The following is a 72,089-nucleotide window of genomic DNA, read 5'->3' on the forward strand; positions in this document are numbered from 1 at the left end:
ATTACCTATGGTTTTTTTAACATAGCCAGTTGAATTTTAAGTTTATATAATTTAATTTTAATAACAGCTATATTTAACAACTGGGGCTACATTTCCTGTTAATCAGTTCTCATCAGCCAGTAAAAACTGGCCCTAACAGACCCCTAGAAAAAGGGCCTTTTCACAATTTTTGATATGTTAACTTAAAAAACACACACAATATCTAGAAATGTGGAAAGGAGAGAAAATTTCATTTCTTATAAAGGATTACAGCCTGCAAGGTGGCCATCCTTCAGGCTGGGAAGCTTGCCTCTTGCAAAGACCAGAGACAGGCACTTCAAAGGAGGAGGGGTTGGGGTAACAGCTTTATCCTGAACAGGCTGGCTAAACATACATATTCAACAGGTTGTAGGAGGAGCTATGAATATTCATAAAGGTAGTTCGGATGCGTAGGTATTAAACAAACATGCATGTTAACATATGACCCCATGTTCACTTTGGGGTGATTTAACATTTGAATGTATTACATCCTATACATCAAAATGTCTTTTGAGGAAATGAAGCATGTAAGTATATAACCTCTGTCAACTGGCCAGAAACAGTCCATGGTGGTGGTCTTCTTATCAGGAGAAAATTACTGAAATTGATCTCTTGTCCAATCAAAGCTGTAGTTAGGGCTGGTGTCGCATGGGGTCAGTCAGAGTCTGTGAGCTGGATAAGCTGTAATTGTTTCAATATTACTTATTTCCGGCCAGTGCTTGTTTAGCTGCTAGAGAGAAAGAAAAACTTCATAGCAAGATTAGAACATAGTTTCTTCTTTAAATGTATAGGTGTATGACTTAACCATTGCCTGGCATTGCCTTAGGTCCTGTTTATAATTTGGTGTTACTGCCATGAAAAGTCTGTTCTGTCAATCTTCTTTTTTTTTTTTTTTTTGAGACAGAGCCTCGCTCTGTCACTCAGGCTGTAGTGCAATGGTGCCATCTCGGTTCATGGCACTCTCCACCTTCTGGGTTCAAGAAATTCTCCCTGCCTCCACCGCCCAAGTATCTGGGATTACAGGCACCCGCCACCACACCCACTAATTTTTGTAATTTTAGTAGAGACGGTGTTTCGCCAGGTTGGCCAGGTTGGTCTCGAACTCCTGACCTAAGGTGATCCACCTGCCTTGGCCTCCCAAAGTGCTGGGATTACAGATGTGAGCCACCGCCTGTTCTGTCAATCTTCTGGTCTCTATTTTAACATTAATGCTGATCAGTTGTTATGTCTAAACCAAGAGGCATGTCTGACCTCTCATTCCGTCATAACCAGGAACTTGGTTTTTAAGTTTTTCTGGGGTCCCCTTGGCTCAGAGGGGGTCTGTTCTGTTATGGTGGGCTTAGGATTTTATTTTAGTTTACACACTGTAGTCCTAGGATGCTGCAGCCTACACCTGCACAACACACTTGGGTACCACCTACTCGTTCTCAGCAAATCTCGGTTCACGGAGAGCCTTAAAAGAAAAACAAAACAAAAAAATTGTATGCAGTATTTTACCCTTACAGTTCTACAAACATCCATTTTGAACTTGCTGAAGAACATTTTATTGGTGTTCTTTGTGTTGGAATATCCTAATTGAGAATTTCCCCCAGTTTCCAGTTGGGGCGTTACATGTGACTTATGACACCCATGAGTTAATACTGTCAGAGCTGTTCCCCCAACACCATTTTAGCTTTGTTTCAACTCTTCATTCAATAAATCTTCAATGTTTCTTGCTCCATAATTATAATACTTTGAGTTGAGTTTCATTTCCTCATCTTTCCTCTTCCTCAATTTTAGTAAAAGGAAAATTGACAGCAACATCCAGTAACAGTGAAATAAGTTGAAATGTTGTAAGTAATCAGCTTCCTATCACAGAGCTTAGCATTAGTTTCCTTGGAAGGACCCAGAATTTTACACCTCCAAGAATCCTCAGTTGTACTTTCCTGGTATTATGGAGACACAGAGAAACTGAGTCAGGCCACCTAGTTCCTCATTCTGCCTTCATTAACTAGCTTCCCGTTGACTTTGGGAAAGTCACTCAATTTCTCTGAACCTAAAAAAAGAGTTGATAGGAGACCTCTAAGATTACTTTTAGTTCCTGTTTTCTTTTTAAAAAAAAATAAAAATAAAAATTAAGATTAAAAGAAAATATCCAGAAAAGACAAACTTGTTGCTCATTTGAGCAGTCTTCCTGGTCTGCCTTTTTTGACAGATAACACCTTCTTGATTTAATTCTCTGTTCGAATTATGCATAGCCAGCCATGCTCTTTCCATACAGCCTAACGGCTCATAAAAAGCACCTGCCATTAAAATGATTTGCGTGACCCATTTGGTGACTGCTGAGCTGTTTATGGTCCTAACTATATCTGCTTTTCTTCATCGTGTGGGTTTCCATTTGTACGACCGTCTTTCTGAGGTCGCCTTGTGCCACTGCCTTGTGGTGCTGTCCGCCACGCCTCCACTCTGTCCTCCGGCCCTCAAGAGAGACTGGACACCTGCCTCGCATTCCACACGATCGCCTTCTACACAGTTCAGACAGTAGCTAAAAACAAGGGTGTGGTCCAGGCACCAGGGGTAGGGGCATGTCACACACACCGTGTTTTACAAAGAGGAAAAATAAGAGGTTCCCGCAAGATGCTTGCGACTCTGGTACTTTTCAAAGTAACGCAGCCAGGCAGCGGGCCTTCCCTTGGCCCCTCGCTCTGGTAGGGCTGCTATTTGCATCCTAGCTGTGATTTAGACGCCTCCAACCTTCTAGTTTTCAGTTACCAGAGTCCCATCGCCGCCCAGGTCCCAGGTCTGCATGACGTAATTTATTGTGGCAACCATTCCTGGCAACTGCCCAGAAACCCAGTGCGTCCTGCCCGGGGTTTAAGCGCGGCAAGTGGGAGAGGCGCGTGGCGCCCGAGCGCAGGGGCAGGGGCGCAGGGCGCGGGAGCGCGGGACCACCTGCGCCTGAGCGCGGCAGGGAACGCCCGCGGGGGCGCACAGCAGCCAAGCCCGTGGAGGAGGAGCGCGCGCGCGCGCAGCATGGGCTGCGGACCTTCCCAGCCTACTGAAGACCGGAGACGTGTCCCCGCGCCCAAGAAGGTTTGGAAAGAGGGAGTTAAGGTAATAAATAAATAAATAAACAAACAGACAGACAGACATAAAGCCTTTTGGCTGGGAGGTCTCGCGATTCCCACGCTTCGGGGCGACAAGAGTTGGCTGGAGTAGGGTGGGTCGAGGTCCACAGCTAGCCTAGTTAACAGGTGGGAGCAACTTTATTCTGCCGGTGTTTAACTGTTGTCTTAACCAGGACTAGACAGATAGATGGATAAATATCAAAATATATCTATCTATAGCGATAGAAAGTATAGATACAGATAGATGGCTATAGGATCAATTTTGAGAGCCTTTGGAGTTTAAAGAGATTGTGAAGGCGGTCACACCCCAGGGTAGAGGCACGGAATAACGGGATGAGCAGTGTGTTCTGCACAGAGCGAGGGTTGACCGTGATTCTCGAGAGAAGGTTGGAGTCCCTAGGAGCTGCCATATATTATTGGCTTCTGGAAAATAGGCCCTTTGGTCGTTTCTTAAAGCTGGGAGAGATCTCAGAACCTATCTGGCTGCGCCCTCTCGATTCATAGATGAGGATCATGAGACCCAGAGAGACAGGCGACTTGCCCAAGGCTGCACAGCTAATTTGGGGGCACAGCAAAGGTAGAATTTAGTTTTCAAGAGTTTCGTTCCAATACTCTTTTCCCTAATTCCTCAAAGTTGCATGCCCTGTAATTCTGGAGACATTATGGGGAATTTTTTCCAGAGCAAGACCTAAAGGGATGAGTTGGTTGAGGCAGAAATGAGGTCCATGATTTCTTTGCATCTTTACCACCCTCCACATTCCACAGACAGCACTAGCAACCCTCAAGGGTCTACTTCGGAGGGGTTACACCCAAAGATAAGGCTACCATATAATTTGTCATCAAAATTATGCTTTTAAGAGTGAAAGGGAACCCTATTAATACATTTTCCCAAAGACTCTGGCTGAAGCCCAGGAAACTGGGACTTATAGCTACCTTTCCGAAGGGTCATTTTTGGAGCTACTGTTCAAAGAGCACACACTTGGTCTCAGCAGCCACTGTGCAAGACACTATTAAGTGCCAGTTACAGCACCTGCTTCATGTAGGGCACATCTGTTGGGCTCTTGGAGTACATTTTGAAACAAGCAAACCAGAATCTAGTGAAGGCTGACTCCAGACTTAGTACCTGGTGCCCTGGGGAAAGCCTGTGCCCAAATGGCCACCCATCTTAACACTGTTTTCTGCTTTCCATCCTGAAACTGCTACTGTGTATAGGGACCCATTACTTTTTTATTTATTTATTTATTTATTTTGAGACAGAGTCTTGCTCTGTCACCCAGGCTGGAGTGCAATGGGGCGATGTCAGCTCACTGCAACCTCTGCCTCCCAGGTTCAAGCAATTCTCTTGCCTCAGCCTCCTGAGTAGCTGGGATGACAGATGTGCGCCACCATGCCCAGCTAATTTTTGTATTTTTTATTACAGAGTTTCTCCATGTTGGTTAGGCTGGTCTTGAACTCCTGAGTTCGTGATCCACCCACCTCGGCCTCCCAAAGTGCTGAGGTTACACCTGTAACCCACTACACCCTGCTGAGACCCATTACCTTTTATGGGGTCTTTCTGCCTCTCCTGCCAGGATCCTAACAAGTTTCTCCTCCACACTGCCACCTATCTTGCCAAGGGAAAATTTTCCCTTCGTGTGCAAAACCCTTTAGTTTATAATCTATCCTATCCCTCTAATGTCATCCTCTTCTCTTCTCTTCTCTTCTGCCAGTGCCTGTCACTCATGGGCTCTTGGGTCTGCTAAACCAAATGACTCTCAGGGCTCAGTGCTTCCAGGCTTCTCACACCTCCATGCCTTTACCTGTGCCATTCCCTCTTCCTGGGATGCCCTCCCTGTTATCCTCTCCTATTGGCCTGGTGAACTCATGATCACTTTGGACTAATATGTAGAAATACTTTTTTCTCCAATTTTCTACAAATACATTAATGTCACTTAAAAGTGCTAATCCATTGTTCTTGTCCCCTTTTTCATACAAAAATCTTTCTTTTAGTTTTTATTTATTTTTCTGGCCTTATTATGCCTTAAACATACAGTACAACAACTATTTACATAGCATTAACATTGTTTTAGGTATTTATGAATAATCTACAGGTGATTTAAAGTATACGGAAGGATGTGCATGGATTATATGCAAATACTACACCATTTTCTATAAAGGACTTGAACATCCATGGGTTTTGGTATCCGAGGGAGGTCCTGGAACCAATCCCCCACTAATGCTGGGGATGATGGTACTTATTTTGTAGAGTTGTTGTGAGCGTTAAATAAACTCAGTGTGCATAAAGTGCTCATACTAATGCTGACTCGGAATAAGTGCATGATATAAGTTGTTTCAATTATTATTATAAAATAAAATCCTGGTCAGATGCGGTGGCTCACGCTTGTAATCCCAGCACTTTGGGAGGCCGAGGCGGGTGGATCACCTGAGGTCAGGAGTTCGAGACCAGCCTGACCAACATGGAGAAATCCCATCTCTACTAAAAATACAAAATTAGCCAGGCATGGTGGCACATGCCTGTAATCCCACCTATTCGGGGGGCTGAGGCAGGAGAATAGCTTGAACCGGGGAGGCGGAGATTGCAGGGTGAGCTGAGATCATGGCACTGCACTCCAGCCTGGGCAACAAGAGCAAAACTCCATCTCAAAAGATAAATAAAATAAAATAAATTAAATTAAATTAAATTAAATTAAATTAAATAAACCTAAATCCTTACTTAGCATGCTGTCTTGGCCCATCCTGGAGCTGACTTCTGCTAACTCCTCCAGTCTTGTCTCTCCCCACACTCACACCATAGACAAACCTTAGGACTTGTTCCCCAGGCCCATTCTGTCCCTAGCTCCATGACTTTGCACCTACTGTTTCCTCTCCTTCCAGACTTTTCCTTCTCCCTCTCCTGGGTCACATGATAAATGTGTACCCATTTTACAAGACACTCAAGGTCACTCCTCCTGAAGCTCTTCACGACCTCCCACCCCCAACCTCTGCCACCATGCTGGTAGGGTTGATCTTATACCTTCTACTATCATATTTCAAAGCATTTTATTATATTTATTTGCTTCTATATTTGCCTTTCATCCTGTGCAGTTACCTCCTTGAGGACAGGCACTGTTTTTTAATCGTTGTATCTCCAATTCTTACTACATTGCCTGATACTGATCAGGCACTAATGAATCTTTCTTGAGCGAATGCGTGTCCCTCCTGGTTCCAAGATTCCTTAATGTCTTCTTGTCTCCTAGTAGCATAACTAGACTAATGACAGTCTGCAAGGAGGAAATGCAATTTTAAAATAATCTGAAAATAGAATGAGAGTCGTTTCATGCATATACCTTCTTTCCTAGCCCCAAGCGCTTGACTTCGGAAATCTGATCTGGGAAAGGTATGATTATCATTAATTAAACACTCTATAGCTATTGGAATGATAATAATTTCTTTCACAGTTTTCATAAATGCATAAGGCTTAGGGTTCAGTAGTTCAGCAGTATCTTTAAAATGAAATGAACATGTTTGCTTGCATGAAATATTTATGTTTCTTAGTAACACCACTTTAAAATATTCTAAGTCAAATTTCTTGAAACCTATATATAGACTTCCCCTTCACTTTTACTTTAGTCTAAAGTGGTGAGAAGATACAGTAATAAAATAATGCATAATAATAAGAAAAAGCATGGAAAACTTCCTAGTTGGAGAAATGTTATTCATCTATAGGAATAACCCCAAATTCCTTGCCTGTTATAAGAGAGGAGAGGCTGGATTGGAAGAGATGGTCTCCAAGGACCCTGCACAGTTTTTTCCAAATACATGATAAGAAAATTCTAGTTGATTGTCAGTAAAGGGGAGTAAATTACTTCTTAAAATACAACTTTTTAAGCAATCATATTTTTGAATGTTCTTTGTATAGTTGCTATTTATAATTACATTTATTAGAGGTAAACTAGAAAAAAATCAAATTTTGAAGAAATTCTTCCTATATGTCTATAGACAAATATATTCACAAAATGCATCTGCCAACAATTTGACTTAAGAAGGTTTTAACTCCAGGGTGCCTTGACAAATTATTCCCTTCAAGCTGTTTGGTAAATATGTTTCCCAAAAGCTATAGAATAAATATAGTACATCCATACCAAAAAACAAATAAATAAAAACACACAACAAACAAACAAACAAAAAACACCTGTCCATAGTTAAAGCAGTACCTTATTTGGAATGCTGATGATTTCTGTGCATAGCTGTTAGCTTATAATTCACAACTTTTTAATTCTACCTAAAATTGATTACAAAAAATGTTATCCCCAAGACACTGAGGTATAAAATAAAGTTCATAAAATGTAGAAACACACTGAATCTGTACCCCCAAGGAAAAAATAGAGCATTTCACTCACCATCCCATCCCCTCCCCAAGTATCATTACCTGTATAATAATGCAGATACACTTCTTTTCTTTTTCTTCCTTCTTCCTTCTTTCTTCTTCTTCTGAGACAGGGTCTCACTGTGTCACCCAAGTTGAAGTGCAGTGGTGCAATCACGGCTCTCTGCAGCCTCAGTCTCCCCTGGCTCAAGAGATCCTCTCAGCTCAGACTGCTGAGTAGCTGGGAATACAAGCATGAGCCACCACACCTGGCTAATTTTTGATGTTTTGTAGAGATGAGTTTCGCCATGTTGCCAAGGCTTAATGTAGGTATACTTCTTATTGGTGTGAAAATATAAATTCTTCATGTATGTGTAGAATATGAACACTGCTATATCCCTGAGAGACATAGATCTAATTAACTTATAAATATGTCTGGTCTTTAAACTATGTCTGTTCTCAAGTCTACACTCATTATGAAATTGGGTTAAAATTTCCAGAATGTGTTACACATGGGTAAGATATTTGAAAGACATTCTGAGTTTTCAAAAGAGAAGAACCTTAAATTTCTGCTCTGGAAACTGAAGACTGGTTTATGTTGTTTCATGATAAAAGACTGTGTTTTGTCTGCTACAATTTAGGTTTTGGTCACCAGCAGAGCTCAAAGGCAGACTGTCTCTAAATAAGAACAGATGGGTAGAGATCCTTGCTAAGGCCTGGATTCCAAATCCAAGTAGTTATAGTAGCTTTGATAACACAATTGTGAGGTCACTGAGGTTGTGGTATTTAAATCTATGCCAAGTTGTAATGTACAGAAAGTCTTTGTGAAAAGCCATCGTTTAGACTGAATCTGAATATTCAGATTCGCTCTCAATTCCAATGTGGGCATTTTGCTATTGTTGTTGTTGTTGTTACTATTGTTAAATCATTAAATTTTTCCATTTGGAAAAAGTCCAAGAGTCTTCCAAGAGTCTCCACTTGGAAATGTTAAATGACAAAACTAGACCCTGTTTGTAACTCAGTGCTTCTCTAGGATCAAAAAATGATGGATCTGCAAACCAAAATAAACTTGTGAAAATACTTGTCTTACTGTCACCGCAGATACTGGCTTTTAGTAGTTTGCTTGGAAAGAAGGAAAACAGTGTTCAACATGACTTACATGATGTGCATCTTTACCTTTAGCATGAACTGTGAGCATCAGATAGGGTCTCCTTTCTTTTCTTTTCTTTTCTTTTTTTAATTTTTCTCGAGATGGAGATGGAGTCTCGCTGTGGCCCAGACTGGAGTGTAGTGGTGCAGTCTCAGCTCACCACAAACTCTGCCTCTCGAGTTCAAGTGATTCTCCTGCCTCAGCTTCTTGAGTGGCTGGGATTACAGGTGCCTACAGTCACACTCAGCTAACTTTTGTGTTTTTATTGGAGATGGGGTTTTGCCACGTTGGTCAGGCTAGTCTCGAACTCCTGACTTCAGGTGATCTGCCTGCCTCGGGCTCCCCATCTCCTTTTCGTTATATGTTTTATATACATATATAACACACATATATATAACATATGCACATATGTTACATGTAATATGTTGTATGTAAAGGCTCCTTTCTTGGTTCTGCTTACTCTACAGGGACAGGATGGGCAGTAACTGTCCACGAAGAAGGACAGATAGACGGAGACAGAGAAAAGCACATCATTGCTTTTAGGCTTTCTCCTTGTGCCAATTCCAATCTCATGTCCACTGAGTTTTCGATTACTTTCTTGTTTGTTTGGTTGGTTGGTTTTTCATTATTTCCTATGTAGCCCTGAGACACAGAAATAATTAACCCTCAACACAAGGAACTGATATTGGTTTAGCTGTGTAAACACAGTGATAAGGAGCTATGTTAAGTCCTGCTACAAGCATGCAAGAATCCCTAACTGAATGATGAAAACCTGATCGTGACAGACACCACCATAACCTAGCCACGGCGATTTCTACTTAGCCTCTGAGGAACTTCAAACGTTAGAGTAATTCCAGAAACTGGTTAAACATGCTTGTATATATTTTTAAAATTTGTATGACTTTTACTGTGAAAGTACCAAAAGTTTCATGACAAGGCCTTATTTTTAATTCATTTTTCTTTTTTTTTTTTTTTTTTTTTTTGAGATGGAGTCTTGCTCTGTCGCCCAGGCTGGAGTGCAGTGGCGCAATCTTGGCTTGCTGCAGGCTCCACCTCCCAGGTTTACGCCATTCTCCTGCCTCAGCCTCCTGAGTAGCTGGGACTACAGGCACCTGCCACCTCGTCCGGCTAGGTGTTTTTTGTATTTTTTAGTAGAGACGGGGTTTCACCATGTTAGCCAGGATGGTCTCTATCTCCTGACCTCATGATTCGCCCATCTCAGCCTCCCAAAGTGCTGGGATTACAGGCTTGAGCCACTGCGCCTGGCCTTAATTCATTTTTCTTAAAGAAAATGTTTCCTGCCCATAGTCATAATTTTAGAGCCAGAGGACCTCCCATCTTCAAACTGAAGCTCTGAGCGGTTGCTTCTCACAGTGCACTTTCTAATATTTCTGGACCCACTTCTTTCCCCCATTTTCGTTGTTGCCATCTTTGTTCATGTTTAATCACTTCTCACCTTGACAACCGCAATAATTGCAACTGATCGCCCTGTTCTGTTCCTTCCATCCACTCCTGTCACTTGCATGAACCCAAGAGTGATTTTTTACTAGAAAACCCTCCTGATGATTTTCATTTATTTCCATGGATAAAAATCCTACACAGGATTCCTGTTGCATTCAAAATAGAATCAATCTCCTTTGCTTGTCACAAAATACTTCACTTTTTCACCTCAGCACCTTCCACTGTCTACCCCAATCTGTTTCTGCTACACTGGAGGAATTCATATTCCTGGACACACAAGATGGTTTCATTTCCCTGTCTTGTGTATGCTTTTCCCTCTGCCTAGAATGTCCTTTTCTCCTTGTCCACTGGAAGCTCATTTAGCTCATTTATCAAGAACCAATTCAGGCATTTTCTCTTCTTTCATACCTTTTACTCCCTCCAACAAGATACAAACTTTTATCACAGTACAGCAAGGCTTTGCTGCAGAGATTGGGAGGTTGGGCATAGCGTCAGGTGCCTATAGTCTTAGCTACTGGAGAGACTAAGGCCGGAGGATTGCTTGAAGCCATGCCCTTTGATTGTGCCTGTGAATAGCCACTGCACCCCAGCCTGGGCAACATATGCAGACCCTGTCTCTAAAAAAAAGAGTAGGAAGTGGAGGGCAGAGTCCTGAGGTCCTTCAAAGACTGGGCAGGAAAGAAAAGTGCCCCTTGGGCCAAAAGGTAAAATCAATAGACATTAAATGAGTCCAGTCACGGTGGCTCATGCCTGTAATCCCAGCACTTTGGGAGGCCAAGGTGGGTGGATCACGAGGTCAGGAATTCAAGACCAGCCTGACCAGCATGGTGAAACCCTGTCTCTAGTAAAAATACAAAAATTACCCGGGCGTGGTGGTGCACGCCTGTAATCCCAGTTACTCGGAAGGCTGAAGCAGGAGAATCACTTGAACCCAAGAGGCAGAGGTTGCAGTGAGCCGAGATCACACCACTGCACTCAAGTCTGGGTGACAGAACAAGACGCTGTCTCAAAAAAAAAAAAAAGAAAAAGAAAAAAAAAGAAATTAAAAGAATCCTGGGAAGACATTACCGAGTGGAAGATGCACGTGTTCTTTGTGTTCTTATCGCTTCTAGAGACACTGAGGAGACTTCCTCTGGTATGTGTGTCTTAGATGGAGAAGACGTTGATAACATCCATTGAAATGAGAAGTGGGAAACTTGCAATGAAAGAGGGCCAGCACCTGGAGAGAGAAGACATGGTAGTCAAGGGAGATACGATAAAAGTCTTTCTGAACACATTGACATTTAAAATTTACTTACTCTAAAAATAAATGACAGTTCTTTAAATTGAATTAATTCAGCTTTGTGAAAAACTCATTACATTGTTCTTATTTTGCTGTGGAACTGTGAAAAATATAACATGGACCAGCATTTTGTCATCAATGATTTTTACGAAATCACCAAGAGACCATTTTTATGCTTTGTTTTGACCTATTTACAAGCAATGGAACTGTGGTTTGAAGAAGCAGACACCCTTGAAAGGAGAAGGTAGGATTATAAATTAGTGCAGTATTTATGGAGAACCTTCTGGAAACACATATTAATATAAAATGTACATATCCTTAGACCCAACATATCCACATCCAGGAATTTATTCTCATGGAATGATTGGATGGGTTCATGGGTTCACAGTGATGTATATTCACATATATTATTCCAACACAGTTTATATTATTGAAAAGTTAGAAACACCTACATGTCCTTCAGTAGGACTTGGCTAAATACATTGTGGCATAGTTACATAATGAGCTCCAATGCCATCGTCAGATAAGTAGCTACTCCTTATCACTAAATAGAATGAGGTAGGCCTATGTATGTTGATATAGGTAAATGTTTCTTATATATTGTTGAGCAGGTTACAGAAATATAATATCGTTTAATATATAATTCTTTTCATTTTATTTTTAAAACAGCTTTATTAAAATGTAATTCACATGATTCACCTCCTCTCTTAGCCTGTTTGTGCTGCTATAACAGAATACCATGGACTAGGTAAATTATAAAAAACAGAAATTTCTTTTTATAGGAAGTCCAAGATCAAGGCAATGGAAGGTTTGATTGTCTGGTGAGGGCTGCCCTTCTGTGTCTTCACATGGCAGAAAAGCAGAGCAAGTTAACTAAATCTGTGTGAAGCTTCTCTTTATAACACCTTAATCCCCTTAATGAGGGAGGATCCCACATGGCCTAATCAGCTCTTGAAGGTCCCACCTCTTAATATTATCACATTGGTAACACCTGAATTTGAAAGGGACACATTCAAACCATAGCATCCATTTAAAATGTACAATTAACAGCCATTACCACAATCTAATTTTAGAACATTTTGCCCTCCGCAAAGAAATGACTACCCATTAATAGTCAATCCTCATTCCCCCCCCCAGGCAATCAATAAATCTATTTTCTGTTTCTATAAATTTGCCTATTCTCAATATGAATGGCCTTTGTGATTGGCTTTTTTCACTTAGCATAATATTTCCAAGTATCATCTATGTTGAAACATATGTCAGCGTTTAATTTCTTTTTCTTGCCAAATCATATTCCTTTGGATGACTGTACCGCATTTTATTTATACATTCATCAGCTGATGGATACTTGGGTTGTTTCCACTTTTGGGGTATTATAAATAATAATTGTGAATATTTGTGTGCAAGTTTTTGCAAGAACAGATGTTTTTATTTTGCTTGGGTACATACTTGGGGTGAAATTTCTGGGTCACATGGTAACTCTATGTTTCACTTTTTGAAGAGCTCTCAAAGTGTTTTCTAAAGTGCTGCACCATTTCACATTTGCCCAGCAATATATGAGGGTTCCAATTTCTCCACATCCTCACCAACACTTGTTGTTATGTGTCATTTTCATTATAGTTATCCAAGGGGATATGAAGGGGTATCTCACTGTGGTTTTGATTTGCATTCCCCTACTGATTAATAATGTTGAACATCTTCTCGTGTGCTTATTGGCCAGTTCCAATGTATTTTTAAAGGTTATGTGAGCAAATACATCCGGGCAATGATATACTAAAATGTTAGTAGTGCTTCTCTCTAGAAGATATTATTTCTTACTTTCTACTGTGTTTCTCTATCAATCAAGGTTCTACCAGAGGGAAAGAACCAGTAGGATAGACAGATAGATAGACAGGTAGATAGGTAAATTGTAAGGAACTAGCTGATACAGTCATGAAGGCTGGCTAGTAAAATCGAAATCCATAGGATAGGGCAGGCAGTCGAAAAGAACAGGCTGGAGTTGAAGCTACATTTCACAGGCAGATTTCCTCTTCCTCAGGAAGACCTCAGTTCTACTCTTGAAGCCTTTCAATTGACTGGATGAGACCTACCCAGATTATCAAGGGTAATCTCCTTTACTTAAAGTCAATTGATTACATATATTAACCACATCTACAAACTACATTTACAGTACCACTAAGATTTGTGTTTGACAGAATAACTGGCTACTATAGCCTAGCCCATTTGACACATAAAACTAACCATTGCAATTCTCTTTTATATTATTTAATTATTTTTTACAATAAATCTAAGCATCACTTTTTTTTTTTTTTTTTTGAGATGGGGTTTCCCCATCTCACCCAGGCTGGTCTCGAACTCCTGGGCTCCAGTGATCCTCCCTCCCCCACCTCCCAAAGTGCTGGGGTTACAGGCATGAGCCACCACATCCAGTCTGTATTACTTTTTTAATCAGCAAAAACAATATAGCTTCATTATTATAAATTGTTTTAATACCGTAGTACCTCTACTCTCACACTCAAGGCTGAACTTGTCTATCTTGGTATCCTCCAGAATGCTCCGCATAGTAGCTTTTACCTGGTAGATGCCTATGAGATACTATATTCGTTTTCTATTGCTGCTATAGCCAATTCACACAAGTTTAGTGGCTTAAAACAGTAGTTGCCAACCTTTTTGACACCAGGGACCAGTTTTGTGGAAGACAGTTTTTCCATGGACTAGGGTTGGGGGGATGGTTTCAGGATGACTCAACGGCATTACATCTATTGTATACTTTATTTCTATTATTATTACATTGTAATATATAATGAAATAATTATACAACTCACCATAATGTAGAATTAGTGGGAGCCTTGAGCTTGTCTTCCTGCAACTAGACAGTCCCATCTGGGGGTAATGGAAAACAGTGACAGACTACAAGGCATTAGACTCTTTTTTTTTTTTTTTTCTTTGAGACAGAGTTCACTCTTGTGGCCCAAATTGGAGTGCAGTGGTGCGATCTCGGCTCACTGCAACCTCCGCCTCCTGGGTTCAAGCAATTCTCCTTCCTAAGCCTCCCTAGTAGCTCAGATTACAGGTGCCCGCCACCATCCCTGGCTAATTTTTTGTATTTTTAGTAGAGACAGGATTTCACCATGTTGGGCAGGCTGGTCTCAAACTGCTGACCTCAGGTGATCCGCCCGCCTCGGCCTCGCAAAGTGCTGGGATAACAAGCGTGAACCACTGCGCCCGGCCGCATTCCATTCTTAAAAGGAGTACGCAACCTAGATCCCTCGCAGTTGTGCAGTTCACAACAGGGTTTGTGCTCCTAATGAGAATCTAATGCCACTGCTGATCTGACAGGAGGCAGAGCTCTGGGGGTAATGTGAGTGATGAGGAGCAGCTGTAAATAAAGATGAAGCTTCGCTGGCTAGCCCGCTCCTCACCTCCTGCTCTGCAGCCCGGTTCCTAACAGGCCACGGACCAGTACTGGTATGTGGCCCGGGGGGCTGGGGACCCCTGAACTATGGCTTTCTGGGTACTATACAGCCCACCACAGATACTAGCTGGCTAAATACTCACAAAGCAGACCCTGCAACATTGTTTTTATTTACCGAGAAATCTTGATTCTAACAAAGCTGTTCCCTTTTCACAGGCTGATGTCGGTGTGCCTCATAGTGGGGAAAACTGCAGCCCCCAGATGGAAGCTGCTCTGACCAAGAATATTGTGGACACTGCAGAAGGCCTGGAACAAGTCCAGATGGGAAGCTTACCTGGAACCATTTCAGAAAATTCTCCATCTCCTAGTGAAAGAAACAGACGAGGAAATTCAGGTAACCTCCCTCTGCCCCCATTCACATAGACCTTCACAAAATACTGTTTCTCTAAATATGTCTACAAGGTTTACTTGGTGGTCCTTTAATCATTGCTTTCTGGGCCATGACGTATGTTAAATGGCAATGTTTTTATCTCTGAAACATTAGAATTTAGCCTTAGGCCTTCATTACGTGAGTCAATAATGCTAAGCATTAATCTTGTCGATGAAGTAATTAAGACCATCTTTTAAAAATAAATAAATAAATAAACTAAGAGGCTTTATTGGGAGTTAAGGCCAGACTTTAGGAATGGGACTTGCACAGTTCCAAGGAATTTAAACTCCCACGATGATAATATCTTTCCAAGGGAAAGTTCTACGTTTACACAAATAAATAAAACCTACAATAAACTGTTTTCCCTGTCTTTCCCCATCCAAAGTATCAGCAAATATACAACAAAAGAATCTTTCAGAAATGTGAAAGAGGTAGTTATGACTGACTTGTGCTATTTAGAAACTATTTGTGGGTTTTCCTATGGTGTGTTCTCCCTCAGCTTGAATTACTGCCTGGTGTCGATTTAAGTCATCTTATTTATATTCCGTCAGCCTTTGAAACATATTGAACTTCACAGCCCTCAAGGAAAAGTACTCTTTTTATTTCAGGGGGGAGGACTTTTGCTCCCCACCACTGTTGTTTCTTCTCTAGGTACAAGTTGGGATTGGAAAACAGATGGGTTCATACATGCGATTCTATTTCTTGAACTTTCCTGGCACACTCAGGTTATCACAGATTTTCTATTCGCCCTCCCCTTGCTGTTCTGATGTCATCAGCGTGACCTCTTAGAATGACTAGGAGGTTGAGGAATGCAGCACAGGAATGGCCTCTCCCTCCCTTCTATGTGTTAGGTTGACAAATACATCTTTTTTCTTTCCAATAATTTTGTTGATGCAACTTCCCTCTAGACAGCAACATGAATGCTAAATATCAATGTGGGTCACAGACTGCAGAGTGTCAGGCACACAGGGACCTGGTGACCCAGGACAGTCAGTGCTGCCAGGTATATGTACAGTGTTAAAGAGGGTGACAGGTAAGCAGAAAGGTGTTGAGAGAGAACAGCTAGGGAGGAAATCAGTCACCAAAGCAGATGTTTCTAAAATGCAGCATCAAGGAGTCCTCAGGAAGCATCTTACCACAGTGTGAGTAGGACCTAATACCCTGAACTTCCTATTTGTCCTCTGCGCAGTTTCCTCTCTCTGTCTCAGCCCTTGGCATCCTCCTTTTTGTGTCTCTGCTCTTCAAATCTGCAGAGTATACTTCTCTTTTTGAGACAGAGTCTTGCTCTGTCACCCGGGCTGGAGTGCAGTGGTGCAATCTCAGCTCACTGAACCTTCTACCTCCCAGGTTCAAGCAGTACTCCTGCCTCAGCCTTCTGAGTAGCTGGGATTACAGGCATAAGCCATCACGCCTAGCTAATTTTTGTACTTTTAGTAGAGACGGAGTTTCACCATGTTGGCCAGGCTGGTCTCAAACTCCTGACCTCAAGTGATACACACGCCCCTCAGCCTCCCAAAGTGTTGGGATTACAGGCATGAGCCACTGCACCTGGCCCTGCAGAGTATATTTCTTAAGACCATCAAGTTTAACACTAACATTCCCCAAGTGTTTCCTTTTTTAAAATATTTATTTCGTATATTTTCAGAGTCAAGAAAAGGTGCAAAAAACAAAGAACACCTATATTCTTTCACTCAGATTCCCCAAATGTTAACCTTCTGCCACACTGCATTATCATATCCCCCCTTATACAAGTAGATTTTTTTCTGTTAATAAGTTAGACATAATGGCACTTTGCTTTCACATACTCCACTGTGTATTTCCTAAAAACCAGGACACTCTTTGCATAATCTCTGTACAAGGATCAAAATTGGAAAATTACCCTTCTTTTTTTTTTTTTTTTTTTTTTTTTTTAAGAGACAGAGTTTTGCTCTTGTTGCCCAGGCTGGAGTGCAATGACGCGATCTCAGCTCACTGCAACCTCCACCTCCCAGATTCAAGCGATTCTCCTGCCTCAGCCTCCCGAGTGGCTGAGATTACAGGCGCCCGCCACCATGCCTGGCTAATTTTTGTATTTTTAGTAGAGGCGAGGTTTCATCAGATTGGTCAGTCTGGTCTCAAACTCCTGACCTCAGGTGATCTGCCTGCTTCGGCCTCTCCGAGTGCTGGGATTACAGGCATGAGCCACCACGCTGGGCCAGGAAATTACCTTTGATGTAGTACTGTTATCTCACCTATAGATCATATTCAAATTTGGTCAATTGTCTCACAACTATTCTTTATAAATGAATTTCTGATGCAGGATCTATCTAATCCAGGATCACATTTTTAATTTAGTCATCTATGGTCTTTAGTCTTCTTTAATCTGAACAACTCCTCAGTTTTTCTTAGTCTTTTATGAACTTGATATGTTTGAAAAGTATAAAACATTTATTTTGCAGAATGTTTATCAATTTGGGTTTGTTTGAGCTTTCCTGCTGATTGGATTTGGGTTACGCATTTTTTTTTTTTTTTTTTTTTTTTTTTGGAGACAGAGTCTCGTTCTGTCACCCAGGCTGGAGTGCAGTGGCACAATCTCAGCTCACTGCAACCTCCGCCTCCCAGATTCAAGCAATTCTGTCTGCCTCAGCCTGTCGACTAGCTGGGATTACAGGTGCCTGCCACCACACTCAGGTTTTTTGTTTGTTTGTTTGTTTTTAGTAGAGACGGGGTTTCACCATGTTAGCCAGGCTCATCTTGAATTCCTAACCTCAAGTGATCCACCTGCCTTGGCCTCCCAAAGTGCTAGGATTACAGGCATGAGCCAGGGTTACACAATTTTAGCAAGAATACCAAAAATGATATTGTGTCTTTCTTAATACTTAAAATTAGGAGGTACATTATATCTATACTCAACTCATTATGTTTATGGGGAGTTTTGTTTTGCAAAAGTCATTTTTAATCTAGTAACATTTATAAATGTTTAAAATTCAATTTGGATTTTGAGTCACAGTTAGAAAGCCTTTCCCTACACCAAGGTTAAAGATGAATTCACCCGTGTTTTCTTGTATAATTTCACTTTTTACACTTATGCTTATGAAGAGTTTCCAGTGACATCAGAAAATGCTCATATAAATATTAGCTAGATAAGAAATGAAACTGTATGTTCAGTATGATGTCGAACTTATAAAAATAAAATTTTGTATATTAACAATGGTAATCTCTGGGTAGTGAAAGCATAGGCATTTTTTTAATCTTTTACTAGTTTCTGTATTTTCTAAGTTTACTACAGTAACTATTACTTTTATAATCAAAAGAAGCACAACATGGTTTTTAAACAATCTCCAATATTCTCCAATGTCCCAAGAAAGCATGAAAATTGTTGAAATGACTGACATATTCCGGGAATCTCTGTATAAGTTAGCTGCTGTAAATATCAAGCCAAATACTTTAGAGTACTCCAAAAAGAACGGATCGCAATGGTTACAATGATTTTATTATGTTAGCGACAGATGTCAAACATGACATTCCTTTTAGAAACATCCTGGGAGAGAAATGAACCACTGACAGTGGAGCTGCTTACACGACGTATTTGGGAGAACAGTGGGACAGTTGAGAGCATGAGTGTTGGAGCCAAGCAGACTTAGATTTAGCCCCGCGTAACACACATGGCACCTGTGTCACCGTGCTAAGTTAATTAGCTTCTCTCACATCAGTGTTTATTTCTAAAATAGGGATAATAATAGCACTCTGAGTTGATGTTTGCATTTGATGTCATACAGTGTGTCAAGTACTTAGTGTAGTGCAGGTGCCTAAGTGCACAGTAAATGATCATTATTATTATTTTGACCCTTCCAAACAAGGCCACCTTCTAACCAAAAAAATCATTCCAATTCCTTGAAGGGGATTCACTTCTGACCTTTTCATTGAAATCTTCTCCATTGTTTCAAGTTTCTAGTTGACCTCCCCGCCTGACATGTTTTACTACCCCGTGCCAAAATCTGTACAGAGCACTTTAAAATCAAAAGTGGCTCTATTTCAAACACTTGCAGGAGTAGAAAAAACAGCACTAGACAGATACTGATAGGAGGAAAACTGTTGGAGTTACTTGCAGTGGCCAATCCTAGAAATCTCTTATACCGGAGAGGTTAATATGCTGAAGTGAGAGATATCTGATTAGTGTGTGTGAGTGTGTGTGAGTGTGTGTGTGTGTTTTCTATCTTCCCAGCACAAATTCATGAAAGGTCTCACTGCTAACCAGTGAGATTAGAAATTTTCACCGGGCAAGGTGGCTCATGCCTATAATCCCAGCTCTTCAGGTGGCTAAGGTGGGCAGACCACCTGAGGTCAGGAGTTTGAAACTAGCCTGTCCAACATGGTGAAATCCCATCTCTACTAAAAATACAAAAATAGGCATGGTGGCACACACCTGTAGTCCCAGCTACTTGGGAGGCTGAGGCAAGAGAATCGCTTGAACCCAGGAGGAGGAGGTTGCAGTGAGCTGAGATCTCGCCATTGCACTCCAGCCTGAGTGACAAGAGTGAAACTTAATCTCAAAAAAAAAAAAAAAAGAAAGAATTTTTTATGGGAAGATGCCATCCACTAAATGGAATGGACTTGGTTACATCAGGACTTCCTGATGATGACAGCATAGAAGATAGCTCACTTCTCAGGACTTCCTATTGCACTGTTACAGACAGGAAAAGCAAAACTGTCTTTGCCCCAACAGGCCAGCGCCGTTTGTTTTATAATGTGATGGCATAACCGTGGCTGCTTATTTGCTTATTTATGTAATTGGATGATTTGTGATGGGGGAGCCTCTCTCATTAGTGCAGCTTATAAAGACTCCCCCATAAACTGTTTCAGTGCTTATATTTAGAATCATGAATAAAAATTTAGCTGATATCACTCTAACTCCAATTCTGATTTGGTTCAAAGACTCTTTTCAAAAAGGCACACTTTTACTTATGTAGACTTAGCAGATGGCGTAATTATAAACTTAGGGTTGCAGAACTAGAAGTCTCTTGGCAACATCACGCTGTTTATCCTTTGTATACAAAGCATGGAAACCAAACCACAACTCAAAGAATCACCAAAAGAATATCTGATTCTTAGCTGTGGTTTAGCTTCATAATTACTCGAGCAAACCAACGTCGTCGTACCCAAGTGTGTGAGTGTTGTTACCACAAAAAGGCAGTCCACAGCAGCACACAGAAAGGCTTTTTGTTATCTTAATATGTGATCTGCTAAGTAAACAGTATATTATGTTGATGTGTATCCTCTGTAAGAACATGAAGAATTTGAACTTCGAAGGATTACAAAGACTTATAACAGAAATATATTAAGTGTTGAAGGTAAGATCTAATTAAGTAGCATGGTTTGTAAGGCATCCATTTAGCATTTGATTGAAAAAATCTTGGTTCTTAAATTTTGCTTTCTTTTTTCTTTTCCTCTTTTTTGGAAGATGTAGTGACCAATGGATTAATCAATAAACCCCAACCCCTAGACAGTCGAGAGCGACAGAAGTCATCAGATATCCTGGAGGAACTAATTGTTCAAAGAATTATACAAAGCCACAGCAAAGTATTTAGAAATGGAGAATCATATGATGTCACGGCAAGTAATTTTGTAATTAACATTAGCTTATAGTTAAAATTAGCAATAGAATATGATGGATCATGAGTCATTATTTCCAGCATATGCAAGTTACAATACAGATAACAGCACATATTTAAGTCCCTTAAATTCCCCCCACACCTCCACACACCATCTCATATGGTTTGGTTCTGTGCTCCCACTCAAATCTCACCTTGAATTGTAATCCTCAGGTGTCAAGGGTGGAACCAGGTGGAGGTAATTGAATCATGCAGGTGGTTTCCCCTATGCTGTTCTCATGATAGTGAGTGAGTCTCACGAAATCTGATGGTTTTATAAGTGTCTGGCATTTCCCCTGCTTGCACTCATTCTCTCTCCTACCGCCTTGTGAAAAGGTTCCTTCCACCATGATTGTAAGTTTCCTGAGGCCTTCCCAGCCATGTAAAACTGTGAATCAATTAAACCTCTTTTCTTTATAAAGTTATTATAAATAAACGTAATTTGTAAAGAAAAATACCCAGTCTCAGGTATTTACTTATAGCAATGTGAGAACAGACTAATACACCATCCTACTTTGTGGAGTCAGGAATTGCTCCAATTATTAACGATTAATTGATCCAGTAAAACGTATATTGGGTTTTACTAAATTTGAGAAACAATAGGCCCCACTGAATAACATACTTTCATTCTTTCAACAGTTTTTCTTGAGCACTACCTATGTAATAGGCATTGTACAGGGCATTAGAAATGTAAAACGGAATCTGATTATTCAGTAAGAAAATAGGCCCGACAAGTGTTTGAGGTGATGGATATGCTAATTACCCTGACTTCATCATTACACATGTATCAAAACATCATACTGTACCCTATAAATATATACAATTCCATGTCCATTAAAAATAAAGTAAAACTTTAAAAGAGAAAATAAATAGGCCTAAATGCCAAAGCTAAAACAAATATGGCTATACATTTATCCATATGCACACCCCAAAATCAAACATGAAGAATTAAATAGAGTTCTAGAAATTGCTGTACTATTATTTTTCTTTGTTAATTTATCCTGATTAATCTGTCATAGTTTTTCCTCAGCATGAATAATATTTTTACTCTGATTTTAACTAGCTTGGCTAAAGTCTAGAGTTCTAAATTTTTTTTTTTTTTTTTTTGAGATGGAGTCTTGCTTTGTCACCCAGGCTAGAGTACAGTGTGCAATCTTGGCTCACTGCAACCTCTGCCTACTGGGTTCAAGCGATTCTTCTTCCTCAGCCTCCCCGGAAGCTGGGATTATAAGTGCCCACCACCATGCCTGACTAATTTTTGTATTTTTAGTAGAGATGGGGTTTCGCCATCTTGGCCAGGCTGGTCTTGAACTCCTGACATCGTGATTCACCCACTTTGGCCTCCCAAAGTGCTGGGATTACAGGTGTGAGCCATTGCGCCCTGCCCTGACTGAGTTCTAAATTTTTAAATAAATTCTGTGGAAACCTGTGAAGAAGATAGCAGACTTAGTTGTTGCTGTTATTTTGTTTTGTTTTCTTGTTTGTTTGGGTTTTTTTTTTAAGCCAATGCTCCCAGGCACTCCCAGTAGTCCTTAAAGTACAGGCAGAAGAGAGAAAGTGAGAAAAAAAAAAAAGAAATAACAGTGAAAAGAAGCCAGAGGAAAAAAAGAAAAGAAAAGAAAAGAAGCCAGAGAAAAAAATGAATGAAAAAGAAAAGAAAGAAAAGGAAATGGTGGAAATAGAGACCAGAAATTACCCAAAGGCTACTTAATGGTTGTCTATCCCTGTGTTGTAGGGAAAACAGTCCATTAGGAATTAAAAACTCATTATTTAAATCAAATTTGCCACCTAGACTGAGTTACCTAGTGTTTGAATAAAGTTAATTTCCTTCTTTGTGTGTGGGGAATGTTGAGAACTCATGAATAAAAGCCAAAGTGGCATTTTCTTTTGAAAAAGGAAAATAAATCCTGCAGAAAGTATTTGGGAGAAAGGAAAGGAGATTGCCAAACCTTGTGAATAACATTATCAGGCTGCCAATAATAAGAGGATGTCGGGGGGTGGGGGGAGGGCAGAAAGGAAGGTAAAAATGGATTATATAATGGAAAAGATAATGCCAATGTAATGACAGTTTACATTTGCACAATGCTATCATGATACAAGGCATTTTCCTTATCTTATTTGAAAGTAGTAGAAGAAGGATGGGTTTTTAATATTAAAGGGGAGAGGAAAGATTTTTTTCTAGCTGTAGGTCAGTCTGTAGGGGTCAGAAAAAAAGAAGGTGTGTCAAAAGAAAAAGGAAAGCAAGTTTGAGAGGAGGCAGATAGGTTGTGGAAACATTCAATAGCTAAACAATGTCTTCTTAAGGAAAATGCTATAGACACTTCGATGTCTATGTGCATACGCCAGTAGGAATCACATTAAAACGTTCTCTGTGATTCAATTGCCAGAGATGAATGAGTTCTGACTTAGACTTCGCAAGGGAGCCTGCAAGGTTAATTAATATAAACTACCTTGTGAAAGAGATGCACCTTTAAAAAAATAATAACTATGGGCTGGACTTTTAATAGCATCATTAAGTGAACCAAAGATGAAGACTATTTTTCATATTATATACACATAGAATGGTTGTTGGGAATGTTCTCAAAAGGATTTAAATGTGACAGCCTTCAGGAATGGCACAATTTTGTTTTTTTTGGCTTTGGTATTAGGCCAAGATATCCCAGCATAAGCCAGGCTTGCAACAGACCAGGCAGTAACACACAACTCTCTTGTTTCATCACCTAATCCAGTGGTCCTTAACCTGCCAGTACATTGGAGTCACCTGAGGATATTTCAGACATCCCAGTGTCTAGGTACCACTTCCGACCACACAGCCTGGGCGTGTGGCCCTGCTTTCACACTTCTGAAAGCGCCCAGGCGATTCCCATGGGCAGCCCAGGTTGAGAACTACTGCCCTGAAGTTTCACCAAAACTCTACACAATGCTCCCAAATTCATTACCAAAGCTGGGAAGGGTTAAAGCATTTGAAATCATTCTTGATTCCCTATTCATTGTGAAAGAGAATTCTGAAATATTCCTGAAAATATACCATTTTAGGAATAGGAACTAAGATTATACTCAGGAAGCCTAAGGAAATAAAAGAGATGCAGTTTCTGTGTCACAGATAAAACTTCTTTCAATTCAGGGGTAACTGAGAACATATGTGTGTCAGACACCAGGTGTCTTGCATATTTTGGGAAGAGTTATGAGGCCAATGTAAAAAGATGAGAATGAATATTGAAGGACTGAGAGGGGAACCGTATTAAGAATGGAAATATTATTAGATAATATTAATCATTAATAATATTAATACTTTGAATATCTAATATTTAATAAGTTTTTCAAACCCAGACTGATAAAACTGGCTAAAAACAAAACAAGAAGTCAAGGGAAACAAAAAAGGGATAGTCAATAAAAAGATATTATGTCAGCAGTTACTATAATGTGGTGAATCTTAACAGACATGTAAATATTATTTCTTCATTGCTCTAGGGGAAAACATTCCTTTAAATAAAATATTATGGGAAAAATGGAATAAATGTGAAAATACTTTGAGTCTCATGCTCTACCAACTGAACTAGCCAAGCAGCCAAGGAGAATAATTTAAAAATAAGACTTCTTATGTGGAACAATAGTGTATTTAAATACGAGGGCATTTCAGACTTAGATCTGGCTGCTTCTTAGCCAGGTCATTATCTTTCATTGAGTTATTTAGAGTGAAATTGAATACAGGATGTTGAAAATTGAGGGTTCACCTTCATGAAGGTCCGTCTTCCGAAGTAGGGGCATCCCCCATAAGCTAGTCTCTCCCTTAGAGGTAAGGAGAGGATCTGTGTCCACCACAGAGCCCCCTTTGTCTTTTTTCTTAATTTTCTTTGTAAGCTTGCTAGTGAACACCACAGTAATTTCATAGTACTCTCTGGATAACCATCTTTCAAGAATGTTTATGCTAGAATATTTTATGTTTACTTAAGAATTAAAATCAGGCTGAGCTAGGTGGCTCATGCCTGTAATCCCAGCACTTTGGGAGACCAAGACAGGCAGATGGCTTGAGCCCAGGAGTTTGAGATCACATGGGCAACATGGTAAAAACCCATCTCTTAAAAAAAAAAAAAAAAAAAAAAAAAATTAGCTGGGCACGGTGGCGGTGTGCACCTGTAGTTCCAGCTACTTAGGAGGCTGAGGCTGGAGGATCACTTGAGCCTAGAAGGTCAAGTCTGCAATGAGCCTTGATTGTACCACTGCACTCCACCCTGGGTGAAAGAGTGAGACCCTGTCAAACAAAAAACCCAATTAAAAAAAAAAAAAAGAGTTAAATGTGCTAGGCTCACATTTGTAATCCTAGTGCTTTAGGAGGCTAAGCTGGGAGCGTCCCTTGAGTCCAGGTGTTCAAGACCAGCCTGGGCAACATGGTAAGATGCCATTTCTAAAAAAAAAAAAAAATTAAGGGTTAAAATGATATGTAAGAAATATAAGACTAAGAAGCTAAGTATCAGATTGTTGAGTGAATCTTTCAGTGTATTTTTAAACATTCTAATGAGACTTAAGCGACTATATTATAAACAAACATTGGTTTTATGTACACGTGTCAATATGTGTATGGATTGGTATAGACCTCTTTAGAGAAATGTGATTGGCTCTCATTTATCCACATAGGTATTATTGACTTCGTCTTTTATCCCAAATTCATTTCTCCCTGCCACTTAGCACATCATGGGTCTCCCTACCTGAGGCCCTGTGAATTCACTACTGACCTCTGTGTCTGGTCAACGTTTATTCCCTTCTCTGTGCAACTTCTGTACTTGGGAACCTGAAGTGTAGTTGGAGGGTTTGTTCACATTGCATAAGAGTCTCTAACATTATTTGTTGAACCTCACGGTGAGTTTTTAAGGAGGAGGAAGTTGACTGAGTTAGGACTCAGTAACGCCAGCTAATGATCAGAGTGACCTTCCCCAGGAGGCCTAACAGTGACAAAACAAGAATGAAGGATCTTTTTCAGGACTGGCCTGTTCTATCCACAAGACTCCCTTAAGGGAACAAAATGAAGACAGGTTCATCCGTAGGTCAATAGTTAATTAAGAAAGCTCTGAGGAATGCACAGTGTATGTAAGAAGTAAAATATACAAGTTAGTAGCTAGAAACAGGACTCTAATCTAATTGTAGCATTTTGAACTTGGCAGTCCTCTAAAAGTATTCTTTAAGAAAATAATTGAACTGGTAACTTCTGTAGGTTGATTTTGTTGTGGCCAATTTGTTGTTGTTTCCACTGGTAACATCTCTCTAAGCATAAGGTGATCATTGTTATTATTATTTTTTTTTTAAAGAGACAGGGTCTGACTACATTGCTCAGGCTGGTCTTGAATTCCTGAACTCAAGCAATCTGCCTGCCTCAGCCTCCTAAAGTGCTGGGATTATAGCGTGAGCCACTGCGCCCGGCCCATTGTTAACATTTTTAAGTGCCAACATTTGATAAATTCTGACTTCATAAAATTCAGTTGTAAAGGATACAGATATCTTTCTAGATGATTTTTATTTTTTTACCTAAAATGTGGAACTCAAGAAAGAACATGGCTTGCACAGGTAGAATTAATTTCCTCTATGGGGAGGATCATTGTAGGATTAAGCCACGGGAAGAGGTGACCAAAACAGAAAAATTCAAGTTCTCTCAGAACTCCTGATCTCAGAATTTTAGTCAAGGTTCGGGCTCCTATGTATAGCCTAATCTGGCATTTCTTTAGTCGATCTTGGATTAGTACTTAATTTTCTTTTAGCCTTCTACGCATGAACATCCCTAAAAAATCATTTTCTTGCTAATTTCACAGTATCTCTAGTTGAGCTACCAAAGCAAGTATTCCCCTCTTTTCAGCGGGTGGTTTTTGCCAGCAGGAAACTCAAGAGCCAATTGTCATAAAAATAATACAAAATGATGATGGCAGAGGGAACTTGGTTTGACAAACATTCCATGGTTTTCAAGTAGTGAAAAACTTTGCACCACATAAACCGTCCGATGGGTCTAAAGGAGCCAAAACGTCAATACATGTTTTTTCTTTAGAAGACTTTCTAAGAATCATAGATTTTAGAGCTGAAAGAAAGCTTAATAGGCCTCCACCCCTTTGCTGCTTCACAGTTGAGAAAATTGAGTCCAAAGAGAAGAGCTGCCTGGGTCTCCACTACGCGCTGGGCGTTCCTGCCGCCTGATGGTCCCCCCCAGCTGCAGGCTCTGCTTCCTCCCCTCTGTGCTTCGACCCCGTTCCGCTTTGTCCTGGTTATGAGTTTGTGTTCTGTCTTTGGAAAAAGTCACTGCTTTGACTGAATGAAAAGTAGCTATCATTTGCAGAGTGGCTACTTTATCCTTTTCTTTCTTTTTTAAAACCAATCCCAAAATATGTATTAGTAAACTTATTTTACAAATGAGGAAACCATAGATTGCAGAGTTTATGGAACCATAGAGAATCAGTGCACACGCTGGGCGTAGTGGCTCACGCCTGTAATCCCAGCACTTTGGGTGGCTGAGGCAGGTGGAACATCTGAGGTCAGGAGTTCAAGACCAGCCTGGCCAACATGGTGAAACCCAGTCTCTACTAAAAATACAAAAATTAACTAGGCATGGTGGCACACACCTGTAACCCCAGCTACTTGGGAGGCTAAGGCAGGAGAATCGCTTGAACCTCGGAGGCGGAGGTTGCAGTGAGCCAAGATCGTGTCAGTGTACTCCAGCCTGGGTGACAGGGTGAGACTCGGTCTCAAAAAAAAACAACAACAACAAAAAATTCATTCGATAGTCCAGCCAGGATTCAAACCCAGGGCTGACTAAGTCTCAGTCTGGTACCTTGTTTTACTCTGCGCTAAATTGCCTCTCTTTGTTTTATTTTGTCGGTACCTACAGCATTATAGTCTGGAAAAACAGTCTTTTAGAAATTACAATGAATATTAATAGCTCCTTTGTCTTTTAAAAAAAAGTCTTTAGAGAAATTATCTAGAACAATATTCAGTTTGTTTTGTAATGCAGCCTTGGAGTTAACCACCCCCCACCCAGTTGTAATAAATCTATATTTATATAGAAAGATGTCCGCATTAAGTTAATTGAAGAAAGTGAATTGCAGAGTAGTGTGTATAGTATAACTCCATTTAGGTTTTGTTTAACATTACAGATATCCTTAACATATATATATGTGTATATATATGTGTGCAGAGCAGATATCTGGGAAGACACACACTAAACTCTTTACAAAGATTCGTGCTAAGGACTGGGACTGGGGGCCAGGTGGTTAAATAGAGGATAAGGAGATGATTTATGTATCAGTTATATTTTTTATAATCCATCTATATTATCTTAAAACCAATTTTTAAAACAAAAACATATACATTGAAACTTTTTCATAGTTTATGACAATTTTACTTATTTTGGAACTAGAAATTATAATTAGAAAGTCATTATTACCACTTTGCACTGTTAAAAGGGTAGTTGATCATATGAAGTGAGATTTTTTTCCCCTGCTGTCATGAAAATGTTTGTCAAGTTCCTCCAGCAAAGCCCAGCACAGAGCTGTTGTTCAGTAACATTAATTATCTCTTTCTGCCACAAAACCAGAAGCAATGAGAACTAATCTCTACCCCAGATGAAAGTAACTTGTAGTTTGTGGAATATTATAAAATCATCAGGTTGAGCTCTTCACCTTGAACTACAAATTCACCCCCATTCTCCACTGCTTTTCATCTTATATTCATTCTCAAGATTTTTTCCTTCTAAGGGGTCATCTTCTGTGCAGTCTAAGAACACCTGCATTCGTAGGGCCTTTTTGTAATAGCCTGGTGCTTTTAAGGCATCGAATAGATCTTATCATTATAATTCTGTTGTTACCAACTTTCACATTGTTGTTTTTTAAATCTGCCCCTGAAAAGTTAGATTTTTAGAATCGACTTTATTTATTTATTTATTTATTTATTTTGAGACAGGGTGTCACTCTGTTGCCAAGCCTGGAGTGCAGTGGCGTGATCTTGGCTCACTGCAACCTCCAGCTCCTGGGCTCAAGCAATCCTCCACCCTCAGCCTCCCAAGTAGCTGGGACTGCAGGCACACACCACCACACCTGGCTAATTTTTTGTAGTTTTGTAGAGACAAGGTTTCACTATGTTGCCCAGGCTGGCCTGGAACTCCTGGGCTCAAGCAGACTTCCCACCTCAGCCTCCCAAAGTGCTGGGATTACAGGCATGAGCCACTGCACCCAGCCTAGAATGTACATTTTATATTGTTTATTCTTTTTTGCCGTTCTCCTCTGCCAGTGAATATGATTGTTTCTTCATGTAAAAACAAAATGTTTTTATTCCAGTTGACCACGACTGAGAAGCCATTGAGAAAGCCACCTGCCAGACTGAAAAAACTCACGATCAGAAAGCAAGTGAAGGATTTCACAATGAAGGACATCAAGGAGAAGACGGAGGCCGCCGAGGAGCGCAGGAAGGTACTGAGCTCTCAGATGCTCTAGGCTTGAGGAGTTCGCTGTCTGCTAAAATGATCTCATGCCAGACCTTTCCCATCAACAGTTTTAAGACAAATTGCATGGATCTATAATCAGTTTTTTTTAATTATTATTTTAGTAATTTTTTTAAGAGGCAAAGTCTCACTATGTTTCCCAGGCTGCCATGCTTGGAGCTCACTGCAACCTTGAACTTTTCGGCTCAAGTGGTCCCCGTGTCTCAGCCTCCTGAGTAGCTAGGACTACAGGCCCATACCACTACATGAGGCTGATTTAAAAAAAAAAAATTTTTTTTGTTTAGAGATGGGGTCTTGTTATGTAGCCCAGGCTGGTCTTACACTCCTGGCCTCAAATGATCCTCCTGCCTTGGTCTCCCAAAGTGTTGGGATTACAGACATGAGCCACTATGTCTGGTCTTTAGCTAGGATTTTAATGATCTTTATGCTTTTTGTTATATGTTATATGTTTAGTGGTTTTTTCTTAAAAATTTGCTTTCTGTTGTAAAGGAATAAATCAGGTTGGGTGAAAATTGCAGTTGCATCCATAGAGCCTAAGTAAGCAACATCCAATTCTTGGAATTAAATGAAGTATGGAGCATTCTTCATATGGAAAAAGAGAAACTTCAATAGAGGCTGGGGGCAGCAGGAGAAGCAGGGTTGGGGTGTGGTGTTAAACTGAGAGAAACCGCTGCAGAGCATCAGGCTGCATTACTCCTACTGCATTTTCACCAAGGGCCCCCATAGCCCTCCACGTGCCCTTGACCAGACCCAGCCTTCACAGCTGGGTCCGACAGCCTTTGTTTCCCAGCTCTCTAATTAGCCTATCAGAGAGCAAGGACCAGACTCCAAGCTCCATGAGGGCAGGCCCCATGTCTGCCTTCTTCAACAAGAGTTTCTCAACAAATGTTTGTTATATGACTGAATAATGACATAGAGAAACCATGAATATTCAATACAAGCAACATTAATCCCAACTTGTAGAAAGTTATTCAGGCTCTTTTTCATTCTTTAATACTGCATTTCAGACTAAAGAAGAACAAATAAGAAAAAGGTTACAGAGTGACCGACTTTTGCCTTCAGCCAATCATTCAGATTCAGCTGAACTAGGTGGGGCTGAGGTTGCATTTGCCAAAGGACTTCAAAGGGTGAGATCTGCTGGATTTGAACCATCTGACCTGCAGGGAGGAAAACCATTGAAGAGGAAGAAGAGTAAAAGTGATGCAACCTTGATTGATAGAAACGAAAGTGATGAAAGTTTTGGGGTCGTGGAGTCAGACATGTCCTACAACCAAGAAGATGACATAGTCTACTAAGCCATTTTTTGTGAATTTCATAAGAAAGCATCCATTCTCCCCATTTGTGACATTTGTAGTATATCTCATATTATTTGACTGATTGACCTCATTCCACTGGGATTTCTGCCTTGGGTTTAAGGATGATTGTGTGGGTTGCACAGGCTGAAGATTAGTTGAGTAAATTAAGTAGCTATGCTAGCTTTAAAAAAATGAGTGAGGGGGAGACTTGACCAGCATAGATATTTGGCACTCTCCTTTGTGTGGCTTCAAACATTATGGAGATGTGTTTAATTTATAAGTGCCTTCAGCTTACATGAATAAGTTTGTGCCAAATGAAATCCTTCCTGTTTACTCCTGCCTTGTGGCGGAGTCCATCTTCTGCTGGTCCTTTAAGACAAATTGCATGGATTTGTATTAAGTATTTTAATGGTTTGTATGTTTTTTATGCTGTATGTCTATGGTTTTATAAATTTTTTTCTGTGTGTTGTAAAGGAATAAAGCAATGTCTTGAAGTTGGTTGAATTATAGTTTTGTCCATATAGTTTAAGTTAGCAATATCTAATTCTCAGAATTTTATAAAGAATGGAGTTTTCTTCTTGTGCAAACAGAAGAACTTCAGTTGAGGCTAGGGGTGGAAGGAAGGAAGTTGTGAGGCTGGGGATAGACTGGGAGTCAGCCTGCTACCAGTGTCTGTCTTTCCTGCAGACATGCTGAGCTGAGAAGCTGCTGGTGCTCATCTTATTGGAATTATACCTTGGTTCTTCCCTCCCTTACCACTCATATCCAATCAATTATCAGGTCTTATGATTCTAGATGCCCCCCCCCCCTTTTTTTTTTTTTTTTGGAGATAGGATCTCACTTTGTCACCCAGGCTGGAGTACAGTGACATGATCTTGGCTCACTGCAGCCTTGACCTCCTGAAGCTCAAGCAATCCTCAATCCTCAGACCTCCAAATAGCTAGGACTACAGGCACACATCACCACACCTGGCTAAGTTTTTGTAGAGACAGGGTTTCATCATGTTGCCCAGGCTGGTCTCAAACTGCTGAGCTCAAATGATCCACCCACCTCACTTGCTTGCAAACACATATCAAAAGTCAGTGAGTGGCAAGTGACAATGAAGTTGCATCTGGTGGCAAGCTATAGAGTGGCAAGTGAGTCAATGTACTTCAGTTGTACAGCTGCATCTGGTGGCCTTAAAAGTATGTTTGAGGCAATGTCAAATCTCCGTATGTTCTGAATTAAAGTCCACATGGAATATCCTGACATTGCCACAAAAGCACTGAAAAACCTGCTTCCATTTCCAGCATCCTATCTTTGTGCAGCAGGGTTTTCCGCAGTGACAGCAAACAAAATGAGATTATGGAGTAGACTGGACATAAGCAACACATTTCAGATGTCACTGTCTCCCATCACCCCAGATGGGACCATCTAGTTGCAGGGAAACAAGCTCAGGCTCCCGCTGATTCTACATTACGGTGAGTTGTATAATTATCTCATTACATATGACAATGTAATAAGAATAGAAATAAAGTGCACAATAAATGTAACACACTTGAATCATCTTGAAACTATCCACACCCCCTCCCCCACGTTCATGGGAAACTTGTCTTCCACGAAACCAGTCCCTGGTGCCAAAAGGTTGGGGACCTCTGTTGTATATGTTCCTATAGCCTGTAGGACTTCAGACACCTACAGCCAGTGAGGTATGATGGTGGTGGTAGAAGGGGGTAGAGGGGCTTCTTCAAAACTCATTGCAGAGCCAAAAGCTTTAGAGTCAGTCTACTTCTTACAATGTGACCCTGAGGCATTCAGGCTCTCTGTATCTCGATTACCTTACATGTTAATTTGGGATAGCCACAGTCAGAGTTGAATCAAATGAAATAATGTGTTTAAAGATACTGTGTACCTGCTTGCCTGGTCCAGCAGACTGAGTTGTCTCACCCCTTCTATGCAGATATCTTGATTCAGGGGTGCCCTGTCCACTCCATGCCCAGACAGCTCTCCAGGCATTCGTAGCACCCACTCACCCGGAACAGCAGCCTGAATCACCCCACCCTTCCTGTGCAGAGATCTTGGTGCAGAGGGGCCCTCTCTACTCTACTCCAGGCAGATCTTCAGGCATCTGGAGCACCTAATCTGCATTAGGAATTTGAGCCAACTCCCAACCCTGTGCAGAAAACTTGGGACTGAAGAGGTTTCCCAGCTCCACACCTAGGCACAACTCTGGATGCTTGGTGGCCACCCACTAGATTATCCCGCAGAGCTTGTGCTTATGTCTGCTACTGGGGAATGTGCAGGCAAACCTGCCTGGTCTGGCCCCATCCATCATGGCCCCTGCCCCTGCCCCCTCCAGGGTTGCATAGGGGAGCTCAGACCACTGCAAATTCCACAAATCACCCCATTGCCTAAGGCAAGAGAGAGCTTCTGCAACAAAGATCAAGTATATACACAGCCATATTGGCCACAGCTGGCTCCTACCTACAAGCGCCATCTAAGGGCTTGTAGGTCAAACTGCACAGCCCAATATAAAACCTGCTGAAAGAAATGCATAGGGCTATAGAAGCAAAGCCAAAAGACCCTACACCGTTGGGGTACAGTACAGTACCCCAGTAACAGGAACTGTACGGGGAGAAGGGGGAAAGGAAATGGAAAGAAAAAATATGTATATATATATATATAGTAGGAAAAGAAAGAAAAAGAAAAAACCCTATCTTCAGGAAAATAATAACAAAAATTAGAAGTGCCAGTATCTCCAGATGAGAAGGAACCAGCACAAGGATTCTGCACCATGAAAAATCTGAATATAGTGACAAACAAAAGGATTGCACTAGCTCTCCAGCAATGGTTTCTAACTAAAATGGAACCTCATAAATGACAGATAAAGAATTCAAAGCATGGATTGCAAGGAAGCTCAATGAGATACAGGACAAGATCGAAAAACAGTACAAAAAAACTTCTAAAGCAATCCAGAAAATAAAGGAAGTGATAAACATCTTAAATCAATCAGAGCTTCTGAAATTGAAAAACTCAAGGAATTTCAAATACAACTGAAAGCTTTATCAATAAACTGAATAAAGCAGAAGAAAGAATTTCAGAGCTTAAAGGTTGGTCTTTCAAATCAACCCAGTCAGACTAAAATAAAGAAAAAATAATTTTTAAAAATGAACAAAGTCTTTGAGAAATATGGGATTATGTAAAATGGCAAAATCTATTAATTACTGGTATTCCTGAGAAAAAAAAAGAAAAAAACAATCCTGGAAAACATATTTGAGAGAATAATTCAAGAAATTTTCTCTAATCTTGCTAGATAGGTAAACATCCTGATACAAGAAATCCAGAGAACACCTGCCTGATACTATACAAAATGATCAACAAGGCATATAGTCACCAGATTGTCAACATTAAAAAACAAAAAAAAAAAAAAACAAAAAAAAAAACTTAAAGGCAGCTAGAGAAAAATCCCAGATCATGTACAAAGGGAACTTCATGAGGCTAATAGCAGACTTCTCAACAGAAATATTACAAGCCAGGAGAAATTGGGGTCCTATTTTCAGAATTCTGAAAGAAAAGAAAATCCAAACAAGAATTCCATATCCTGCCAAACTAAGCTTCGTAAGCATAGGAGAAATAAAATATTTTCCAGATGAGCAAGCACTAAGGGAACCTGTTACCACTAGACCAGCCTTACAAGAGATTTGTACTGGAATTCTAAACATGGAAATAAAAGAACAATACCTGCTACCACAAAAAGGCACTTAAGTTGACACAGACCTTATAACTACACAATAGAAACTGGAAAGCAACCAGCTAACAACTTTATGGTAGAATCCAAACCTCACATATCAATATTAACCTTAAATGTAAGTGGTTTAAATGCTCCATTTAAAAGGCACAGAGAAGCAAACTGGATAAAATAACAAGACACAAGACCTGTCTATCTGCTATCTCAAGAGACCCATCTCACACATAATGACACCCACAGGCTAAAAGTAAAGAGTTGGAGAAAGATCTACCACAAAAACAGAAAATTAAAAAAAGAGCAGGGATCACTATTCTTACATCAGATAAAATAGACTTTAAACCAACAATAGTAAAAAAGGACATAGAAGGACATTACATAATGACATAGGGTTTTATACCATAAGAAGACTTAACTATCCTAAATGCATATGCACCCAACATTGGAGCATCCAGATTTATAAAGCAAGTACTTCTAGACCTATGAAAAGAGTTAGACAGCCATACAATAATAGTAGGGGATTTCAACACCCCACTGACAGCATTAGACACATTATTGAGGCAAAACACTAACAAAGAAATTCTGGACTTACATTCAACGCTTAATCAATTGGACCTAATAGATATCTACAGAATGAACACATCACCCATCAACCACAGAATAGACATTCTTCTCATCTGCACATAGAGCATATTCCACGATTGACCACATGATCAACAATAAAGTAAGTCTCAATACGTTAAAAAAAAATTGAAATTATACCAACCATACTCTTGGACTACAGTGGAATGAAAATAGAAATTGATATCAAGAATATCTCTCAAAATCACACAATTACATGGAATTAAACAACTTGCTCCTGAATTGCTTTTGGGTAAACAACAAAATTAATGCAGAAATCAAGAAATTATTTGAAATGAAACAGAGACACAACGTACCAAAATCTGTGGGATTGCAGCAAAAACAGTGTTAAGAGGAATATTTAAAGCATTAAATGCCTACCTCAAAAAGTTAGAAATATCTCAAAAATGATCTCATGTCATACCTAGTGGAACTAGAGAAACGAGAACCAACTAACCCCAAAGCTAGCAGAAGAAAAGAAATAACTAAAATCAGAATGGAACTGAACAAAATTGAGACCCAAAAATTCATACAAAGAATCAATGCAACCAAAAGTTAATATTCTGAAAGAATAAGCAAGATCAGTATATGGATAGCTACATTAACAAAGAAGAAAAGATCCAAATAAGCAAACTCAGAAACAACGAAGGCAACATTACAACTGATCCCACAGAAATACAAAAGATCCCCAGAGACTATTATGAACAACTCTATGCCCACAAACTAGAAAATCTAGAGGAAATGCATAAATTCCTAGAAACACACAATCTCCCAAAATTGAATCAGGAAGAAATTGAAACCTTGAACAGACCAATATCTAGTTCCAAAATTGAATCAATAATAATAATAGAAAAAAACCAAATAGAGCCCCGGACTCGATGGATTCACAGTGGAATTCTCTAGATGTACAAAGAAGAGCTGGTACCAATTCCACTGAAACTATTCCAAAACATTAGGAGGAGGGACTCCTTCCTAACTCATTCTACAAAGCCAGCAAAAATCTAACTCATTCTACAAAGCCAACAATTAAAAAAGAAAACTACAGGCCAATATTCCTGATGAACATAGACACGAAAATCCTCAACAAAATACTAGAAAACCAAATCCAATAGCACATCAAAAAGTTAACTCATCATGATCAAGTAGATTTCATTCCTAGGATGCAAGGTTGGTTCAACATATGCAAATCAATAACTGTTATTCACCACGTTAATAGAATTAAAAACAAAAACTATATGATCATCTCAACAGACATGGACAAAGTTTTTCATAAAATCTAACATCTCTTCATAATAAAAACCCTCAAGAAAATAAGCATCAAAGGAACATGCCTCAAATTAATAAGAGACATCCATGACAAACCCACAGTGAACATCATGCTGAATGGGCAACAACTGGAAGCATTTCCCCCTGAGAACCGGAACAAGACAAGGATGCCCACTCTCACCACTCCTATCCAATATAGTACTGAAACTGTGAGCCAGAGCAAGCAGGCAAGAGAAGGAAATAAAAGGCATCTAAATAGAAAAAAGAAAAAAAAGAAAAAAAAGTCAAACCATCTCTCTTCACAGATGATAAGATTCTACACTTAGAAAAGCCTAAAAAGATTCCACCAAGAGGCTACTGGAACTAATAAATGACTTCAGTAAGGTTTCAGGATGCAAAATCAATGTATAAAAATCAGTGGCATTTCTATACACCAACAACATTCATACAGAGAGCCACATTAAGAACACAATCCCATTTACAATTGCCACACAAAAACAAAATACCTTTTTGTTTCCACAAGGAGAACTATAAAACACTGCTGAAAGAAATTATAGATGACACAAACAAAAGGAAAAACATTCCATGCTCATGGATTGGAAGAATCAATATTGTTAAAAGAGCCATACTGCCCAAAGCAATTTACAGATTCAACCCTATTCCTATCACAACTACCAACTAGAAAAAAGTGTCCTAAAATCCATAAAACTAGAAACAAACTATTCTAAAATTCATATGAAATCAAAAAAGAGCCTGAATAGCCAAAGCAATCCCAAGTAAGAAGAACAAAGCAGGAGGCATCACATTACCCGACTTCAAACTATACTAAGAGGCTACAATAAACAGAACAGCATAGTACTGGTAGAAAAACAGAGACATAGACCAATAGAACAGAATACAGAACCCAGAAATAAAGCTGCAGACTTACAACCATCTGATCTTTGACAAAGTTGACAAAAAAAACAAATGAGGAAAAGGACTCCCTATTTAATAAATAGTGTTGGGATAGCTGGCTATTCATACGCAGAATGAAACTGGACTCCTACCTTTCACCATCGACAAAAATTAACTCAAGATGGATCAAAGAGTTAAAGATAAGACTTCAAACTATAAGAATCCTAGAAGAAAACCTAGGAAACACGTTAGACATCAGCCTTGGGAAAAAATTTATGACAAAATCCTCAAAAGCAATAAAGTGGGAGCTAATTAAAGTAAAGAACTTCTACACAGAAAAATAACTATCATCAAAGTAAACAGACAACTTACAAATTGAGAGAAAATATTTGCAAACTATGCATCTGACAAAAGTCTAATCTCCAGAACCTATAAGGAATTTAAACAATAGAACAAGCAAAAAACAAATAACCCCATTAAAAATGGGCAAAATACATGAGCAGACACTTCTCAAATGAAGACACACAAGTGGTTAACATGAAAAAAAATGCTCCACATCACTGATCATCTGAGAAATGCAAATCCTAACCACAATGAGATACCATCTCACACTCGGCAGAATAGCTACTATCAAAAAGTCAAAAAATGACAGATGCTGGCAAGGTTTGTGCAGATAAGGGAATGTTTATACACTTGGTGGAATGCAAATTAGTTCAGCCACTAGGGAAAACAGTTTGGAGATTCTTCAAAGAACTGAAAACAGAACTACCATTTGACCCAGCAATCTCATCACTGAGTGTATGTCCAAAAGAAACAAATCTTTCTACCAAAATGACACATGGCCTCGTATGTTCATTGCAGCACTCTTCACAACAGAAAAGACATAGAGTCAACCCAGGTGCCCATCAATGGTGGACTGGATAAAGAAAATATGGTACATATATACCATGGAATACTATGTAGCCATAAAAAAGAATGAAATCATGTCCTTTGCAGCAACATGGAGGGAACTGGAGGTCATTATCCTAAGTGAGTTAACACAGGAGCAGAACACCAAATACCACATGGTCTCACTTATAAGTGGGAGCTAAACACTGGGTACTCATGGACATAAAGATGGCGATAGAAACTAAGGACTACTAGATGGGGGAAGAAGGGAAGGAAGCAAGGGTTGAAAAACTAACTATTGGGTACTGTGCTCAGTACCTGGGTGATGCAATCACTCATAGCCCAAACCTCAGCGTCATACAATATACCCTTGTAACAAACCTGTGCATGTGCTCCTAAATCCAAAATAAAAGTTGAAAAAAATAAGTAAAATTTAAAACAAATCTATCTCAGATTTAAAACACAAATAAATAATAAAATGCACCATGTAAACTAGAATATGCCACTATTTTACAGCATATAAGTTATCTAAAATTCTGTGTAAGCAACATGATGTTTTCCACCCATCCTGAGACTTTTCTATGGAAGTGTTCATATGGTGGCATGTGTCAATCTTATAAAATATTAGAGTAGCTAAAATGATTGTCCAAGGACAATTTTAAAAAGATTTGGGTATCATTCGTATCTCTGCAAATAATAAAATTTAAATGACCACAAAATATGTTCAACCCAAATTTATAGTACTTCCAAATTAAATTCCCAAATTTGACAAATACTGAAATAATATTTTCTTTCATAATCTTATGCTCTTGCCTGTTATTTATAATGGCTCAGATGACATGTTCATTGCATTAAAATCTGTATGGTAGGCCAGGCGCAGTGGCTCACACCTGTAATTCCAGCACTTTGGGAGGCCAAGGCAGGCGGATCATGATGTCAGGAGATCAAGACCATCCCGGCTAACACAGTGAAACCCCATCTCTACTAAAGATACAAAAAATTAGCCAGGCGTGGTGGCACACACCTGTAGTCCCAGCTACTTGGGAGGCTGAGGCAGGAGAATCGCTTGAACCTGGGAGGTGGAGGTTGCAGCGAGTCAAGATTAGGCCGCTGCACTCCAGCCTGGGCGATAGAGCAAGACTCTGGCAAAAAAAAAAAAAAAAAAAACACCTATATGGTATAAATGTGAACATTATCATTATCATTGCTATCCTGACTTGAAAACCTCTCTACATATATAGAGTTACATATGCAAAAGACAAACACATCCTAAATGATATTTAAGGTAATATATTTAAAATAATATTTGAGGTGTATTTTTAAATATTTCACATATATTTGAAATAACTCACATTGTGAGATACTTGGTTTGCAAAAGTAATTTTGTAATCACAGGGATAAAATCAGATTTATCACAGTGTTGCTATAGTGACTACCAGAAATGTATGGCTGTGCCTATTTCTGTGTTCATTATTTCATTATCAGGAAATAGCTAGTATTTGAAGAACTGATACCGTAAGTACTACATTCTAAAGATGTGTAATGCTCAATTGTGTCAGTGTATACATCACTTTTGCATCCACATAATCTGTATAAACAAAACCTTCATGTAGGGCAGAGTGGAGCTTATATCTCAGACAGCTCCATAAGGGCATTATTGTAAAATAAACTGTGAAAGATGATAGTTACATTCTGTTTGTGTCACTTGTATCTGCTCTTTAAAAATAACAGCTACCTCTTTGTTTTGGTTTTGTTTTCTCGAGACAGAGTCTCACTCTGTCGCCAGGCTGGAGTGCAGTGGCGCAATCTCGGCTCACTGCAAGATCCGCCTCCCGGGTTCAAGGGATTCTCCTGCTTCAACCTCCGGAGTAGCAGACTACAGGCAAGCACCACCATGCCCGGCTGATTTTTTGTATTTTTAGTAGGGACGGGGTTTCACCATGTTGAACAGGATGGTCTCGATCTCCTGACCTCGTGATCCGCCAGCCTTGGTCTCCCAAAGTGCTGGGATTACAAGCATGAGCCACCATGCCCTGCCAGTTTTTTAAAAATTGCATGAGTAATATGTAATAGGAAATATTAAAAACTATAAGAAGAAAACAACACCAAGAATCAACGCTTTCCCCTCCCCTTAAAATAACTGCAGCAACATTTTTTTATTTCAATAGTTTTTGGGGAACAGGTGGTATTTGGTTGCATGGATAAGCTCTTTAGTGGCAATTTCTTAGGTTTTGGTGCACCCACCACCCAAGCAGTGTACACTGCACCCAATATGTACTCTTTCATTCTTCACCCCCACCTCCCACCCTTTCCCCTGAGTCCCAAAGTCCATTGTGTCATTCTTATACCTTTGTGTCCTCATGACTTAGCTCCTACTTGTGAGTGAGAACATATGATGTTTAGTTATCCATTCCTGAGTTACTTCACTTAGAATAATGGTCTCCAACACCACCCACGTGGCTGCAAATACCATTGTTTTGTTCCTTTTTATGGCTGAGTGTGTATATATATATATATATATATATATATATCTCACATTTTCTTTATCCATTTATTGATTGATGGACATTTGGGCTGATTCCATATTTTTGCAATTGTGAATTGCTATAAACTCAAGTATTGTTTTTGTATAATGACTTCTTTTCCTCTGGGTAGATACCTAGTAGTGGGATTGCTGGATCCAATGGTAGATCTACTTTTAGTTCTTTTTTTTTTTTTTTTTTTTTTTTGGCAGAGTCTCGCTCTATCACCCAGGCTGGAGTGCAGTGTCATGATCTCGGCTCACTGCAAGCTCCACCTCCTGGGTTCATGCCATTCTCCTGCCTCAGCCTCCCGAGTAACTGAGACTACAGGCGCCTGCCACCATGCCTGGCTAATTTTTTGTATTTTTAGTAGAGATGGGGTTTCACCATGTTAGTCAGGATGGTCTCGATCTCCTGACCTTGTGATCCACCCGCCTCAGCCTCCCAAAGTGCTAGGATTACAGGCGTGAGCTACTGCGCCCAGCCTACTTTTAGTTCTTTAGGGAATCTCCACATTGTTTTCCGTAATGGTTTGACTAGTTTACAGTCCCACCAGCAGTCTAAAAGTGTCCCCTTTTTGCCACATCCACACCAACATCTATTATTTTTACATTTTTTGATTATGTCTGTTCTTGCAAGAGTAAGGTGGTGTCACATTGTGTTTTTGATTTGCATTTCCATGATAATTAGTGATATTGAACATTTTTTCATATGTTGTTTGACCATTTGTATATCTTCTTTTGAGAATTGTCTATCTATTCATGTCCTTAGCCCACTTTTTTTTTTGCTAAGATGGAGTCTCACCCTGTCACCCAGGCTGGAGTGCAATGGCGTGATCTTGGCTCACTGCAACCTCCACCTCCCCTGTTCAAGTGATTCTCCTGCCTCAACTTCCTGAGTAGCTCGGATTTTAGGCACGCACCACCACACCTGGCTAATTTTTTGTGTCTTTAGTAGATGTGGGGTTTCACCATGTTGGCCAGGCTGGTCTCCAACTCCTGACCTTGTGATCCACCTGCCTTGACCTCCCAAAATGCTGGGATTACAGGCATGAGCCACCACACCTGACCCTTAGCCCACTTTTCGATGAGATTGTTTGGTTTTTTCCTTGCTGATTTGTTTCAGTTCCTTGTAGATTCCGGATATCAGTTTTTCATTGGATGCATACTTTGCAAAGATTATCTCCTACTCTGTGGGTTTTCTGTTTACTCTGTGGATTATTTCTTTTGCTGTGCAGAAGCTTTTTAGTTTAATTAAGTCTCACCTATTTATCTTTGTTTTTGTTGCATTTGCTTTTAGGTTCTTGGTCATGAAGTCTTTGCCTAAGCCAATGTCCAGGAGGGTTTTTCTGATGTTATCTTCTAGAACTGTTGTGGTTTCAGGTCTTAGATTTAAGTCTTTGATCCATCTTGAGTTGATTTTTGTATAAGGTGAGAGATGAGGATCCAGTTTCATTCTTCTTCATTCCTGTTGGACTAGTCCTTTTATCATATAATGATAAGGGGCATTATCATATAATGTCCCTCTGTCTTTTTTAATGTTGCTTTAAAGTCTGTTTTGTCTGAAATAAAAATAACTACTCCTGCTCCCTCTTTGGTGTCCATTTGCATGGAATATCTTTTTCCTCCCCTTTACCTTAAGTTTATGTGAGTTCTTATGTGTTAGGTGAGTCTCTTGAAGACAACAGATATTTGGTTGGTGAATTCTTGTCCATTCCGCTACTGTGTTTTTTAAGCAGAGCATTTAGGCCATTTCCATTCAACATTAATATTGAGATGTGAGGTATTATTCTATTCATCATTCTAGTTGTTGTCTGAATATCTTGGTTTGGTTTTTTTTTTTTTTTCATTGTGTTACTGTATTATAGGTACTGCGAGATTTATGCTTTAAGGAGGTTCTATTTTGGTATATTTCAAGGATTTGTTTCAAGATTTAGAGCTCTTTTTAACAGATCTTGTAGTGCTGGCTAGGTAGTGGCAAATTCTCTCAGCATTTGTTTGTCTGAAAAAGACTTTATCTTTCCTTCATTTGTGAAGCTTAGTTTCACTGGATAAAAAATTGTTGGCTGATAATTATTTGGTTTAAGGAGGCTAAAGATTGGACCCCCATCCCTTCTGACTTGTAGGGTTTCTGCTGAGAAATCTGCCATTAATCTGATAGGTTTTCCTTTACAAGTTACCTGATGATTTTGCCTCATAGCTCTTAAGATTCTTTCCTTGATCTTGACTTTAGAAAACCTGATGACTATGTATCAAGGCGATGATCTTTTTGCAATTAATTTCTCAGGTGTCCTTTGAGCTTCTTGTATTTGGATGTCTAAATCTCTAGCAAGGCCAGGGAAATTTTCATTGATTATTCCTTCAAATATGTTTTCCAAACTTTTAGATTTCTCTTCCTCAGGAACACCAATTATTCTTAGATTTGGTCATCTAACATAATCCCAACCTTCTTGGAGGCTTTCTTCTTTTTTTTATTGTATTTTCTTTGTCTTCATTAGATTGGGTTAATTTGCAAACCTTGTCTTCAGGCTCTGAAATTCTGTCTTCTGTTTGTTTGATTCTGTTCTTGAGACTTTCTAGTGTATTTTACATTTCTTTAAGTGTGTCCTTCATTTCTAGAAGTTGTGATTGTTTATTATTTATGCTATCTATTTCTCTAGAAATTTGTTCATCCATATCCTCCAACTTGTTTAAAATTTCTTTAAGTCTGTATTCACCTTTCTCTGGTGCCTCCTTGAATAGCTTAATAATCGACCTTCTGAATTCTTTTTCTGGCAATTCAGAGATTTCTTCTTGGTTTGGATCCATTGCTGATGAGCTAGTGTGATCTTTGGGGATGTTAAAGAATCTCGTTTTGTCATATTACCAGAATTGTTTCTCTGGTTCCTTCTCATTTAGGTAGACTATGTCAGAGGGAAGATCTAGGCCTCAAGGATTGTTGTTCAGATTCTTTTGTCCCACAGGCTGCTCCCTTAATGTGATGTTTTCCCTCCTTCCTCTAGGGATGGGGCTTCCTGAGAGCCAAACTGCAGTGATTGTTATTTCTCTTCGGGGTCTAGCTACCCAGCCAAGCTACCAGGCTCCAGGCTGTTATTAGGGAGCATCTGTAAAGAGTCCTGTATTGTGATCTGTCTTTAGGTCTCAGCCGTGAGTACCAGCACCTGCTCCAGTGGAAGTAGCATGGAAGTAAAGTGGATTCTGTGAGAGTCCTTGGTTGTAGTTTTGTTTAGTATGCTGGCTTAGTGTTGGTCGACCTCCAGTCAAGAGGTGGCACTTTTAAGAGAGCATCAGTTGCAGTAGTGTAGGGAGGATAAAGCTTGCCCTAAAGTTGCCTGGATACGTATTGGGATTTCTCAGGTGGTGGGTGGGGCCACAGAGCCCCCAAGAGATTATGACCTCTGTCTTCGGCTACCAGGGTGGGTAGAGAAAGACCATCAGATTGGGGCAGGGCTAGGCATGTCTGAGCTCAGATGCTTCTTGGGCTGCTATGGGGGTTGGGGTTGTGGTTCTAAGGCTGATGGAGTTGTTTCCAGTGGGATTATGGCTGCCTCTACTGCATCATGCAGGTCTCCAGGGGAGTAGGGAAAAGCTGTTAGTGACAGGCCTTACCCAGCTTCCATGCAGCCAGCAAGGCCATTCTCACTCCAACTGTGTCCCCTCAACAGCACCAAGTTTATACCCAGGCAGCCGGTGAGCAGGCCTGAGATCTTGCCCCAGGCTACAAGCGTCCCCACTGAGAAAGCAAGCAGAGTTTTCAGGTTTCACACCTCCACACCTGCAATGGCTTCTGTGATCCTATCTGCACTCCCAGATTGCCTCCTCCCCACCGATTCTGTCCGGGAAACTTTGTGTTTGGTCAAAATTGTTACAAAATTTAACTGGAAGTTTCCTTCTCCCTGTGGTCTTTCCCCAGTTCCACTGGCAGCCCTACCCAAGGACCCCCGTGAGACAAAGTCAGAAATGGCTTCCCTGGGGACCAAGAGTGCCCACAAGGCTCTTCCCACTGCTTCCTCTACCCCTATATTTCACTTGGCTCTCTAAATTCATCTCAGCTCCAGGCAATGTCAAATCCTTCTCCCATGATACGGTCCTTCAGGTTCCCCAGTGAGGATGTACATTTGGGGGCAGACATTTCCCCTTTCACACTTTGGACACTCACAGTTTTTCAGGCACAGTACGGAGCCTGCTTCCTTGGCAGGCTGCTTCCTTCCAAGGGTCTGTGGATTCTCTCAGGTTTCCTGGTATGTTCCTATGGTAGTTCTTGAAGCAAAAATTCACAGTGTGAGTCTCCACACACTGCTGTCTCTGTCCAAGTGGGAGCTGCAATTTAGTCTTGCCTCCTATCTGCCATTTTTCTTAATCTTGCCACATTGTGTTATAGGTACTTCAATACTTTCTCCTTGCGAAAATAGACTTATCCTACATAAGCTGCTTGGTATCTTGCTTTTTTCACTAGAGAATACAATATCTTCCCACATAAATAGATCTGCTTCCACAGTACCATTCTTAATGCTATGGTCTCTCCTATTATGGTCTCTCTTAATATTGATTAGTCTCTCCTATTGTGTTTCTAAGGGTTCCCATAGTTAAAGACAGTCAAAAACCTATGTTTCCATTTCTGTTTTGAAAATGGGTGAAAAGTAAAATAATTTGAACATTTCCCCCATCAAAGCAGAAAAGAGCAGAAGCTGCTGTTCTCACTTTCCCAATTACCCCTTTCCATTGTTTTTGCTCTTGATGAGGGCTCTTCGCTCAAAGACTATGAATGTAAACAAACACTGAAGCTTGATGCAACCAGTTTTGCAAATTCACCTCCAGATTCTTCTCCTGTTTAGGAAGTTGAATTCATCTCATGACAATTTCAGTTCAGCACACTGAGACTTCAAGTATGCTTGATTTTTAAAAGTCCATGTAATAAAGAGAAAAAAAATGAGTGTTATTTACATATATCCGAGTTGGCTTTTCATTGATAGGAATAAGGACTAACCACATTTTCAAAATGTTATTGGCAGAGAAGTGTTTGTAGATAAGGGTCTGAAACTTTTTCTCTTGTCATTTAGAAACAAGAAGTAAGTCATAAAAATCAAATGATTGGCTATTTTTAAGCACAAAATGAAATCATTCTAAACATCCAGGTCATGAAAGCAGTAACTCAATTCCTAGTAATTTCCAGTAATTCATACATAAACTTTCTCTCTATATTAATGTAGTTCAATCCCTAAGCCAAACACAACATATCACGGAAAAATGTATATGACAACAATTTATGCTTTTTCTTGCTTAATTTAAAATAAACAGCAATGCTCACTTGTTAAATGAGAGAAAGACTATACAGAGGTTATCACTTAACTGACCTCCACTTACCAGCTTGCTTGATTGGCCTATGCCAGTGGATCTCTTTTTTTTCCTCAATTTTTAAGTTCAAGGGTAGGTACATGTGCAGGTTTGTTACATAGGTAAGCTTATGTCATGGTGGTTTGTTGGGCAGATTATTTCATCACCCAGGTATTAAGCCTATTGCTTGTTAGTTATTTTTCTGGATCCTCTACATTTTCCCACTCTCTGCCCTCCAGTAGCCCCCAGTGTCTGTTGTTTCCCTCTATGTGTCCATGTGTTCTCATCATTTGGCTCCCACTTACAAGTGAGAACATGCAGTATTTGGTTTTCTCTTCATGCATTAGTTTTCTAAGGATAATGGCCTTCAGTTATATCCATGTTCCTGCAAAGGACATGATCTCATTCCTTTTCATGGCTGCATAGTATTCCATGGTGTATATGTACCACTTTTTTTTTTTTTTTTTTTTTTGAGACGGAGTCTCGCTCTGTCGCCCAGGCTGGAGTGCAGTGGCTGGACCTCGGCTCACTGCAAGCTCCGCCTCCCGGGTTCACGCCATTCTCCTGCCTCAGCCTCCGGAGTAGCTGAGACTACAGGTGCCCGCCACCTCGCCCGGCTAGTTTTTTGTATTTTTTAGTAGAGACGGGGTTTCACCGGGTTAGCCAGGATGGTCTCGATCTCCTGACCTCGTGATCTGCCCGTCTCGGCCTCCCAAAGTGCTGGGATTACAGGCTTGAGCCACCACGTCCGGCCAAGTATCACATTTTTTAAATCCAGTCTATCATTGATGGGCATTTGGGTCGATTCCATGTCTTTGCTATTGTGAATAGTTATACAATGAACATATGTGTGCATGTGTCTTTACAATAGAATGATTTATATTCCTTCAAGTATAGCCCAGTAATGGGATTGTTGGGTCAAATGGTTTCTAGGTCCTTGGAATCACCACACCATCTTCCACAATGGTGGAACTAATTATACTCCCACCAACAGTGTAAAAGTGTTTCTTTTTCTCCAAAATTTCACTAGCATCTGTTTTTTGTTTGTTTGTTTGTTTTTACTTTTTAATAATAGTCATTCTGACTGGTGTGAGATGGTATTTCATGTTGGTTTGGATTTGCATTTTCTAGTGATCAGCGATGAGCTTTTTTTCATATGATTGTTGACCACATGTATGTCTTCTTTTGAAAACTGTCTGTTCATGTATTTTGCCCACTTTTTAATGGGGTTGTTTGTGTTCTTCTTATAAAGTTGTTTGTGTTCCTTATAGATGCTGGATATTAGACCTTTGTCAGATGCATAGTTTGCAAAAATTTTCTTCCATTCTATAGGTTGCCTGTTTACTCTGTTGCTAGTTTCTCTTGCTGTGCAGAAGCTGTTTGGTTTAATTAGGTCCCATTTGTTAATTTTTGCTTTTGCAGCAATTGCTTTGGTATCTTCATCATTAAATTTTTGCCCATGCCTATGTCCAGAATAGTATTACCTAAGTTATCTTACAGGGTTTTTATAGTTTTGGGTTTTTTACTTTTAAGTCTTTAATCCATGTTGAGTTAATTTTTGTATATGGTGTAAGGAAGGGGTCTAGTTGTAATCTTTTGCATATGTGGCCTATTCCAGTTGATCTCAAAATGTGATTCCTAACCAGCTGCATCAGCATCACCTGGGAACTTGTTATAAATGCAAGTTCTCAGGCCCCACCCCAGATTATCTGTATCAGATCATGGGGCCCAGCAATCTGGATTTTAACCAGGCCTCCAGGTGATTTTTATTTTTTGAGATGGGGTCTCACCCTTTTGCCCATACTGGAGTGAAGTGGCAAAATCTTGGCTCACTGCAATCTCTGCCTTCTGGACTCAAGCAATCCTGCCACCTCAGCCTCCCGAGTAGCTGGGACCACAGGTGCATGCCACCACACCTGACTAATTTTTTGTATTTTTGGTAGAGATGGGGTTTCACTATGTTGCCCAGGGGTTCTTGAACTCCTGAGCTCAAGTGATCCACCTGCCTCAGCCTCCCAAAGTGCTGGGATTATAGGCATGAGCCACCGCACTTGGCCCCTCCCGGTGATTTTGAGGCGTGCTCGAGTTTGCTCTATGCTTGCCATTAGGCTGTAAACACACTGAGCAATGCCCACAATAAGATGCACATTCCAGACTAGGAGACAACTTTCCAGCATGCCTGAGTATACCCTGTACACAAGGGTCAAGTTGAATACCTACCAAGAACCACTTACGACTATTCTAAGGCCTATTAATGCTATTTTTACCAGCTATTATATTTAATTTTGAATAGCTTCTTTTAAAATGGAGTTAGAAAAGGAATAGGCAAATTTGCCAAAAAATATTCAAAGGATGATTCTGCACTCACGTCATAGCGTAAATTTCCCAACTTCATCCTCTAATTTAAGGGGACTAAAATTATAACTATAGATAATACATTATGGATATGGTTTATATCAAATAAGAATTGTAATCACGCATTGATGTCACATCAAAGTATTTTCAAATGAAAGTATATATAAAGGTTTTAAGTTAAAATATTTAAGATGTATGTGCATTGTTTCCTAAGACTCCTTAATCGATTCTTATTAGGAAAAGCCAAAGTGCTTTTCCTACTCTCATACACTCAATACAGCACAGAACACTTCAACCCTGGTCACCAAAATGGGTGGTGCTTTCTCTCCACCAACAGTCAAGCAGTTCTCTAGCAGACACCAGCTGGGTGTTCTCTAATCCAATTCAATTATGACACGATCTACCTGGAGAAAGCGTCAGATCCCACAGGCTAAGGGCTCAGTCCCACAAGACTGCCTCCCACTTCAGCTGCCAATCACAAGCAGTAGGTTGTTAAGTACTACCAAACTTCTGGCTATAAATCAGGGATCCCACAGCCCCCTTCTCAGGTTCAATTAATTTGCTAGAGTGGCTCACAAAATCCAGGGAAACACTTTCCTTACCTTTATCCATTTGTTATAAAGGATATTACAAAGGCTACAGATGAATAGCCAGGTGGAAGAGATGCTTAGGGCAAGGTGTGAAAGAAAGGTCCCAAGGGCAGGAACTTCTGTCCCTGTGGAGTTGGGGAGGGCCACGCTCTGAGCATGGAGATGTGTTTGCCAACCCAGAAGCTCTCTGAACCCCATAGTTGAGGGATTTTTAGGGCACTGTCCTCACACAGGCATGACAGATTATTAATTCCATTTCCAGCCCTTTTCCCCTCTCCAGAGAATGAGAGGCGGTGCTGAAAGCTTCAAGCTTCTAATCCTGGCTTGGTCTATCTGGTGATCAGCCCCCAGCCAGGAGCCCATCAAGAGTCACCTCGTTAGAACAAAAGACACTGCTGTCACCCAGGAAATCTCAAGAGAAGGAAGAGCACCGTGTCAGAAACTGGGACAGAGACCAAACATTAGAACAAAAGATTTTCCTAGCACCCCATCACTCAGGAAATTACAAGGCTTGTAGGAGCTGTGTGCCCAGGACTGGGGACAGAGATCAACATGTATATAGCTTACTATTTCACAACTATTTGTATTAACTAATAACTTCTCAAACCCAATTGCAGCTATTGTATTTTAAGGAAACTTTATAACACAATCTTTAATATGTTGATCAAAATTTTAAAAAAATCTATATATATAATATTTTTTAAATTTTATTTTATATATATATATTTTTTGAGACGGAGTCTCGCTCTGTCGCCCAGGCTGGAGTGCAGTGGAGCAATCTCAGCTCACTGCAAACTCCGCCTCCCAGGTTCACGCCATTCTCCTGCCTCAGCCTCCTGAGTAGCTGGGACTACAGGCGCCCACCGCCACGCCTGGCTAATTTTTTGTATTTTTAGTAGAGACGGGGTTTCACCATGTTAGCCAGGATGGTCTCAATCTCCTGACCTCATGATCTACCCACCTCGGCCTCCCAAAGTGTTGGGATTACAGGCTTGAGTCACGACACCGAGCCAAAAATACTTTTATTGAATAATTCATTCTTGGCCAGGCATGGTGGCTCATACCCGTAATCCCAGCACTTTGGGGGGCCGAGGCAGGTGGATCACTTGAGGTCAGGGGTTCAAGACCAGCCAGGCTAACATGACAAAACCCCATCTCTACTAAAAATACAAAAATTAGCCGGGTATGGTGGCACTCACCTATAGTCCCAGGTACTCAGGAGGTTGAGACATGAGAATCGCTTGAACCCGGGAGGTGGAAGTTGCAGTGAGTTGAGATTGCACCACTGCACTCCAGCCTGGTCAACAGAGTGAGACTCTGTCTCAAAAAAAAAAAAAAAAAAAAAAATCCATTCTTTTTCAAGTGCCATTCAAAATTGGTAATAATATTTTTAAAACCACTTCAGAGGTTTGCAATTCTAAAAAAGTTAGAAGATATTACTATTATTTATTTAGCTGATCCCTGTTGTTGGAAGTTTATTTATTTTTAGTTTATTAGTATTAGGAGTTATTGTAAATAATTCTACTGTCCACATAAATAGGCTGGTTTATTAAGTCAGTCTTAAATTTAATCTCATAAGTTAAATAAAATGAAAAATTCCATTTTGGATCTTGTATGTAACATTACAAGGAAGTTGGCAAATGCCAGGGAATTGCCATTTCCACAGAAATATTGTGACAACCAGCGACTGCTTAATTAGCTCAGACAACTTGGAACCATTTGTTTTAATGTTCCAAGGAGGGTCTGTTTAGTCCTTTGTCCCTCCAAGCTTGTGAAAATCTGTGCAGCTTGAATGCTGAAAATTTACAAACAAACAAAAGAAACAAACAAGTAATTCTAGTTGCAGCTGATATAGAAATATTCATTTTGACTTGTGTTCTCAGTCCAAGGTGAACAATTGCTGGTCTGCAAACAGTTGCTAGAAAAACTAACATCTCCAGCACAAAACAATGTACAGCAAAGGAAAAAAGTAATGTTCTTGGAAGATAGCCTTAGACTATTGGCTTGGTTAAATATTACATTACAATTGTTGGTAATTTCATTTCATTCAGTCTCATAAAAACCTGCTATTTCAGGTATGATATAGGAGCATTGTGGGTTCTGCATGGCCAGCACCCCAGTCCCCTCAGACAAGGGTGAGGACAGTAAGGAGAGGAAGAAAAGCTTGGGCTGTCAATGAGGGACACCAGGACCCTTGAGATGCCTCCTGAAATCTAACAATCAACCAACTTGAGCCCTTCCAGAGCTGGCTGCCAATTAACTGTTTTCCCCTAGCCCCACATCATCTCAACAAGATCAGTGAATGTTTTCAATACATTTTTGTCTTCTTCTTCCCATGGTCTGAAGTCAAAGTTTGGGAATGATTTTAGTTACCATTTCTTCACTCCAGTTCCTAGTTTTTCTGAGATAATTTAGTATTTTTGTTTTCATATTGTTAAATTACCCATAAAGTATGCCCTTTTATTTCTAGAGTCTATATTTGCACTTATATTACAGATTCATTGACAGTCTACCCTTAGTCCTTTAGGTAGACAGACAGATATGAATAGATGATGAATATAAGTATCTCAAGTTTCATTGCTCATGCTCATTTCTTCTCATCTTCTTATGCTATCATAATGTCTGCTTGGATTTGCTTGCAGTTTGGTTAGAGTATTTGCTCAAGAAAAGCCCTCATTTGGGAACACTTAGGTTTATAATCTCTGAATTCTTATATACTCTCAAATTTCTTTCATTACCACGTGAGATGCGATATCTTGGCTGGGTATAGAATTGTGGCTCTCAGTTCTTATCTTTCAGAAGTCTACTGATTCAATTCTACCAGCTTCTATCTTTGTATGTGATGGAATGTAACAATGCCAGTCAGAATCTTTTCCTTTGAGAAGTGATTTGTTCTTTTTGCCTTAAGAGTTTTTCTCTTTATTTTTTGAATTCAGGAATTCTATTGGGATTTGCCTGGATATGAGTCTTTTCTCATCAATATGGCCTGGAAATCCGTATATTGTTTCTATCTACAGGCCACTGATAGCAATTCAACTTTTCCTTTATTATTTTTTAAAGGACCGCCTCTTTTCCTTCGAAAGCTTTATTATAGAATTAGACTTTCAGGCCTATTCTCCAAGTTTCATCATCTCTCTTGATATACATTTTTCCCCTCAGGTCATTGGGATATTTTTTGGACATGCTCTTCCTGGCAACTAAGTTGTGTCTTGACAGTACGTTTCTCTTCTACTTATTGACATTGCTTAATTGGAATGACTTATTGACATTGCTTCATTGGAAAATTATGCTTTTTAACTTCGGAAATTCTTTTTTGTGCTGCCAGTGACCCTCCTGATTTGATCCTTTTTTTTCCTCACTAAATTGTTGTCTGTCTCCTCTAGCAGCTTCATTCTATTGATTATATATTCTGTTGGTTATAACTCATCATCCTGCCTTTGACTGCTGAATGTCATTAGGTGGGATTTGTTGTTGCTGTTGGATGTTTGGGTAGAGGATCCAGATAGGATTATTTAAATACCCCAGGAGGAGGGTGCTAAATCAGTCTCCATCCCAGAGAGTTAACGTGTGGAAGAAGTCAGGCTGCCAATCCCTGCTGATGTACGTGGAGGAAGGCTTCCTGACCCCTGTCTCCACGTGCTTTATCCATCTCAAGGTCAGAGAGACCTTAGCTGACCCATTTAGCTGCTTCTTGCCTTCCTAAAGCCCAGTAACCAGGTCCATTTGTCAGGGCAGGTGGTTATTTTCCCCAGGGGCTCCTGTTATTTCTGAATACTACATTCTTCCCAATATCCACCCTTGTCAGTCCTGAGCTCCCTGAAATTCGTCTCCAGGCAATCATATAATCCCTGGGAGAGAAAACCCTAGGCTGGTTCAATTAAACCCAGGATGGTGCTTTCATCCCCCTTTCTGTAGACCTAAGCAGCTTTTTGGCTCAGTAAATCCATATGGATTGGACTGGGAGTAAAGGAGAAGAGAGAGCCACATTCACATGGCTACATCCCCCAAATGCTTCTGCTTTCTCTGAGAGGACTTTAAAATACTCTTCTATTCATCGTTTAATAAGAGAGAACCTGTAACCTACGAATTATCTTGAGTTTTTCCACATCTGAATGAACATGTTGCTTTTGTCCTCCAACCCATTGATAGAATGAATTATATCAGCATTTTTACCAATACAGAACAATACTGCCACTCCTGGAATAAACCCCCAACCAAGTCATTTTATCACTCAGGATGCTTTCACCCAAAAATAATGAAAAGCCCAACTCATATCAATTGAAACAATAAATAAATATATCGACGTATTTAACTAGAACACAAAAAATAAGGCAGGTTCGTGATTGGCTGATCCAGGGCTTAACAGGCTCCTCTGACCTCAACATCAGCTTTGTGCTAAGGTGCAAATTCCTTGTGGTCATAGGATGACTTTCAGTAGCAACTGGAGCTATATGGTTCCTCCCTTCTAGCAGAAGAGGGTCATTTCAGGAAGCTTTCCCATCAAAGCAAAAAGGACATTTCCTAAGGGACTATGAAAGTGGCTCCTTACATTTCTTATGCCCAGATGGTATCCATGCCAATTGGCATCATGCTGGCCAGGCTGGTGTTGAACTCCTGACCTCAGGTGATCTGCCCACCTCAGCCTCCAAAAGTGCTGGGATTACAGGTGTGAGCCACCACGCCAAGCTGCTAACCTCTTATTTTGAATTTTGCATAACTGGTATATGGTTTTCTTCGTGATGATCATTTCTCATAAGAAAGATATTGCAGGAATTTTCTACCAGACAATTAAAAGTATGCAGCCTATCCTTCTCCAAAGCTGCTAGATTCGGGTCTGAGAGTCTCCTGGTATTGCTCTTGCCAACTCTTAATTTCCAAGGGATTCAAATAATTTGTTTTCAACTTTGCTGAATTTGAGAAAGCTATACTGATGAGCTTTAGATCGTCCTTTCAATTCTACCAGTATTATTTATTCATGCTTCCAGTTTTTGATCCGCTTATTTTTAATATCAAATGATATTTTATTATATCCGTATTCCTTTCCGTAAACTTGATTTTGCAATCACAAGAAATAAAAAAGAGAGATCTCATATTTCCTTTACCCAGTTTCCCCCAGTGGTAACATTTGCAAAACCGTATTAACAAAAATCACAAGGATATGGACCTTGACCCAGTCAAGAGATAGAACATTTCCATCACCACAAGGATCATTCGTGTTGCCCTTTTAAAATTATTTTTTATATTTTATTATGCTTTAAAAACACATAAAATTTACCAGCTTAGCATTTGTAAGTGTACGGTTCAGTAGTGTGAAGTAATATTCCCATTGCTGTGAAACTGTCTTTACTCTTAATTGCTCCAATCTTTGGTAAATACACCGCATTTACTCTTCATCCTGCCCTGTATACAAGACACAGTGGTAGGGTGGGCAGAACACAAGTAATGTTTAAGGTGGGAGGGGAAAAACATATGTACGTGTGAAAAAATAACAAAATCGACAGTATATTTCCCAAAAGATAAATGACAGAAGAGACAATTCTGCCATCTCATGCCTGCTTACTTTTCTTTCATCCCCTTTGACTCTTTTTCTTTGTAAAATTGCTTACCTCTGATGAAAATCGACGGTGAGTTTTCTAATTAATCACAGTTCACTGGGAACTGTTTTTCCCCACCTGCCATGAAATTTATTAAAACCAGGAGCAAGATTTTTCCTTAAGAGGCTTCATCCATCTTACAGTGTTGTTTTGGTCTGTGTCCAGCAGGTGGCACCAAAGGATAGTGAATAGAAATCAGTACGCATCTTGATGGTAAGTAGACTCAAAATTTGTGGGGGTTTATGGCACTTTGAGTCTTTCTATTTGATTGCATAATGATCAAAACTTTGCTTAGTCTATCCACTCAATATTTTAGCTCCTGGATCGCTGTTACATTCTCCAACACATCTCTTGTCCTAATTTTTGGTGATGCTGATACCCATGTTTGTAATGCTTCCCAAGTCCTTCTCTCTGAGTTTCTTGACTTCTTCTCCTCTAGTGATCTCTAAAGTGCCGCCCTGTACAACGGATCTCACAGTAAACTCACGATTACTAACATCCAGGGGGAGCTCTTAATGAGGCCAGGAATCCGCACCTGCCTTCTGGGATGTGAGCGACCTATCCATGCCTCCAGCTAAAGCCCATCCCATCTCAGCTAATCAAGGATGTCTGTCCTACACGTCTCCCGTGTTATCAACATCTCTACAGAACCTTTCCCAGCTTCATGTAATTGTGCTCTTCTTTCTTTGTGAGCACCTGGAGGCCCCTTAATGTTGGGAGAATCCGCTCCTGATGTTTAACGTGGGCTGGGTTGACAAAGAAAGGGAAGGAGCACAAGAGAGAGAAATTTAAAGCTGGGTGTCCGGGGGAGACATCACATGTCGGCAGGATCCGTGATGTTCCCCGAGCCATAAAACCAGCAAGTTTTTATTAGCTATTTTCAAAAGGGGAGGGAGTGCACGAATAGGGTGTCGGTCACAGAGATCACATACTTCACAAGGTAATAAAATATCACAAAGCAAATGGAGGCAGCCGAGATCACAGGACCACCGGATGAGGTGGAATTAAAATTGCTAATGAAGTTTCAGGCACGCATTGTCATTGATAACATCTTATCAGGAAACAGGGTTTGAGAGCAGATAACCTGTCTGACCATAATTTATTAGGTGGGAATTTTCCTCCACCTAATAAGCCTGGGAGCGCTATAGGAGACTGGGGCTTATTTCCTCCCTTCGGCTTCGACCATAAAAGAAGGGACGCCTTAAAAGGGGTGGTCTATAGGCCTGCCTTCAGGGTGCATTCTCTCTCAGGGATGTTCCTTGCTGAGAAAAGGAATTCAGCAATATTTCTCCTATTTGCTTATGAAAGTGGAGAAATATAGCTCTGTTCCAACCCGCTCACCGGCGGCCAGTTCAAAGTAACCTCTCTTGCTCCCTGAACATCGCTGTTATCCTGTTCTTTTTTTAAGATGCCCAGATTTCATGTTGTTCAAACACACATGCTCTATAAACAATGTGTGCAGTCGATACAATCACAGGGTCCTCCTATGATTTTACAAAGAAGATGACGGGATTAAGAGATTAAAGACAGGCATAGGAAATCACAAGGATATTGATTGGGGAAGTGATAAGTGTCCATGAAATCTTCACAATTTATGTGCAGAGATTACGGTAAAGTCAGGTGTAAAAAATTATAAAAGTATTAATTTGGGGAACTAATAAATGTCCATGAAATCTTCACAATTTATGTTCTTCTGCCGCGGCTTCAGCCGGTCCCTCCGTTCAGGGTGCCTGACTTCCCGCCACACCTTAACACCTGGTTTCCTTCTTATCCACACTTCCCACTCCAGGAACCACCTCCCCACCCCCCAACCCATTTCTTTCCTTCCTCTTATAGTCAAGTAAAAGGAAGAAAAAAGTTGTCTATACCCATTTTTTTTCTCCTGCTTATTCTCCTTTTAACCCATTCTAGCAATAGCACCACCCCCACCATTCCACTGAAGCTGTTCCTGTTAAGGTCACTGACTCTATTGGACAACTCTTAAGTCTTATTGTACTTGATCAGTTGCAGGATTTGACATAGCTGATCTTTCCCTCCTCCTCACACACTCCCTTCACCTGCCCTCCAGAATGCCACTGTATCCTGGGCTTCCTCTCCCCTCACTGGCTGCTCCTTCTGTTTCCCTTGCAAGCTCCTCCTCATTACCCCGATCTCTACACATTGGAGAGCATAGAGTGTTTTCCTTTGGACGTACATTCCTTTGGATGTAGTCTCTTTTCTAACTACATATTCATCTTCGATGGTCACATTCAGTCTGATGGATAAAACACCATTTATATGCAGATAACCCCCAAATTTTACATCCAATGAAAACATCTTCCCCTAAGTCCAGGCTCCACTTGGATGTATCATCAGCTTCCAAACTCATTTTTTAAAATTACACACACACACACACACACACACACTTTTTTATTTCAATAGCTTTAGGGGTACAAGTGGTTTTTCGTTACATAGATGAATTATATACTGGTGAAATCCGAGATTTTCATGCTTCTATCACTAGTGTACATTGTACCCAATATGTCATTTTTCATCCCTCACCCCCCATCCCGTCTTCCTGCTTCTGAGTCTTCAAAGTCCACGATACCGTTCTGTATGCCTTTGCTTACCCGTAGGTTAGCTCTTGCTTAAAAGTGAGAACATGTGGTTGTGGTATTTGATTTTCCACTCCTGAGTTATTTCACTTAGAACAATGCCCTCCAGCTCCATCCAAGTTGCTATAAAACACATTACTCTGCTCTTTTTTATGGCTGAGTAGTATTCCACGGCATCCCAACTCATTATGTCCCAGAAGGAGCTCTCTCTGCTTCTCTTAGAGCCTTTTCCATCTCCATGAATGGCAACTGTGTACTCTCCATAGTTCAGGCCGGAAACCTTAAAGCCATCTTTGACTCCTCTCTTTCTCTCATACCTTATACCCAGTCTCTTAACAGATCCTGCCAGCCCTTCTTTCAAAATACATCAGAGTCCAACCACTTCTTGCTACCTAAGCACTAAAATCTTGTCCAAACCACATCCGTCTCTCACTGGATTATTGAAATAGCCTTCTAGTTCATCTTCTGGCTCTGCCCTTGTCTCTTTTCTGTCTACTCTGGAGACAGTAGCCAGGGAGGTCCTGTTATAACATGATGTCGATTTAATCACTTGTCTGATCAACATCACAAAGGTCTCCCATCTCACACCAAGTAAAAGCCAGAATCATAACAACGGCCTCGGGTTCTGGGCTTTATCTTCAATTACTCTTCCCCCGACTCACTCACTCCAGCACACCAGCCCCCTCTGTTCCTCAAACATGGCAGGTGTGGGTCCCACCTCAGAGCTTTCGTCCCTCTAATCTGCTCTGCCCCAGTGGCTGCCTGGGTCATTCTTCCACCTCTTTCAGTCCAATGAGCTCTTCTCTGATCACCTGGCCCATTCAAGTATTGTTTCGTTTCATTTCATTTTATTTTACTTTATTTATTTTTATTTTACTTTATTTTCTGAGACGGAGTCTTGCTCTGTCACCCAGGCTGGAGTATAGTAGCACTATCTTGGCTCACTGCAACCTCCGCCTCCCAGGTTCAAGCGATTCTCCTGCCTCAGCCTCCCGAGTAGTTGGGATTACAGTCACGTGCCCCCATGCCCAGCTAATGTTTTTGTATTTTTAGTAGGGATGGGGTTTCACCATGTTGGCCAGGCTGGTCTCGAACTCCTGACCTCGTGATCCACCTGCCTCGGCCTCCCAAAGTGCTGGGATTACAGGCATGAGCCATTGTGCCTGGTCATTTTATTTTATTATTTTATTTTAGACAGGGTTCTCCCTCTTTCACTGAGGTTGGAGTGCAGAGGCACCATCATAGTTCACTGCAACGCTGAACTCCTGAGTTCAAGTGATCCTTCTGCCTCAGTCTCCCAAGCATCTGGGACTACAACCACGTGCCATCATGCCTGGCTAATTTTTTTATTTTTTGTAGAGATGGAGTCTCACTATGTTGCCCCTGCTGGTCTCAAACTCTTGGCCTCAAGGAATCCTTTCGCCTCAGCCTCCCACAGTGCTGGGATTACAGGTGTGAGTCATCATCCCTGTTCCTAGACCACCTGTTTAAAACCATATTCTCTCCTCACCCATCATTCTGTAACCTGCTTCTAGCTTTATTTTTCTCCATAGTGATGTGCATTGGTTTATTGCCTATCTTTCCCCAGCTAGAGCATAAGATCTACGTGGGCAGCAACCTGTGTTGTTTTGTTCCCTGCTGTGTCCTCAGAGCCAAGGAGGGTGCCTGGCACATAGTTGATCCTCAATACAGACTTGTCAAGTGAATGAATACATGAATGATTCCTCTGCATTGGATCAGCAGTTGACTCGCACAATACTTCTTGCGCACAAACATAACCTTTCACTCCTGACATACAGTGTGTTGCCCTTCCTAAGTACAAGCACAGGCAGAGCTCCAAGTCCTTGGTCAATGTTTTATTGAAAGGGAAGTTTAAAACTCAGAACAAACTGGCTTTCATGCTTTTGTAAATCATTTACCAAAATATGTGCTGCCAACAATTTCCTTTCCTTGGGCCAGCTTTTATCTGAATATACAACACTTAATGGCATAAATTCTACAAGACTGAACACAATGGCATATTTTACAAAAATACCAAGTGGAGGACAGAAAAACACCCTTACCTCCAGAATTATCTCTAAATGTAGGTATTCCCTGGTCTGCCCAATGTTTCAGATACCTGAGAATGGACGACTGTAATTTATTTTTTGGAACTATGCTAAATTTATCCTTTGACCACTTAAATGTCTTTAAGCCCTAAAATACTTGCATTCATCTTAATAAAAAGGAAGGACCTTGGGACTCCATCCTCCAGATGACAGCAAGTCCTACATTTTAAATGTGAAGAGTTTAAGTCATTTTTTGCTTTTTGTCAGGTGATATGGTTATGCCTTGTGTCCCCACCCAAATCTCATCTTCAAATGTAAGGCCTAGATATTGAGGGAGAGACCTGGTGGGAGGTGATTGGATCATGGGAGGCTCTCCCCCATGCTGTTTCTGTGATAGTGAGTTCTCACGAGATTTGATGGTTTCTCAAGGCAGTTTCCCCTGCTCACTCCTGCGTGCTCTTATCTCTCCTGCCGCCTTGTGAACACGATGCCTTCCACTGTGTCTGTACGTTTCCTGAGGCCTCTCCAGCCATGCAGAACTGTGAGTCAGTCAAACCTCCTTTGTCTATAAATTACCCAGTCTCGGGCAATTTGTTATAGCAGTGTGAGAACGAACTAATACATCAGGTGAAATAATTTGCAGTTTATTTGTTCAGAATAATGAGACTACAGCCAAACTTTTTTTGTACCAATGGGATTTAAAATGTTAAACCCTATTTGTGGGGTTTTGTAAGGAATGTGGGAAATGGCATTAATTCCTGTGTAGAGAGCATAGTGGTCTAGGGAAATTCCTTTTGGAAATCTGCATCTTTTCCATAGTGTCCAGCTTTGAAATCAGTTTCCAGGTCCAGCTAAATGAATAGGCTCAACCCCCATCTACAGAGTTATTCTACCTTTTCACTCTAAGTGTTTTATGCTTTAAAGAAAAAGTCAAGCAACTCTTGCTTATAGAATAGAGCTTGTCCTTGGCCATCCTGTCTTTCATGCAATAAATGTTTCTTTTGCATGTATTCTGTGCTGGACACCATGCTAGGTCTTAAGGATGCAGAGAATACAGGGGAAAAAAATGAATAAAACTTAGCTTTATTTATAAGGGATTACATCTATTAGGGAAGGAGAGAAATGTGCAAACAAGTAATCAAAATGCATTGAAATGTGTTCTAAATTAGTGTACAGAGGAGAGGAGAAAGAAACTATATTGCTGAAAGGTTCTGTGAAGGTTTCATAGAGAAAGTGACATTTCAGCAGACTCTTGACTGATGAGTGGGAGTCTGCCCAACAGAGAAATAGGAGAAAAAGACTCCAGGGGGAGAATTTTATATGCAAAGGCTGAAGGTGTGAACAAACATGGTATGGTGATAGGACAGGGAAATGCCTGAGTGCCTGAACCAGAGGTGTGGAGTAGAAGGAGATGTGGCTGGCTGAGCTCAAGAGCCTGTGTACCTGGCTCAATGAGCAGGAATTAATCTGAAACATTCAAGGGTTTTCGGCAATGGACGAATGCACTGATCTGTTTTGGGACGATCCCTCTAGTCCAGTTCCTCTGAAAGTGTGGTTGTGGGCCAGCAGCAGCAACATCACCAAAGAGCTTGATAGAAATTTAAATTATTGACCCCAACCCCAGTCTTCAGAGTTTAAAATTCTAGGCATGGGGTCTGGAAATCTGTTTGTAACAAGGCATCTGGATGATTCTGATACACACTCAAGCTTGAGAACCACTGCTCCAGTGACAGAGTGGCAGATGAGGTGGGTTAAAGACAGATTGAAGCTCTGTAGACTGTTCCAAATAGCTCAGCCCTGGAGGGCAGGGAGAGCCAGGGACATCAGTTTGGGCAGGACAGGGTGGATTAGAGTGACCTTTCTGAAAGCTCATGTTTGGCAGGAGACAAGCAAAAAATATCTAGAGCACGAGTTCTGAAATCTCATTGAGTACCAAAATTATCCAGGTGATTGTTTGAAAATCTAACTTCTATGTCCCACCAAGAAGTTACCAAGCTTACTAAGCAGTATCAGCACATTTTTTTTTCTTTCCTTCTTTGTCTTGAGGAAGAGGAGTTTGGGGCTTCTCTTCCTCAGTTGTTGTTCTGTCTTCTTTGAATTTTGTGGCTTTTGTGCATGGAATCTTTCTTCTTGCTAAAGTTGTTCACCCCCTTGCTCTTTTCAGGGACTTCTGGTGACTCCCACCTGCCTTCTTGATGGAGGAATACAGCCTGAGAGCCTCGGATCAGGGAGCAGCTGTCACTGCAGAGGTCCACGGCTCTTCATTCTGGACACTCACTAAATCCCATGGAGAGTGGTTTTTAAAAAAAAAAAAAAAAAATACTGATGCTCAGTCTCAATCTCAAACTGAAGAAATTAGAATTCCTGCGAGTAAAGTGTTTCTAAAGTGCTCCCTAGGTAATTCTAACATGCAACTAGCACTGAGAACTGCAGACCAGTCCAACATCTTCATTTTAGTGAGATGAAGAAGTCAGAAAAAGAGAGATGCCAGAGGCAGGGAGGAGGAGTGTATCATGTAATTTGGGTCAAATAAGGGCACAGTCAATTGTATTAAAATGCTTAAGAAGTAGAGAAGGACGAGTACCAAGAAAAGGTCATCAAATTTAGTAATGAGGATGATACTGTTGGACTTACAGGCACAAACGACAGAACAAAGCCAGCTCATAGACTCTCTCACTACTAGCTAAGACAATGAACAAAATACGGTGAACAAACACAGAAGCCAAAAGGAAACAATAAAAATTTCCCAGTTGCAATTTAACAAGGAAAAAGGAACAACTTCTTATTATATACTTTGAAAAAGAAGCATCAGCCAGGTGCACTGGCTCACGCCTGTAATCCCAGCACTTTGGGAGGTCGAGGTGGTTGGATCACCTGAGGTCAGCAGTTCAAGACCATCCTGGCCAACATGGCGAAACCCCATCTCTACTAAAAATACAAAAATTAGCTGGGCGTAGTGGCACGTGCCTGTAATCCCAGCTACACGGGAGGCTGAGGCAGGAGAATTGCTTGAACCCAGGAGGTGGAGGTTGCAGTGAGCTGAGATCATACCACTGCACTCCAGCCTGGGTGACAAAGTGAGAAAGAAAAAGAGAGAGAGAGAGAGAGAGAGAAAGGAAGGAAGGAAGAAAAGAAAGAGAGAGAAGCATCAAGGGAAAAACCAAAAGATTCTGCAGTGGTACAATATGGTGTGGCTTCTGCCTGCTTTCCCCTCCCCAGAAACACCATGGTGGAAGAAGGTTAGTCGATAAAATCTTGAACCATCTCACTCATAATGCCTGCCAGTTTCCAGAGAAGTAGACCAAGGGCATGGATTGGCATCTCATACGGTTTGAGAAGTTTTGCCATTCTGCTTGAACCCAGGAGGCAGAGTTTTCAGTGAGACAAGAACAGTCACTACATTCCAGTCTGGGTGACACAGTGAGACTCTCTCAACAAATGACAAAGAAAAAGAAGAAAGAAATAAAAGAGCCTGGTGTCTCTCTTGTCCCCTCTCTTGCCATGTGACACACTGGCTCTCCTTTCCTTCTGCCATAACTAAAAGCTTCCTGAGGCCTCACCAGAATCTGAGGAGATTTGAGTGCCGTGCTTATACAGCCTGTACAACCATGAGCCACATAAAACTCTTTTTATTTTTTTTAAATAAATTACCCAGTCTCAGGTGTTCCTTTATAACAACACAAATGGACTAACACAGCATCCCTGTCCTGTGAAAAAATATAGATAAGCCCCCCAGATTAGAAGCCCTTCTCCCCTAGGGAACTTTGAAAAATGCTAGACAGGCCACCAAGGTTTCCCACCCTCCAAGACACCATGCTGGGCAGGGGTAATGACCCTAACCTCACGCGCGCTGCTGAATCAAGTGGGCCCTTTGAATTTGACACAGTCTCCAAAAACTTCCTTTTCCTTATTCATGTGTATTTTTTTTGTAGAGATGGGGTCTCACTGTTTGCCCAGGCTGGTCTCAAATTCCTGGCCTCAAATGATCCTCCTCTGCCTTGTCCTTCCAAAGTACTGGGATTATAGGCATGAGCTACTGTGCCTGGCCTCAAAGATCTTTCAGAACTCACATCCTCCAGGCTCAGACGTTAGCCCCGGCTTGGCTTCACATAAAAATAAACTAAAAGCAACACCTAGCCTTAAAACTGGAAACATGCAATAAACTAACCAGTCTCAAAATACAGTAGGGAATATGTCACGAAGAATGCATTACGCTACATGACAGCAATTAGACATCTGAGCAGAGCTGTCTATTTATGAGTAATTTCTGTCTGCTCTACAGGAATTCTAAGGCCAAAAAGAAAACTAAGCGAAAAGAAAATTAAAGGTGAAAAGAAGACAATATGCAAAAGGTGGACAAAGGACCACACCTGGAAGAAAACATAATCAAGAAATAGATTTCCTGTCATGCATCATGCAACAGGGGCACTTTATTTCAAAAAATAATTGTTTTATTCCAGAAGAGTTTAACACTCTTGGAGAAAAGAGATTTAGAGGAGTGGTGAGACAGAAACCAGACGCCAGGCTAGGCATGGTAGCTCACGCCTGTAATTCCAGCACTTTGGGAGGCCAAGGTAAGCAGATCACATGAGGCCAAGAGTACAAGACCAGCCTGGCCAACATGGTGAAACCCCATCTCCACCAGAAATACAAAAAATTAGCTGGGCATGGTGATGCACACCCATGGTCCCAGCTACTTGGGAGACTGCAGTGGGAGAATTGCTTAAGCCCAGGAAACAGAGGCTACAGTGAGCCAAGATCATACCACTGCACTCCAGCCTGGAAAACAGAGCAAGACTCTGCCTCAATTTCAAAAAAAAAAAAAAAAAAAAAAAAAAAGAAAGAAAGAAAAGAAAAAGAAAAACAGATCCCAGAGAGCAAAGGTAGGGCTTATTCAGGATGAATAAAAAGGAAAAACAGAAGTTTGAGAGCTACTTATTTGAAAAAAAGAGGGGATTATTATTGTTTTTGTTATGTTTTTAATCATGAGATGGAATCATTGAGCATATTTGTAGGAGAGAGAAAATAAGTGTCAGAAAATCTTGTCTCTACTATTCTTAAAAAAAAAAAAAAAAAATCTGACACATGCCACTCCCTGGATGAACCTTGAAGACATGGTGCTAAGTGAAACAAGCCAGTCCCGAAAAGACAAACATTGTATGATTCCACTGATCTAAAGTACCCTGAGTAGTCAAATTAATAGAGACAGAAAGTAGAACAAAGATTGCCAGAGGCTGGGGAAGGGGAAATGGGAAGTTGTTTAATGATACAAAGTTTCATTTTTGCAAGATGAAAAGGGTTCTGGAGATCCTCTGCACAGCAATGTGAACATACTGAACATGACTGTACACTTAAAATGGTTAAGATGGTAAATGTTATATGCTTTTTACCAAAATTAAAAATAAATATATAAATAAATAAAATAGAAAGTCTTAAGGTTCAAATAGCCACTTTTGTCACCTCACTCTGATGGTGGCGACTCATCTGTTCAAGGTGATTTCCATCCTCTCTGATGGAAAGGAATCCTATTGGATCCAGCCTGACTTTGACCATATGCCGAAGCCACACTGTAGAAAATAACGTGGACTACATCATTTAAAAATAATAGTTCAATAACTTTTCATCATAAATTGATAATAGATGACAAGTACTATACCACAACTTAATCTGTATTTATATCACTCAGTGTTAATTACCTGGTTGTGGCACAGCTCGCTGTAGAATCTAAAAGCGTTGCCTATGTTCGTTAGCAGGAAAATAAACTGCAGCCTCTGTACTGAGCAACAGCTTTGCTTTCTCATGCATAACTGTTTAGAAGAAACCCCAAAACTCCAGTATCCGTACAAGTCCTGGAATTCTCGCAGATGAATTTTCAAGATAATCCTTATTCATTTTGTAGCAATTCCTCCTCTGTACACCCTTTTCCTGTTTGATTATTTTTAGCATTACTCAAGCTGAAGATTCTACTCTGTTGGTAACAAGCTATACCCTCAAATTGCTCTTTAAGGTGGTCGGCAAGGCTCTTTAATTTAAGAACATCCAGAAATCTCAAATTGAAAGGATGAGACCCCAGGAATAGATCACCTAAAAGACGAATGGAATGGGCTTCTCATTTCTCCTGTGTGCAATATACAGAAAGAATTTTCACCGTATTTAATTGCCTTTCCCTCTCATTGATATCTGGCTCTTTAAAGGAGTGCAAGATAGTTAGTTAAAAAAGAAAAAATGCCTGTACCCATGGCAACCTCTGATGAAAAGGACCAGCAGCTATTTCCAAGGATAGGTGGTTTAGATGAAAGACCTGAAGCTATGATAGGTCAGCCAACATAGAAAGCAAATGTGTGGTGTACCATAATAGCATTCCTTCCCAGAGAGGAGTGTTTTGGGATTGAAGATATCCCAAGTGGCCTTTTTAAAACCCCAATCGATGTAATAGTTTACAAACAGCACTGTATCATAATGAGCATAAACATTTCTATGGATAACACAATTTTCATTTCTATCTATTTTCATAATTGCTGCATAATATTCCACCCAATGGATACAATGTATATTTTTAGGCTGGGTGTGATGGCTCATGCCTGTAATCCCAACACTTTGGGAGGCTGAGGCAGGCGGATCACTGGAGCCCAGGAGTTCAAGATCAGTCTGAGCAGCATGGTGAAACCCCATCTCTCAAAAAAAACCACAAAAATTAGCCGGGCGTGATGGCACACACCTGTAGCTACTTGGAAGGCTGAGGCGGGAGGATTGCTTGAGTCTGTGAGGTAGAGGCTGCAGTGAGCCAAGAATGCACCATTGCACTCCAGTCTGGGTGACAGAGCAAGACTCTGTCTTTAACTTTCTTATGTTGTTTAATACTTTGACTGCTTCTGATATTGCACTGTTAGAGATAACCATGATGAACATCTGTTTCCAAGTAGATTTTCCCATATTATGAATTGTTTCCTTATAACAGACTCTCAGAAAGGAATTATGGAGTCAAAGGATAAGATCATTTTTGTAGTTCTTGATCCACGCTGCCCAACGGATTCCTTCAATTGAAAACCAGTTTCACTCTATCCCTGTGAACCCTCAATATCATTTAAATAATTTTAATGTTGATTTGCACTATGATTACTACTAAAGCTAAACATTTTCCATATATTCCTTATTCATTTATTTCTCTTTTTGTGAATTATTTATGTGATAGTTTGGAAACCAATGGCAGAGAAGAAGTTAAGTTCTGAAGCTTTCTAATAGCTTCAAACACTTCCTTTCACACGTCTCAACTACCTGTGACTATTAGGCCAGAAAAATTCCCATGACACTATTATCACACCAGGCCTCGCTGCTGGGAGTGAGCACGTCCCGTGTGGTTTCAGGACAATCCAGAAGTGCCTTTGTGTTACCCACTGCCTTCTGCCTGCCTGCCTGCCTTCTGGCGTCTCAGACAGGTGATGCTGCCACTTCTGCACTTGGAGACTTGATACCTGAAATCTGTGGTTCCCAACATTGATTGCGCATTAGAATCATCTGCAGAACTTTTAAAATTCCCAATACCCAGAACGTTCTGTACACCAATTAAACCAGCTTTCTGGGCGTCAGTGTTTGTGAAATCTCGATTGAGGATTCCAAGGTGCAGCCAAGGTTGAGAACCACAGCTTTAAATCCAGTCATAAGGAGCACCCAACTAGGCACTCAGGATACAAAGACCTGTGCAATGTCACCCCTGCCCTCAGGCAGCTCACAGCCCCACGGTGGGGACAGAAAAAGGTTTGAATAACAAAGCACATCCGAATGTTATAAAAGGGAGTAATTATAAATAAATAAATATATGAATATATATATTTATAATTAAATAGTATATATAAAATAAAGTAAAATATAGTAATTTAAATAAATACATGTATACATTTACTTTTATTAACTATAACTTGATCAACCAGTACCATCACCTTAAGGAAATTTTTCTGCATTCAGTTTTTATTATTAAGGGGTAAGCTATATAAAAACAGAGACTTGTTAAAAACACAGGCAACAAAGGCTGAGTTTGTGAGATCTCTCAACTTTCAGCCACTTCTAATCTACAAGGTTGATTTTCCACATATGGGCGCTGATTTTTTTTAAAGGATGACCTTAAAACCCTTTCAGATTCTGGCTTGCCTAGGAAATGGTTGCTTATGTTCACTATGCTATATTTACTAAGGCACAAAATATATATATATATGTGCATGCAGATTAGAAAAACCATTTAAAAACTAGAGATAAAAAGGGTTTTCGCTTGACTTCTCTTAAGAAATTTAACTCATTGCATTATTTCTCCCTGGGGTACTGGAGCAGTATTTACCTATTCACCACGTGGTGCTTTGGACAAATTCATAAATTATGGGCTTTGCCATAGTAAATGTCCCTACAACATCTCTTCTGACAAACCCAAGCCCCATTCTGCGGCAGACAAGTCTCTTCATTCAAGATCTGGAATAAAAGCATCAGAAATTGTTTTCTTACGTTTTGCTAATTGAGAAATAAAGTTAGGCCTGCTTGAATGGTATTTTTAACTAAAATTCCAAATACTGTCTTTAGAATTTAAAAAATCTAGCTCATTATTTTATTGAATCTTAATGCATTTTCCCCCGAATTATCAAGATAATTATAGGTTGTAAAATGAAGTTGGGTGCAGTGGCTCATGCCTGTAAACCCCAGTGCTTTGGGAGGTGGAGGCGGGAGGATTGCTTGAGGCCAGGAGTTTGAGACCAGCCTGGGCAGCACAGGGGGGCCCTGTCTCTACTAAAAATAAAAATAAAAATTAGCCAGGCATGGTGGTGCACCCCTGTAGTCCTAGCTACTAGGGAAGCTAAAGTGGGAAGATGGCTTGAGCCCAGGAGTTTGAGACTGCAGTGAGCTATGATCACACCACTGCACTCCAGCCTGGGTCACAGAGCAAGACCGACTCTGTCCCAAAAAAAAAAAAAAAAAAGTGAAAATAAATAAATGAGTAAAATGGCTTTATAGGCTTCATCTTACAGACATTGAGCCTTTGCTTTTTCTATTAAGGCCAATAATGAAATATAGCTCCAATTGTCTATATATAAACACACAGACACACATTAGACCTCAAAGAATTGAATTTATTTTTATGGGTTAAAACATCTGAATGTTATCTGAGACAGGATTAAATGGAAAGTGTTCCTGACTCTTCCTAACAGAAATAGGATCATCGCTGGCCCTGGGCCTGGTAGTTGAATCCTCAGCTAGAATCATGTACTGTATTCAGCAAAAGACAGTTGAGCTCAGAAGCGTGTCCCAGGGTAAAATTGCGCCCATAACGGCTGTGCAAATTCTCAGGAAGCTGGATCAGAATTTCCAGAGGCAGCTGGTCACAGCCATTCCTTCAGCTCTCCTGGAAAGGGCAGGATTCTTGACCATGCTGGAGGCCCAGATGCCAAATAGGACCCAGTGTTCATGCTCCCCTCACCGCAGGCCCTGACTCATGAATTTTTGTTTCTGGCATCTGTGTGGATGTAGATAGTCTATTAGAATAACTCTGGGCTCTTCTGTTGTAAAACCAAGCTTGATATGAAGCGCCAGAGAATGCCAAAGACACATTTACTTCCCTCAATCACTAGGACAAATGTCACCTCAGAAAAACCGGATGTTAATGAGCAGGGGAAACAACAGTCTTAGTTCATCCTTCCACTGGCACAGCATAGAGTTTGGCTGGTCTCTGATCCTGCCTCAGCAAATATGATGCACTTGACATTCATAGCAGTTTCTTGGATGAGGCAATTGGCGCCTGAGTGTTTACATGATTCCAGCTGATTCGCTTTCCTGCCACCCTCTAGGGGTTCAGCCAGCCACGGGTGGAATTAGCCAGCCCCTTATTCCAAAGAGTAGTACCCCCAATCTGTGCTGGTTCTCTGACATGAACACTCTTTCCTCTTCCTAAGAAACTTTCTCCCAAGAAAATAGGGCACTTGGAATGAACACACTATTAAATATGGAAGGTGAGAGAAAGGAGAAATGGACACCTACCGAGTCCTAGCTTTTAAAGGAGAATATAATGCTGAAGACCAACACCTCTCCTTGAAAGACAATCTGGGCACATAAGACAGGTAGACACTCCCTGTCTCATAGCTCTCCCTGCATGAGGTCAGCCGAGCTAAAAGGACTTCCCATTCCCCTAAGAACAACAGAGAGAAGGGAAGCTGCGGTTAAGTGGCATTAGGCTTACTTCTAGTGGCTAACATGGGTGTGGGGTGTCTCTCCCTGTGCTGAGGGAGTCAAGGGAACCAAGAAGAGAAACTTGGATGACCCAGAAAAGGGAATGAGGTCTGACTGTAGTTGGACCCCAATAGGACCCTCGGCAAGTAATGCCTCGCCAAACACTTTACAAGGCTGATCTCCTTTAATACTCAGATAACTCTATGTGATATTATCATCCCAATTTTGCAAATCAAAAAATTAAAACTTCACATTGTTGAGTGTTGCATTCAGCATCTCACATTAAGTAGCCAAGTCTCATTTGAATCCAGGCCTGTCTGCCTCTAAGCCTCACACGCTGCCCTGTAGCCCAGGAAGAGATCTAGGTTTCCTGCTTAATTGACCTGCTTTTGTCTTTTTCCTTCAAAGGAGGCAAATAAATATTCCTGAATGAAGTGTTAGCTCCCTTAGGGAACCAGGAATGGAGAATGAGAAGGATAAGGAAATAATTTTGCTCTATTAAATAATGATTAAGTGCAACAAACCTAAACTTGATGGTACAATCTGATCCGATTTTCTGTTGCAACCAACATTTGTGTTCTTGAAGGAGGACACAGGCTGCAATGCTCATGTGTTACGCCTTTCTTGCATTGCTGTAAAGAAACACCCGAGACTGGGTAATTTATAAAGAAAAGAGGTTTAGGCCGGGCACGGTGGCTCACACCTGTAATCCCAACACTTTGGGAGGCCAAGGCAGGTGGATCACCTGAGATCAGGAGTTCGAGACCAGCCTGGTGACCATGGTAAAACCTCATCTCTACTAAAAATACAAAAATTAGCCGGCATGATGGTGGGTGCCTGTAATCCCAGCTACTTGGGAGGCTGAGGCAGGAGAATCACTTGAACCCAGGAGGCAGAGGCTGCAGTGAGCCGAGATCACACTGCCACACTCCAGCCTAGGCAACAGAGCAAGACTCAGTCTCAAAGTAAGAAAGAAAAAAGTAAAGAAAAGAGATTTAATGGGTTCATGGTTTTGTGGGCTGTACAAACATGTCAATGGCCTCTGCTCAGCTTCTGGAGAGGTCTCAGGGAGCTTTGACTCATGGCGGAAGGTGAAGAGGGAGCAGGCATGAACTCACTCGCTATCACAAGGACAGCAGCACCAAACCATGAGGGAGCCTCCCCTATGTCCTAAACACCTGCCCCCAGGCCCCTCCTCCAACACTGGGGACGACAATTCAACATGAGATTTAGAAGGGACAACATCCAAACTCTATCAGCTCACTCTTATTTTTTACAATATGAGGATATAACCCAGAGCTACTTTTATCAGCTTTCCTCCCTAAAACCTTAGCTGTAGCTCCTCAACAAATAAAAGGTATATTTACAATAGAATAGTTTTTCATGCTAGACACAATATTACAGTGTTTATTAAATCTATAGATTATCTCTAACACCAAGTATCCTCTACACAATAGCACTTATCACAGGATTTTAAGCAGAATATGTGACCCATTTTAACAAACTTGGAATAGAAGACATTTTTTGCTGAGATGGTTCTATCAAAGGAAGCCAACATCACATTCAAAGCATCGATTTTCTCAAAAACAGACATAGGTTGTGCACGGTGGTTCACTCCTGTAATCTTAGCATTTTGAGAAGCCAAGGCAGGCAGATCACTTGAGATCAGGAGTTTCACCAGTATAGTGAAGTCCTGTCTATACCAAAAAATACAAAAATTAGCTGGGCATGGTGGTGCACACCTGTAGTCCCAGCTACTTGGGAGGCTGAGATGGGAAAATAACTTGAACATGGGAGGTAGAGGTTGTAGTGAGCCCAGATCATGCCACTCCACTCTGGCCTGGGTGACAGAGCGAGACTCCGTCTCAAAAAAAAAAAAAAAAAAAAGAACAAAAAAAGACATGTACACAGCAAAATCATCAAGATTTGCGTTAGACAAAAGAGGTTAAACTTAGACTCAAAGATCTCAACATAATTTGATAAATGTTCAAAAGAAACAACTTCTCCAGATATGTGAGGGTGCTTGGATCAAGAAGTGTAATTCCTTGACTGGGCTGAACCAATCACACCCCTTCCTGGCATTTTATTTTACCTTGGGACCAGAGGGAGAGTGAGTCAGTCCTGTTTCGACTGTGGGAACAGCAAGATGTGAAAACTGGGCCAGTCTGTAGTGATAATGGGGTCCCCAGGTGGAGAAAAGCGAAACAAAGCTTTTCCTTATGACGTTCGTCTCTCATTAAAGTCTTTCCTTGATAGAGCCGCATCCTCACCCTTCGTGGTGTTTGGTTGTTTGTTCAACCCCTCCTTTGATTATATAAGAAAATCCAGTATCCTATTAAATCCCTTCATGTGCTTAAGCTAATTTGAGTTGATCTTTTATCACATTCAAAGAAAAAAAACAAAGCAACTCATGATTAATGCACCATCGAACTGAAAATATATGAACTATTTGTCTCAAGGAATTTCAGGGCTATGTCAGGATTTTTAGTTCTTGATGTAAGGAGGCCAAATTCTTTGATAGAGCTGCCAAATGATCCCTACCTTAAAAGGGCTCTGCAAGATCTGAGGGAGATGAAAGCAGTCAGAGGATAGCCCTGTTGTGGATCAGACATTTACATAAAAGGAAAGCACCCAGCACATCTGCACAGGAGCACACTGCCTGGCTGCGGGGAGATGCTAATAAGAATCTCATACCCTGCCCCTGGGCTTGCTGAGGTGCCCATAAAGGAGATGCACTAATGTGCCCACGAGACCTGAGCTTTTGAATGTCGAGATGGAATCTTCAAGATAGTATTCAGTAGAGAGGTTGTGTATGAGCCAATCACATACAAGGCATGTCAGTGATTCACAA

The 72,089-nt window shown here is 40.6% G+C and overlaps 1 protein-coding gene across 2 annotated transcripts; it reads left to right on the forward strand.

Moving 5' to 3' along the window:
- The first annotated feature begins 2,827 nt into the window (after nt 1–2,827).
- On the forward strand, nt 2,828–30,782 carry STMND1 (stathmin domain containing 1). 2 transcript variants are annotated; one of them, XM_073006193.1, is made up of 6 exons: nt 3,037–3,111; nt 11,194–11,607; nt 14,995–15,172; nt 20,649–20,800; nt 29,148–29,279; nt 30,319–30,782. In XM_073006193.1, the coding sequence occupies exons 3-6, from the start codon at nt 15,040–15,042 to the stop codon at nt 30,604–30,606; spliced, it is 705 nt and encodes a 234-aa protein (XP_072862294.1). In that variant the 5' UTR covers nt 3,037–3,111; nt 11,194–11,607; nt 14,995–15,039; the 3' UTR covers nt 30,607–30,782. The 2 variants fall into 2 exon arrangements, with proteins under 2 accessions (XP_007971805.3, XP_072862294.1); XM_007973614.3 differs by lacking the exon at nt 11,194–11,607 and having other exon boundaries at nt 2,828–3,111.
- Nucleotides 30,783–72,089: the final 41,307 nt, after the last annotated feature.

This window comes from Chlorocebus sabaeus, chromosome 17, assembly GCF_047675955.1.
Source record: "Chlorocebus sabaeus isolate Y175 chromosome 17, mChlSab1.0.hap1, whole genome shotgun sequence".
Classification (NCBI taxonomy): domain Eukaryota; kingdom Metazoa; phylum Chordata; class Mammalia; order Primates; family Cercopithecidae; genus Chlorocebus; species Chlorocebus sabaeus.

Excerpts from the sequence above, each read along its gene's own strand:
- STMND1 (XM_007973614.3), top strand. The coding sequence starts at position 3,031 with ATGGGCTGCGGACCTTCCCAGCCTACTGAAGACCGGAGACGTGTCCCC. Across the intron at positions 20,801-29,147 it reads GAGAATCATATGATGTCACG|TTGACCACGACTGAGAAGCC; the intron begins GCAAGTAATTTT and ends TTTTTATTCCAG. Across the intron at positions 29,280-30,318 it reads CCGCCGAGGAGCGCAGGAAG|ACTAAAGAAGAACAAATAAG; the intron begins GTACTGAGCTCT and ends ACTGCATTTCAG.